Source organism: Rana temporaria, chromosome 6 (assembly GCF_905171775.1).
Source record: "Rana temporaria chromosome 6, aRanTem1.1, whole genome shotgun sequence".
Classification (NCBI taxonomy): Eukaryota; Metazoa; Chordata; class Amphibia; order Anura; family Ranidae; genus Rana; species Rana temporaria.
This window is the reverse complement of record NC_053494.1, coordinates 54,530,166-54,602,254: the sequence shown is the minus strand read 5'-3', so window position 1 is coordinate 54,602,254 and position 72,089 is coordinate 54,530,166. Positions and strand designations below refer to the sequence as shown.

Genomic DNA, 72,089 nt, shown 5'->3' with positions numbered 1-72,089 from the left:
AACAATGAACTAGCTTAAAGGAACCTACCATATATACTCGAGTATAAGCCGAGTTTTTCAGCACTTTTTTTGTGCTGAAAATGTCCCCCTCGGCTTATATTTGAGTAACCTTTTTGCACCTGATCTCCCGGACTTTGGGGACCCGGTGCTGGCCAGCCGTAGGTCCCCTGGACCCCAAACTGTGTGCAAAGTTTGTTGCCGGGGGACCTACGACCCGGGAGCACCGATTTTTCAAAGCTGGGCACCCCTTCCATAGACTCCCATGTTAAACAGTAATTTCTCTGGTGATTTTGGGGACCTGGTACTGGCAGGTTGTAGGTCCTCTGGACCCAGACCTTGGCACACATGTAGCCCCATTTCTCCTCTACAAGTGTGCAAAGTTTGTTGTCTGGGGGACCTACGGCTGGGGAGCACTGATTTTTCAAACCTGGGCCCCCCTTCCATAGACTCCCATGTTAAACATCGGTCTAGTCATGGACACAATGAGGCATGGGCATAGTGAGCCATGGGCACAGTGAGGCATGCACATGGACACCCTAGGCTTATACTCGAGTCAATAAGTTTTCCCATTTTTTGTGGTAAAATTAGGTGCCTCTGCTTATATTCGGGTCGGCTTATATTCGAGTATATATAATATTTAGAAAATAAAAAACAAACCTTTACAACCCCTTTAATCATTTTAACCATTTCCCGACGGCCGTACGACTATATACGGCCTATGGGTGGCTCTACTTCTCTGGGACGCCGTCTTTTTACGGCCACCCCTTTGCTTTTTCTCCGTGCGCGCTCCCGAGCGCGCAGCGGGGAACTTCTGTGCTGGCCGTGTCCCTTGGACACAGCCAATCACAGATCACCGTGAACGGCCAATCGGAGTGGCCGTTTGGTAGGCGATTTGTGCGGCTAATGAGAGATGATCTCATATGTAAACATATGAGATCATTTCTCATTGCCGGCTCTCACAATGACAGCGTGCTGTCAGGGAGAGAGGAGACCGATCTGTGTCTCTTGTACATAGGGACACAGATCGGTCACCTCCCCCGGTCACCCCCCTTCCCCCATAGTTAGAACACTATATAGGGAATACATTTAACCCCTTCCTCACCCCCTAGTGTTAACCCCTTTAATGCCAGTCACATGTATACAGTAATTAGTGCATATTTATAGCACTGATCGCAGTATAAATGTGAATGGTGCCAAAAATGTGTCAAAAGTGTCCGATGTGTCCGCCATAATGTTGCCGTCCCAATAAAAATTGCAGATCGCCGCCATTACTAGTAAAAAATAAATAAAAAATAATAATTCTGTCCCCTATTTTGTAGGCGCTATAACTTTTGCACTTATTGCGATTTTTTATTTTTTTTACCAAAAATATGTAGAAGAATACGTATCGGCCTAAACTGAGGAAAAAAAAAATTTAAAAAAAATTGGGCTATTTATTATAGCAACAAGTAAAAAATATTGTATTTTTTTTTTCAAAATTGTCGTTCTTTTTTGTTTATAGCGCAAAAAATAAAAACCGCAGAGGTGATCAAATACCACCAAAAGAAAGCTCTACTTGTGGGGAAAAAAGGACGTCAATTTTGTTTGGGAGCCACGTCGCATGACCGCGCAGTTGTCAGTTAAAGCGACGCAGTGCCGGAAGCTGAAATTTCACCTGGGCAGGAGGGGGGTATATGTGCCCAGTAAGCAAGTGGTTAATAAATACATAACTTGTTTGTGGAGCTCCACTTTTAGATCACAAGTGTTAAGTGCTTGTTTAGTCTGTGGGGAAAAAAAAGAAGTTAACAAAGAAATATTGCTTTATGACCAGTCACACAGCTGCTTCTCTTTGCCAGTCAGTGCTGCAGTACCCTCTCCGATGTTTTTATGTACAAGACAGGACTACTGTACGTGATAACAGACAAAACTTGAAGTTTTTTTGATGGCTGGAGTTTATTCTTTAACCGATTGCCGACTGCTGCACAACTATTTACGTCGGCAGAATGGCATGGCTGCGCATATGGACGTACCTGTACGTCCCCTTCAAATCGCGGAATTGCAGTCGCCCGCTGCGAGTTCCGTGAGTGTGACCACGGGTCCCGCGGACTCGATGTCCACCAGGTGCCCGCCAATTGTGTGACGAACTGCAGAACAGGGAGATGTCTATGTAAACAAGGCATTTCCCTGTTCTTCCTAGTCACAGGACAGAGATCTACTGCTCCCTCTCATCGGGAGCAGTGATCGCTGTCATGTCAGTGGTAGACAATCCCCCCCAGTTAGAATCACTCCCTAGGATACACTTAACCCCTTCCTAGCCCACTAGTGGTTAACCCCTTCCCTGCCAGTGTCATTTACACAGTAGTCAGTGCATTTTTATAGCACTGATCGCTGTATAAATGACAATGGTTCCAAAATGTCGCAGTCACTATAAAAAAATAAATCGCAGATCGCCACCATTACTAATAAAAAAAATCATAAATCTATCCCCTATTTTGTAGACGCTATAACTCTTGCGTAAACCAATCAATATACGCTTATTGCGTTTTTTTTACCAAAAATATGTAGAAAAATACATATCAGCTTAAACTGAGGATTTTGTTTTTAAATATATATTTTTGTGGGATATTTTTTATAGCAAAAATTTAAAAAATTGTTTTTTTTTTCAAAATTTACGCTCTTTTTTTGTTTATAGCGCTGAGGTGATCAAATAACAAAAGAAAGCTCTATTTGTGGGAAAAAACAACGTTAATTTTGTTTGGGTGCAATGTCGTGCAATGTGCAATTGTCAGTTAAAGCGATGCAGTGCCGAATTGAAAAAAGTGCTCTGGTCAGGAAGGGGGTAAATTCTTCCGGGCTGAAGTGGTTAAGCAATCAAGATTACCTTTTATTTTTTTTTCTCATCCACCTACTCCTCATCCAGAAATGTTATAATAAATCATACCATCAAACCTGTTCCTCTGACATCACTGTGTTGACTGCCTGGCGCTGGGCTGGGCAGCCTCTGCTCAAAATATTTTTACTTCTGCAAAACACCACCCCCATGAGTGCAAGGCTCTTTATTGGAAAGTATGTCCCCCAACTTGGAAGACAGCCTATCCAAGGGTAGACAACCTCAGCCCTCCAGCTGTTTTGAAACTACAAGTCCCATGAGACATTGCAAGAACAATCAAGGCATTACTCCCAGAGGAAGAGGCATGATGGGATTTGTGGTTTCACCACAGCTGGAGGGCCAAGGTTGCCTATACAAGTTAAAGGAGGCTGTGAGGTGCCTGAATGGGCACAGCTCTGTAGAATTCAGATTATGTTGGGCAGGCCTGCACTTTGAAAATGCCAGCTAAGCAGGGTTATAGACCTGTCTAAAATTTATGAAAATGCCACCAGGTGGTGTCAAGAAGCAAAAAGTACAAGTGCACAATGTTCACCTTTACACAACACATTCGACAGTACACCATCAATGGCTTTTCCTTCAGTCTTGTCCTATTCACAGACATCTAATGTACCCTTAACCACTTGCTTACTGGGCACATATACCCCCCACCTGCCCAGGTGAAATTTCAGCTTCCGGCACTGCGTCGCTTTAACTGACAATTGCGCAGTCGTGCGACATGGCTCCCAAACAAAATTGACATATTTTTTTCCCCACAAGTAGAGCTTTCTGTTGGTGGTATTTGATCACCTCTGCGTTTTTTTTTTTTTGCGCTATAAACAATAAAAAGCATAACATTTTGAAAAAAAAAACAATATTTTTTACTTGTTGCTATAATAAATAGCCACTTTTTTTAAAAAAAACATTTTTTTTCCTCAGCCTAGGCCGATAGATATTCTTCTACATATTTTTGGTAAAAAAAAAAAAATCGCAATAAGTGAATGGTCTGCGCAAAAGTTATAGCGCCTACAAAATAGGGGACAGAATTATTATTTTTCATTATTATTTTTTTTACTAGTAATGGCGGCGATCTGCGATTTTTATCGGCACTGCGACATTATGGTGGACACATCGGACACTTTTGACACATTTTTTGGCACCATTCACATTTATACTACGATCAGTGCTATAAATATGCACTGATTACTGTATAAATGTGACTGGGATTGAAGGGGTTTACACTAGGGGGTGAGGAAGGGGTTAAATGTGTGTCCTGCATAGTGTTTCTAACTGTGGGGGAAGGGGACTGACTGGGGGAGGTGACCGATCTGTGTCCCTATGTACAAGGGACACAATTTCCTCTCTCCCTGACAGGATGTGGATCTGTGTGTTTACACACACAGATCCACGTCCTTGTCTCTGTAACCGCCGATCGCGGGTGCCTGGCGGACATCGCGGCTGCCAGGCACGCGCATCGGCATCTCAGTGATGCGGCGGGCACACGCGCGCCCCCCCCAGTGGCTGGAGGCCGTATATAGACGGCCTCCCGGCAATTAAGATCCACACTGCGGCCGTATAAAGTCGTACGGCCGTCAGGAAGTGGTTAAATACCCAAGGTATACAAATTGCTGCAGCATGAAAATAGAACACTGTCACCCCTTAGCTTAGATGCATATACAAGTCATTTCTTCAAGAAAAACAAACATGAAATAGGATTAGGATACAGGCTATTGGAAGGGAGAGGAACGTTTACAGGTGAAAGTTTGCTCTAAATTTAGCACATTGTACATCATATGGAATTCAGAAAGAATAACATCTTGATTAATTAGCTCACAACAGCGCAGTTCTATTCTGATACTGAGTCATACTACTGTGCTGTACACGGATAACTCACAGAAAGCAGCACAGCCCGTCTCCTGGGAAACAGTCCCCGGGAAATGCATCCTCTTAATAGGAGGGGGCAGGGAAGGAAGAACAGTGGGTTGTAGCTTGAAAACAGTCCTTAATGTGCACAGATTAAAAAAAAAAAAAAATCCAGATTTAATTTTTTTACATGATCCAACATACGGTAACTACCACATGACAATGCGATTCTAGATTATAAAATGACCTATTCATTTCAATACTGCCAAATTTTTCTGCCTTGCATGAGAACAGTGCTCGTGTAGATAATTTTCCTGAATTGCCATCTGTGCGTTTCTACAAATGGCCATCTTCCACAGAAGTCTGCACAGAGCTAAACATCCAAATACAGGTTAACACAGTCATGTCCTTAGAGGTAGTGCGCTGGGAGCTTCATCTTTGGCAAGACAGCATATCTACTTGTAAAACAGGGTTGCAGGATTGAGAATATAATCAACATAAAAAAGAAAGAGCTCACAATCAATTATCTGTTTAGTTTCAAAAATTTGAGTTACATTTTTGTGTATATTTACAGTTTAAAATGATTAACATGTACCAGGGTCAAAGGGCCTACAATTCCTTTAGAGCTATATCCTTTATACTTAAATAGCCAGATTCAGGTACGGCGGCGCATTTTTCCGGCGGCGTAGCGTATCGTATTTACGCTATGCCGCCGTAAGTTAGAGAGGCAAGTGCTGTATTCACAAAGCACTTGCCTCCTAAGTCACGGCGGCGTAGCGTAAATGGGGCCGGCGTAAGCGCACCTAATTCAAATGAGGATGAGGGGGCGTGTTTTATGTAAATGGGTGGTGACCCGACGTGATTGACGTTTTTACGAACGGCGCATGCACCGTCCGTGTACATATCCCAGTGTGCATTGCTCCAAAGTACGCCGCAAGGACGTAGTGGTTTCGATGTGAACGTAAATTACGTCCAGCCCCATTCACGGACAACTTACGCAAACAACGTAAAGTTTTCAAATTTCGACGCGGGAACGATGGCCGTACTTAACATTGGCTAGGCCAGCTATTTGTTGGAATAACTTTACACCGGAAAACGCCTTACGTAAACGGTGTATCTTTACTGCGACTAGCAGACGTACGTTCGTGAATCGGTGTATCTAGTCATTTGCATATTCTACGCCAAACTCAACGGAAGCGCCACCTAGCGGCCAGCGTAAAAATGCACCCTAAGATACGACGGCGTAGGAGACTTACGCCGCTCGTATCTTAGCCTAATTTAAGCGTATCTGGTTTCCAGAATACGCTTAAATTTACGACGGCGTAGATTCAGAGTTACGACGGCGTAGATTCAGAGTTACAATGGCGTATCTACTGATACGCCGGCGTAACTGTTTCTGAATCTGGCCAAAAGATGGCAAAGATGATAGTGTTATCATGGAAAAAGCCTAATCCTCCTTCTGTATCAGCGTGGAAGGGAGTGGTTAATAGGGCTGCACCTCTTTACATAGCTACATACATTAGTAGGGGTATACTTCAGAAATGTGATAAGGTATGGGGCAGCTGGATGAACAGTGAACTTACGGTGGCAGACTGAGGGGTGCCTCATAGAGTGCATCTGTAACAGGAGTTATTATGTGGGTAATATGTCTAGAACTGCTTGACGTGTCTGTTTGGAATATTGAGTATAACTGAGAGTTGGTGGCCTTTCTGATTGTATTGTCCCGATGACTGTGTGAGGTCTGGTGGGTGGGGGCAGGAGTCAATGCTGAAGAATTGTATATAGTTTCTTTGTGTGTACGGCCCGTTGGGCATTGTTTGTGTTTGTATTTGTCATGACAAAATCAATATATAAAAATTTTCAAAAAAAAAAAAAGATGGCAGAGATTTCAGCTGTAGGCCCATTGCTCTGCTGAATGTAGACTTGAAATGGTTTGCCAAAATATTGACAAACCGACGGCTTCCACACTAAGGCTGCATTCACACCTAAGCGACAGCCGCGTACGCGTGTAGCGGCAGATTTGCCGCGATTACAAATGTATCTTTTTTTTTTTTTCTAAAGTATTCCCATTGCTGTCTATGGGAAAACGCGCCTGTCGCGTGAAAAAAAGGGTCCGGGACTTTTTTTCAGGCGACAGGCGTTGCGCGTCTATGAGATGTGAACCATCTCCATAGACGGCAATGGGAATTCTCCCCTCAAGCGACAGAAGCGTCCCGCGTCGGGCGTTTTGTCGCTTAGGTGTGAATGGGGCCTTACCTCATATATACCAACCAGGCAGGCTTCGAGAACCCCGATAAACTCCTAAACTAAGGTGACCTGATTTTAAAAATGAAATCCGGGGACATATTTTTTCTTTACTAGTAATGGCAACAATCAGCGACTCTCTGCCCGTCGCCGCCCGCCTCACAGCCTCTCAAGTCTTACTCTCCGGGCCCCGGCTACTACTGGATGGGGAGCGGAGGAAGATCACTCCACCAGGGAAGGAAAGGAGATAAGCAGGTGGCTGGCCAGGATTTGAGCCGAGGCAGAATAACATGCGAGCGGAGCTGAATGGGCATGCTCCCGAAACTGAAGAAATATTCCCTCCGCTCCGACCAGCATATGATCATCAGAGAGGGGCACAGATAATGGAAAAAATACAACCCCCCTATGCTAGTAGGCACGATTGAGGGGGGGGGGGGGGGGGTGTAATTCAATTTTTTTTATTTTAATTCTGTACTGATTGTCTTTGAAATTGCCCCTGCCCCCTATTAAATCCAATCTGGGGACAAAACCAGGGACAGACTTGGTCCGGGGACAGAGTCCTCAATCAGGGGACTGTCCCCTGAAACTGGGGATGTCTGGTCACCCTATCCTAAACCTCATCGACGCTACGAGGACCACCAGTCTTCTGCTACTACTTATGACAGACATTGAGAAGTTTGATAGGGAGGACTGGCAGTTCACGCAGGCCACCCCCTGCCATATCGGCCTAGAAGTAAACAGGGCCAAGCGAGATCCGCTTTCGCTGATTACTTTGTTTTCTTGGTTTCTAAACCCCTGACCACGCTTCCTAATATACTACATTTAGTAAAGGAATATGGATCCCTTTTAAACTTTAAAATGAACATTTTCAAACCTATAGCCCTCAATATAAAATCAACCCCTCCAGCCAATGACTCCAGGAAGTGTCGAAGTTGTAATGCTTGCCAGTATTTTCTTTCAAATAGGCCCCCTGGTTGCGTCAAAGCCGCAATTGTGGGCCATGTACCTGATTGCAAAAAAATTGATACCTGGATATATCCCCTCTCTCGAAGTCTCCGAAAGGCCCCTGCTTCCATCCCCGGTCTAAAACTTGGATTACCCAATACGGGGTATAATGGAGAGTACCTTATTTAGGATTTTGGTAGATTTTGGCAGGTTTTAGCACTTATAGACAATGTTGATCCTATAAAGCAGGGATCCTCAAACTACGGCCCTCCAGCTGTTGTAGAACTACACATCCCATGAGGCATTGTAACACACTGACATTCACAGACATGACTAGGCATGATGGGAATTGTAGTTCCTGAACAACTGGAGGGCCGTAGTTTGAAGACCCATGCTATAAAGGGATGTTTTTTTTTAAGGGAATCCGGTAGCTTTACATAGCACCAAGCTGCCCTACCCAATGGTATTTTCACTTGGTGTACTGTGTTCTCTGCACAGTGTGCACCTAAAGCTACCTGACTACAATTGCTGGTGTTCTCATACTATTACCACAGGCAGGGATCTGCAAGTATTGTCAGTTAGTGTACTGTGTCTTTGCACAGTGTGCACCTAAAGCTACCTGACTAGAATTGCTGGTGTTCCCATACTAATACCACAGGCAGGGATCTGCAAGTATTTTCACTTGGTGTACTGTGTCCTCTGCACAGTGTGCACCTAAAGCTACCTGACTACAATTGCTGGTGTTCTCATATTAATACCACAGGCAGGGATCTGCAAGTATTGTCAGTTAGTGTACTGTGTCTTTGCACAGTGTGCACCTAAAGCTACCTGACTACAATTGCTGGTGTTCTCATACTAATACCACAGGCAGGGATCTGCAAGTATTTTCACATGGTGTACTGTGTCCTCTGCACAGTGTGCACCTAAAGCTACCCGACTACAATTTCTGGTGTTCTCATACTAATACCACAGGCAGGGATCTGCAAGTATTGTCAGTTAGTGTACTGTGTCTTTGCACAGTGTGCACCTAAAGCTACCTGACTACAATTGCTGGTGTTCTCATACTATTACCACAGGCAGGGATCTGCAAATATTTTCACTTGGTGTACTGTGTCCTCTGCACAGTGTGCAACTAAAGCTAACTGAAGACAATTGCTGGTGTTCTCTTACTAAAAATACTACAGCAGGCAGTTGATTCTGCTAGATGCAGTATAATCAGTATATAATATATATATATATATATATATATATATATATATATATATATATATACACACATACATACATCCCAGCTTTGCGCAGCTACATCTCCCTGCAGGCCATTAATATGTCTGGAAGGACAAGGAGAGGCAGAGAGTCACAAGCCAAAAAAAGAGGGCAAGCAGGCTCTGCGTCTAAAGGCAACAGTGCTGGTCGTGGACAAGGTGCATCCTCATCAGCACATGGCCGTGGGACACGCTTGTCCTTTTTTTCGGCAGCTGGCCGAGTGGCTGACCAAGCCGTCCTCATCCTCTCTCACCCAGGCTCAGGGTACTTTGTCCACAGTGTTGGGTACATGCTGCAGGAGGATGCGCAGCGTTTTGAAGGCTCCGATGATGGTACCCAGCTAGAGAAAGGCAGTAACGTGAGCCCAGAGAGAGAGGGTGCCCAAGAAGGACAGCAATCTGGCAGTCATGTTCCCCCAGCTGCAGCATACTGCCATGTTTGCTACAGTGATGAGGGAGGGGATGATGAGGTCACGGACTCCACGTGGGTGCCTGATAGGAGAGAGGAGGAGGCGGCACATCTCCAACGAGGCAGGATGCCCTCCAGGGACCAGCTTAAGGGCAGCACACTGACTGCATCATACCGCAGAGCTCGGCATGTGCAGGGCGCTGCTGTCTCTTCGCGTCATTCCAAAAGTTCTTTGGTGTGGGCCTTTTTTGAGACGAGTGCATCAGTTCAGACCGCTGCTATTTGCTCTGAAGCCTACATTGAGAGGAATGAAGATGTAGAATTAGGTGTGTCACAGCCAAGTACTTACGGGCAATCTGCTATCGGTACACTGACGTCAGATTGTACCAGGCAAATTTTCCTGCCCCAGCTGCTGCAGCGCCGAAAGAAGTTCGCTCCCAGCCATCCACATGCTCAGCAGTTAAATGCTAGCTTGGCTAAATTGCTAGCACTTCAACTGCTGCCTTTTCAGTTGGTAGACTCTGCCCCCTTCCGTGAGTTTGTGGAACGTGCGGTACATCAGTGGCAGGTTCCCAAATGCCACTTTTTCTCACGGAAGGCGAATCGACTCTCTACCGGCATGTGGAAGGCAATGTCCATGCCTCGCTGGACAGGACGGTCAGCGGTAAGGTGCATATTACCGCTGGCTCATGGTCCAGCAGACAGGGACGTTACCCATCTTTCACGGCGCTATGGGCGACTCTGCTGGCAACTGGGAAGGATGCAGGACAAGGTACAGTAGTGTTGGAGGTTGTTCCGCCACCACGCCTCCAAAATGCTAGTACTGGTGATTCTGACACACCTCTCTCCTCCACCCCCTCCTCTTCTTTTTCCTCCATGGCCTCTTTCTGTGCCGATTTGTCCTCGGAACCAGCGGGGCTCGGTAGGTGTTCAAGGGGCTACGCAGGTACGCAGGCAAAAAGATGCCATGCAGTGCTTGAGCTGGTGTGCTTGGGGGACAGGAGCCACACTGGGTCAGAGGTTCTGTCAGCTGTGCAGGGGCAGGCTCAGAGGTGGTTGACGCCACGCCAGCTTAAGCCAGGAATGGTGGTTTGCGACAATGGCACCAACCTCCTCTCCGCCCTCCGACAGGGACAACTGACCCATGTGCCCTGTTTTGCTCATGTCCTTAACTTGGTGGTGCAGCGGTTCTTGGGCAGGTACCCGGGCTTACAGGATGTCCTGAAGCAGGCCAGGAAATTCTGTGTGCATTTCCGATGGTCATATAATGCCAGTGCTCGGCTGGCTGACCTCCAAAAGGAATACAACCTGCCCAAGAACCGCCTAATATGTGACATGCCCACCAGGTGGAACTCTACGTTAGCCATGCTGCAGCGGCTGCACACGCAGCAGAGGGCCATCAAGGAGTATCTGTGCCAATATGGCACCAGGACAGGGTCAGGGGAGCTTGTTTTTTTTCCCCACGCCAGTGGGCCATGATCAGGGATGCATGCACTGTCCTGTCACCATTTAAAGAGACCACAAGGATGGTGAGCAGTGACAGTGCATGCACCAGTGACACTATCCCTCTTATCCACCTGTTGGAGCAAACGCTGCATGGAATAATGGACAGGGCACTATAGGCAGAACAGATGGAGGAAGAGGACTTCCTTACCTGTCAAGGCCCCCTTTATTCAGACAGTGTTCCTGCTTGCCCACCTATCACACAGGAAGAGGACAAGGAGGAGGGGAAAGAGGAGGATTGTGTCAGCATGGAGATGGAGCCTAGCACTCAGCATCAGCAGCAGTCTTCAAGGGATCAATTACAGTCCCAAGAAACACATGGACTTGTACATGGCTGGGAGGAGGTGGCTGCGGATCATGTCATCCTCAGTGACTCAGAGGACTCCGCACCGAATGCCTCAGCAAACCTACGCTGCATGGCCTCCCAGATCCCGCAAAAAGCCTGCGGAAGAATCCTCGTATTCGTGCTATCAAGGAGAGGGATAATTACTGGCTGACAACCCTCCTTGATCCACGTTACAAGGGTAAGGTTGCTAACCTTATCTTGGCGTCTCAGAGGGAGCAGAGGATGAAATATCTTCGGGAGGCCTTGCAGAAAGGTCTGTGCAACGTGTTCCCAGAGACTGGGAGGTTATAAAATCCTGGTCCTGGACAACTTGTTGCTGAGGCTTCGGTCAGTCAAAGAAGGAGCGGTGGAGAAGGTGGCCGTCTGACCGATGCGTTCAGACAAATTTTTAGTCCGCAGCCCCAAGGTATGACCGGTTCCAGCAACCATCGCCAGCGTCTGTTTTACATGGTGCGGGAATACTTAGGGGCAAGTTTGGACTTGGACCCCTTTCCCACCAAAAATCCTCTGGGTTACTGGGTCTTGAGGATGGATCACTGGCCAGAGCTTGCACAGGATGCAATTGAGCTACTGGCCTGTCCTGCATCCAGCGTTCTTTCGAAACGCACATTCAGTGCTGCTGGAGGCTTTGTAACCGATTACAGGGTGTGCCTGTCGATCGACTGACCTTCATAAAAATGAATCAGGCTTGGATCATCACCAGCTACCAAGCACCGAATATTTTTTTTTTTAAATGTCAGATCCCTTCAAGGCTGCCTATGCTGATGCTGAGTGACTATCTTCTTCCTCCTCAATGATCATGCTGATAGCGTGTAAGAACATTTTTGGTTCTGGGCACCGCCACCAGTGGCTAAGGCCCAATTTTTCTGCCCCTGTTTAACAGGGGTGTGTAATTACAATTTTTGATCTAATATTTCACAGCAGGGTCTGTTCCAGCACCCACCAAGAGTAACTGTGAGGATTTACAGTGTTGTGGCACCAGCACCAAAGGCCCAATTTTTCTACCACTGTTGAACAATGGCATGCAATTACAATTTTTGATATAATAGTTCACAACAGGGTGTTCCAGCGCCCACCAAGACTAACTGTGAGGGCTTACAGTGTTGTGGCAACGCCAACACCTAAGGCCCAAATTTCTGCAGAGTATATACGGCAGGCCCCTACTTTTAAACATTCAACTTACAAACAACTCTATTTATAACATCCCACATAAATCGGCAAACATATTACAACACTACTTTCAAACGGAAGGAGACAACAGGAAGTGAGAGGAAATCTACCCCTAGGAAGGGAAATTTCCTGTAAGAGGTGTCTCCGACTGCAGCCGACCGTCCAGTGAAAAAGAAGCGACTTCCTGGACAGAAGGGCCGGAAGTCTCAGCCACCAGATCAGGGAATCCCTGACTAGTCAGCTCACCCGGATATAATAATCTAGGGACAATGGAGACGAGTCCCATGTTGACAGGGTCTCTGTTTGCAAGTCTCGAGTGTGGAATTAAAACACACGGTACCGCCTCAAAAAGGTAGCTACCATGAAACCCAGGACTTGCATGCAATAGCGCAGTGACCACCGCCTGCTTGACGTCCACTGCTTTACCGCAGCCTGAAGAGTCTGCAACTTTCAAAAGGGAGAAAAAGCTCTCGCCTCCGAGGAGTACAGAATCAAGCTCAGGTATTGAGTCGGCACAAACACCGACTTCTGGAGGTTCAGTACCCAGCCAAACTCCCAAAGAGTCTGACTGGCGATCTCCACATCCTCCCCTAAATCTAAGGCGGAAGCTGCTCTCAGACAGAGATCGACAAAATAGTCCATGATTGCGATCCCTTGCTGCCTCAGCAAGGCCAGGATCGGAATGAGCACCTTGGAGAAACTCCTGGTGCCGACACCAGGCCAAACAGGAGAGATACTATCTTTAGTGGTCATCCCAGACTGCAAACCGCAGAAACCTCTGATGTCTGACGCATATGGGGGCTGCAACAAATGCGTGTTTGATGTCCAAGGATGGTAGAAAAAAATCCCCCGGATGAGGTGCAGCGACCACAGAGCGAATTGCTTCCATCCTGAATCTTTGTGCTTTCACAAAGCTGTTAAGGGTCATGAGATCCAGGACTGGACCAATCCCTCCCATCTTTGGGACTATAAACAGATTGGAGTTGAATCCCTGAAACCTTTTTGGTGCCGGCACAGGCACCATCACCCTGCACATCAGCAGGTCCTGCACTGCCCCAAACAAGGCGGCTCGGAAGGAGATGAAGGTTGGAGGGAAAAAAAATCAGTTTGGTGGACAAGAGAGAAACTCAATTTTGTACCCCAATGACACCATTCCACAGACCCACTGGTCAGAAGCAGGGAGGTCCACCGAGCTGCAAACTCTCGAGGGTGACCCCCCTCACCCCATAGTCAGACGGAAGCAAGACCTCAGCGGGCACCCTGTGGGCCTGGGAACACTTACATGCCGGCCCGGCGGATGGATAAAAAACGCTTGTGAGTGGAAAAAAGGACCGAGCTCTCACCCCAAATGACATTTTAATAATGTCATCTAGCGAGGCTCCAAAAGCCCCTAACCCTGGAAGAGCAATCCGCCAGAGCCTTCTTGGACATCTGGTCCGCAGACCAGCATTTCAGTCAAATCATGCGGCGTAGCCCCACCGCAGATACTGATGGTTCTGGACATCCAGGGAGCTGTATCTAAGGCGCATTACGGCATACTTAAGGCCATGCACCAACTGGTCTGCTATCATGCAGACAGGAGAAGACTGTTGCTATTCAAATCACTGTGCAGCAAATCTTTGCCCATTAAGGAAGCGTCAGTGATGCCAGGGTCGTGGCCAACAGTGGCCGCAATGCTGACCCCAATACCATGAACAAGGACCGGGCCACCCGTCTGCAGGGTCCTTAAAAAATAGGGGTCCCTTCCACCAGAATCATGGTAATTCCCTGGATACCGGGGGCCCCCATCAGGGCTTTTTCAGGACACCTCCTAAAAAGGGATAACGGACTGCCATGCGATTAATTTTTTTTAGAATGCTGCGGCCGTTCCCGTTCTTAGTATATCAATTTATCAAATAAGCTAGGTGGGGAAACATCTTAGGGGAGCGGGTCGGCTTGTGGGACCGACACCTTAATGGATGCCCTCACCGTAGCCACCATTTTATTGGGAATCCCGCACGCGGTGATAAGTGCTCCAACAAGCACCTTTCTGCGCTGACCCGGACACTGAAGCAAGCAAGAAAGCATTTCCGCACTGTCCAAAAGATTCCGGTCCGCATCTTCTGACATGTCAGAGCAGGGGTCATGTGATCCAGGTGCTGCACAGCGCCGCCATCCACTCTCCCCATATGCCCTATATCCTGTGTGGCTGTGGTGTATTCCTGTGCCCTAGGTGTTCTGTGCTGTTCAGAAGGGACATTTTCACAGCTAGAGGCAAAAACTAAGCCAGGACTACAAGAAAATGGCCGCCCCTATAAAAAAAAAAAAAAAAGCATGCAGAATACAAGAAAATTGCCGTCCCTATACAGCATTAAGACCGGCTACAAGAAAATGGTGCCTGGTGCGGCCGAACGTTTCCCTGAGGGAAAGATAAAAAAAGGCTGTGAACATGCTGGGCCTCAGCACGGAGGCCCCCCCATGGCACCAGACAACACTCCACATGTAGAGCGAAACCTGGACACCCCGGAGCCCCCAGCCAGGACATGGAGCCCCCCGGTCAGTACACAGCAGGCCCAGCCATCACAGAGCATGGAGAGGAGGGAAAGAAGAAAGGAAGAGTGAGAGACCCCCTAGTCGATCTCCCCAGGAATGCGCAACTTAGAGGTCGACTGATATGGGTTTTTCCCATGCCGATATTTAGAAATTGCGGCGGCCGATGGCCGATATATGATGCCGATTTTTTTGGGGCAGATATGTTAGGCCGATTTAAAAAAAAATAAAAATAATTCCCCTTCATCTCATAAAATCTAACAGTTGGACCCCTTTCACACTGGGTGTTTTTCAGGCGCTTTTGGCCTAAAAATAGCACCTGTAAAGTGCCTGCAAAACGGCTCCCCTGCAGTCTCAGTGTGAACACCCGAGGGCTTTCACACCGAGGCGGTGCGCTGGCAGGATGGTAAAAACAAAAGTCCTACAAGCAGCATCTTTGGAGTGGTGTATACTGCGCCTCCACTACTCCTGCCCATTGAAATGAATGGGCACTGCTGCCGAAGCGCCTGCAAATTGCTTCTGCAGCGGTGCTACACGGGCGCATTTAACCTCTTCAGCAGCCGCTAGCTGGGTTATAAGTGCCCCGCTAGCAGCCGAATAGCACTTGCCCGCTCCAGTGTGAAAGCAGCGGAGTTCCGCACAAAAAAAAATACAAATTCTGCAGCTGCTGTCATATGGTCACTTACCTGTCCTGGGCGCCCGCGATGTCGGCACCCGAAGCCGATGTCGCTCTCGGGTGCTGCCCCGGCCATCTTCGATAAGGGAATCAGGAAGCAGGCACTTAGGTAATTAAAACTTTTGGACGAAGAGAGGGGGGGGGGGGGGGGGAAGAAAAAAAAAACACGGGCTAACTTTACTGTATATTTTTTTTTTTTTTTTTTATTCATTAAAGTGTATTTTTTCCCAAAAAATTGCATTTGAAAGACCGCTGCGCAAATACTGTGTGACATAAAATATTGCAACAACCACCATTTTATTCACTAGGATCTCTGCTAAAAAAAAAAAATGATATATAATGTCTGGGGGTTCCAAGTGATTTTCTAGCAGAAAATACAGGATTTTTAATTGTAAGCATCAAGTGTCAGAAAAGATTTAGTCTTTAAATGGTGAAACTGAGAACTTCTACACATGGTTCAGTTCATTGACAAGTAGCAACATTGTATTTTCTCAAACTTGGCAGGCTGCCCAGAGACAAGTTGCCCCACGGGAAACTTCAGGCAACTTGCAATGACTTATGCAAGTCGCGCTGAAGTAAATAGTTTTTTTTTTAAACAAATTGGCCAATGCCGATTAAAAAGTGCCAAAATCGGCCGAAATATCGGTCAACCTCTAGCCCAACGCTACTTACCCGTCCTGCGAGGACTGCTGGACGCATTCCAGACAGGGGTAGCTGTCGGCCACGGTACACGGACAGAAGTAGCCCGGTCATGTGTGCCCCAGAGCATATAGCTTACCGGCCACCCCTGGAGCTACGGGGCATGTCGTGGTCGACCCAGCGCATAGCTAAAGGCATGCTCACGCTCGATGGCCGGACTACAAGGATCTAGGATATCCAGCCCGTCACCCAGCCGGCAGTTGATAGATCTCAGGATCAAAAATGTAGAAAAAAGTAAAAAAAAATCTCCAAGACCAATGGTCCCAATAGAGAGCCAGGTCCTTCTATGCTAGGCAGAAAAAAAACAGCTGCTGCATGCAGGGAAAGCGGTTGTACAGGGATCGCCCACCTGGTCGGTACTGTACAGTTTTGATGAGGTTTTAACATATTAACATGTTTCTGCCTAATCCTCTAATAGAAGGCTAATACCCTACTGTCAAGATTATACTGCTGTGTCCAACGAAAGAGAAATTACAATATTTTTTCTCCCATAGATCATTTATGGATAATCAGCTCCAGGAGATTAACTAGGTGGTACCTACCCCAACTCCATAGATATTTTCCCTAAAGTTTCAGATAAGTGCTGGCAGTGTGGTGAGGAAAGGGGCACTGTGTTAAATTTTTTTGGAAATGCACTAAATGTCAATCTTTCTGGATAGATGTCACTGACAAACTACTTCCTTACCGGGCCTATTCTGCCACTCCTCTCCTACAGGTAAAAATCATAATATTTTTTGCTAGAAAATTCAGAACCCTCAAAACATTTTTTTTTTTTAGCAGACACCCTAGGGAATAAAATGTCAGTCATTGCAACTTTTTATCTTGCGTGGTAAAATGATTTAAGCGCTTTTTTTGAAAAAAAAAAAAACTTTCATGAATTAAACAAAATGATAAAGTTAGCCCATTTTTTTTGTAGAATGTGAAATGTTATGGTAAATAGATAAACATGTTACACGTTAAAATTGCACACACTCATGGAATGGCGCCAAACTTTGGTACTTAATCTCCATAGGCGACGCTTTAATTTTTTTTCTTTTAATAGGTTACCAGTTTAGAGATAGGAGGAGGTATAGCGTTAGAACTGTTGCTTGCGCGGTTTGAAGGGCATTTACATATGTGAGTGGGACTTGTGTGTTCGCTTCTGAGCGTGAGCTACCGCAGACTGGGGAGCTTTAAAATAATTTTTTTTTTTTTTTTTTTACACTTAAAAAAAAAAATTCCATCACTTTTATTCCTATTACAAGGAATATAAACATCCCTTGTAATAAGAATCCATCGTGATCCTCCCGGCTGGAAAACATGAGATCGAAAATAAAAATAAAAAATCAATCAACGATCTCATGCTTACCAGCCCTGATCGCGGCTTTTCCCAATGGCACGGGAGAGCGCGGAGAAGTACCGTATGGCAGTGGGGGGGTCGCCTTTAAGAACGATCAAGAGGCAGAACTGCCGCTATGATCATTCTTATGGTGCACAGAATTGCGGGCAGAAAATAATGTTATCTGAATGATGCCTGTAGCTGCAGGCATCATTCAGATCTCCCCCTTGGACGTCATGACGTATTCCGGACGGGAAGTGGTTAACAACTCACCTCTATACTTGAGCAATAACCTAGTGGAATGACTTCTAAATTTAAAAGGACAGCCCCATATGAAATACAAATGTTCTCCGACTATCCAGCTGATAAATGTGGCGAAGACTTGCCTCCCTCCAAAAGTTCTATGTTATCTATAGATAATGAAATTCTAAACATGGAGGACTTTACTGACACTTTGAACAACTCAAAGCAAAAAAAATAGACTTGGCCTAGCAACACTTAATTTCACAGATGCTTAAAACCCTCTTGCAGACAAACCCCTAAACATAATTGGCTGCATTCTTAACAGCTATATCCAGTGAGCCTACCTCACGCCTCCCTCCAAGGGAGGAACTCAACCGTCATTTTCACAAAGTCTGCTGCCTCAGTTTTTATGATGGCAATTTGCATATACTCCAGAATGTTATGAAGAGAAAGATGGCATGCAATGTCCGTCCTTGCCATATAAATGAACTTAATGCGGGGTTCCAACCACAATTAGCATTTTTATTAAATGTCCTTTCATCATGCGTTTTAATATAAATCCGGTCACTTACTATTTTACAATCCGCCGCCGCTCTGCATAGTTATTCAAAAAAGATGGTTTTATAAACAATGTCCACACCGTTGTCATTTTGCGTGTGGGCATTGTGAAGCCCACAAGCACTTACTTCCTGGAAGTCTTGGATGGGGAGTGATAATTGGGTAGCGCACTGCATCCTGGGAAATTACACATTTCTCAGGAGCATTAGAGGGAGATGTCAGGATCCTAGGCGATTCCAAAGGCAGATTTCGTGGGACCACATAGCAACAGGCGTTTCCAGATGAGTAAAACATTTTTTTTTTCTTTTTTAGGTCCAATGAGCACAATAATGGAAAAAAAAAAAAAGTTGGGATATAAACTCCACTTTAATCCAAAAAAATAAACAAAAAACATTTCCACTGCATTTGAGCCCCGCCACAAAAGTTCTAGCTGACAGGTCAGTGATTCTCTTGTTAACAGGTGTCAGCGTTGATGAGGCTGGAAATCACTAATGCTTATCAAGCTAGAATAGCAGACTGGAAGCTTTAAAAAAGGAGGTTGGTGCTTGAAATCATTGTTCTTCCTCTGTTAACCATGGTTACCTGCAAGGAAACATGCAGTCATCATGACTTTGCATATATAAAAAAAAAAAAAGGTTTACAGGCAAGGATTTTGCAGCTACTAAGATTGCACCTAAACAACCATTTACAGAATCATCATCAAGAACTTCAAAAAAGGAGAGGATCAATTGTTGAGGAAGGCTTCAGGGTGCCCAAGAAAGCCCAAGTGCCAGGACTGTCTCCTATAGTCGATTCATCTGCATGATCGAGGTAGAGTTTGCTCAGGAATTGCAGCAGGCAGTTGTGAGTGCATCTGCATGCACAGTGAGGCTAAGAGTTCTGGAGAATGGCCTGGTATCAAGAAGGGCTGCAAAGAAGCCACTTGTCTCCAGGAAAAACATCAGGGACAGACTGATATTCTGCAAAAGGTACAGAGATTGGACAGCCGAGGACGGGGGTAAAGTAATTTTCTCTGATGAATCCCCTTCCAATTGTTAGGGGCATTTAGAAAATAAAAACTTGTCCTGAGAAAAGTTGAGCGCTACCATCAGTCCTGTGTCATGCCAACAGTAAAAAGCATCCTGAGGTCATTCATGCATGGCGTTGCTTCTCAGTCAAGGAAGAGGGATCACTTTCCCCAAGAACACAGCCACGAATAAAGATTGGTAAAAAAAAAATAAAAAAAAAATCCTCCGACCCCATCCAACTTCTCCCAACCATCCAAGAACAGTTTGGTGATGGACAATGGCTTTTCCAGCATGATGGAGCACCTTGCCATAAGACAAAAGTGATAAGTGGCTTGGGGTACAAAACATCACAATTTTGGGTTCATGACCAGGAAACTCCAGGTCGTATTCCAAACGAGAGCTTGTGGTCAATCTTCAAGAGGATTAACAAAATCCCCACAAATTGATAAGCTACAAGCATTGATTATGCAAGAATGGGCTGCCATCAGTCAGTCAATGTGGCCCAAAAGTTGATTAAGGTCTTGAAAAAGAAGGGTCAACACTGCAAATATTGACTTTTTGCATAAACCCAACGCAATTGTCAATAAAAGACTTTAACACTAATGAAATTCTTGTAATTATACTTCAGTAGACCATAGTGGGGGTTTAAAACAAACGCAGGCTCACACTTTTGCTTGGTTCACACCTATGCAGTTTCTGCAGTGCATTTTGCACACGTTTTGCATCAATGGCTTTTTTGGCCAATTTGTTGTTGGGTGGATTAAAAAGTGCAAATCCTAGCAAAAACACACTAGAGGCTTTTCTGCAGCGTCTCAATTGAAGTCTATGGAACCAAGAATGCACAGTTTTGCTTTAAAAAGTCTGACCCTTTCCAAAAACTTAGTGGCTGAAAAAAAACATGTCCCATAGGAAACCATGTTAAATGAACTGTAGTGCAAAAAGCAATAAAAAAAACAAAAAAACAAAAACTAAAAAAAAAATGCATAGGTGTGACCCAAGCCTTAGACCTCATTTAAAATTTGCACTCCTGCATTTAGCTTTCCTAAACGGTAAGTATCTTTCCATGGGCAGTATACATTTTTACGACTCCAAGATCTTTTTCCTCCTTTTAGATATTCCAGGTTTACAGCAGGTTCATAGATGAGTAAATCGGATCCATTGAGGTGGATGTAAAAAAAAGGCAAACTGTGCACTCATTTTCCCCAGAGCTTAATGAACATGGTAAAGCTTCACTTTGTAAAAGGATACCCGATCAGGTGCAAGGGGGAACATTTAAAAAAAAAAAAAATTCTTTCACATGACTGGATGATGAAATCAGCAGATCTTTACCACATTTACAAAGCTCTGGGAAAAATTTGTGTAACTGCATTTAGAGTGCATGGTCTATTTGCCTTTAGTGAATCCATCCAAGAATCCTATTTTCTCTACATGCAGCTAAAATGACTGCAAATATAAAAACGCATAGTATAAATGGCACCATTGAAAAATCATTACATGCATTTAGGAATATCCTCTAAACATATGAATGCAGTTTTGGCAGTGCCAGTGATAACAAAGCCTTTACATTTGAAAAATAATTAAGACAGTTTTTTGTAGTTTAAGGATTTATTAATTCAAACATGCATGTAAAACACTAAACTGCATTAGCAAAAGATGTAAAAACACTGTTCACAATTTTTTATTTTTTTTGCAACATTCTCAAATGCGCTTTGAATTTGTTCGTTGTAGAAAGGTTGAGCCATGTCTCATAGTGTTTAGTTAGGGGTGTGCATCATTAATACTCGCTCTATAATTAAGACCTCACAGACCCTATGGGACAGAACCAATAGAAGAAAAACTGGGGCGCTAGTGTCAAGATGACAGTATGAATTCGCTAGTAATCTTAAGTAAAGTACAATTTTAGACTAGGAAAAAAATAATAAAAATAGGGAAAAAAAAAAAGGTTACTGTGTATAGCAGGTTCACATGATTTGTACACCTAGTGTTACAGGAAAGGTTATGAAACGCACACCTTTATAAGCAAAATAACATAAGAAAAAAAGTATTAGGAATAACTTCCTATAAACTACAAAAATTTCCAAGTTACAATATTTAGAAAGATATTAAAATACAAGATATTCTACGAGCAAGCCAACATAGAAAGCCTGTGCATATCAGAATCTGTGGGAATGATGGTTGTAACCTACAAGGGCACTATCCCCAACCCTTTGCCTCTTTAGACAGGCACATATACAGTGGTTGATCATAAAATAGCACTACCACATTGCCAGGAATACAGAAATCAGAACAATTCTATACATCAACCAATGACATATGTTACCCAAGCCTTTGGCTGTCCCAGAAGGGAACCAAACTGCCTATGTGAAAAGAGGGCATGGGGATTACCTGAAAATACTCAACAGCAACCGTTTCTACTGCATTTATAACACATCTTAGGGCTGGTAGTCAAGAGCATTTCACTACCCCTCTGTGTCGCCTTCAAGGCACCTGTCAGTTAATGGTCCTATAAAGTTTGTATACATTTGTGGACACTGAGCCGAGAAGTAGAGGCCACAAAGGAAGATACATCCAACTAAGGTCAGTGATTAATGGACTCCTGCAGCCAGCATCGAATGCTTCAATCATTTCTTCCCCCCCCCCCCCCCCAAACCTACTGCCCAGGGGTGGTTAAACATAGAAGCAAATTAAAACAGGACCAGGCCTTATGCTCTTGAGTGGGGTAGAAGAGGATCTCAAAGACCAACACTTTCCAATTACCTAATGGAGGACATTGCTGAGCAATACAGCCTTTAGCCCACAATTACTTTGTGGGTATAGGAGTGCTGTATCATGTCCAAGCCCTTAATCAGGCTGAGAGATCTTTTCTGAAACCATACCCCCCCCCGAGCTGGTCTCTGAACACTAGGTTTAGGCTTCACACAGACCTCAAGTCTCCAACAGTAAAGCCAAGGGCTGTGAAACACTAAAAAAATCCTCCTTAGAAAAAATAAAAAGTTAACAAAAATTTAAAATAAAAAAGTCTCAAAAAAGCAGTAGTGTCACTTTTAAATACTGTTGCTTATGTTTGCTAGTAAAATCCTGAAACCTATTTTACATTTTTGCCTAAATAGTTTTCATCCAAAAGAGCAGATTAGTACCCTTTAACCAAAACTTTATTTTTTAGCTCAAGCAGTAAAAAGATACACAATTGATCTAACATTCCTAAATAACAATTTTGATTTACAATGCAATACAGTGAATTAAGATTAATAAAGTGTTTAATATATGCAGTAAGGCTCCTGCCTACTGTCAGTTTTTGTTTCCTCCATCCAGAAAATCAGATCTGAGTAAAAAGTCATGTCTCTAATAGATTCAATGGCTCATGTTTGTAGCAGAAAATATAGAAACTGAGCTGAGTGGGTGTTTTGGCAACATTTAATTAGTTCAAGCAAAAAGGAGAAACCGTTTTCAGAAAAATAAGGCTAAATAGACTGATCTATCATTCAGGAAAGGGTTTTAGTAGAGTCTGAAAAAGATGTGTCACTTAATGGATTTTATATTTAAGATTTTATAGGCAGATAATGAATTCTTACAAATAGGACTGGGGGTTGGCATTTTCGAGTCTGGGACTGGGGAGAAGGAGTGCAAGGATTACAAAAGCAGACACTTCCTCTTCTTCCTCTTCACTGGTGGTGGGCAGAGAACAGCTCTTATTGCTTCATCGAACACAGTCTTCAGTCCTCTTTGCGTAAGTGCTGAGCATTCTAAGTATTTCACGGCACCTGTCAGGAGAAAGCCAAAGTAAGTCAATTGTTTCCTCTATCTCTGGGAATTTCCCATTTGGTAATGAAAACACATCTATTTAAATCCAAAGGCAATATTGACAAACCCATTAGAGTTATAGCACAGACTTTACAGATGTCAAAGGCTGTAAAATGAACTTTGTTCTATGGACATCTGAGAAAAAATAAAATCTTTGGACATTCTAAAACTGTTCACGACATCAAAGCATTTACCAGAGAAAATAACCAATTTACAGCGTTAGTACACCATACATTTTTTTCTTTAACCCTGCAAGGTAAAGGCATAATGTGCTAGTAATACCAACCTTAGAACAAAGCCTTCCAGCAGTGCACTGTCACTGCTGAAGGTGCTTCCATCTTCACCCAGTCTTTCTTCCGGATTAGTGTCCTCTGGCCGTGCCAACAATGCGGAGGAGTCACGGACCATGGCACGGAGTTGGGTATGATGTCCCTTCAGAGCACATGTGCCAGTGACGTCACCAGCTGCATGCAGTGTAAATATCTCCTAAACCGTGCAGATTTAGGAGATTCACTGTACCTACAGCCAAGGCTTACCTGTAGGAACAAGTGCCAAAAAATGGTTTACTTCCACTTTAATACACCATCTATTCAACTGCAGAAATCAGCAGCCCTTTGGTGTAGTGGTGGACAGAGAGGGAAGGTAGGTACATTTGTATCTCTGCTCTGATGAAGGAAACCTGAAGCAATAAGGATTTTGTAGCCATCAGTTCCAGCTTGTAAAGCATTTGATTAAACCGATCTTGAAGGGCAAATGAGATCTAGGGTCTAAAAGCTTTTTGGGATTTAATTTTATAAAAAAATCTAAAGTGCCCTTGTTTCCCTGTGCTCACAGCAGATGCAAACACATACGCAAGCCCTGCATGCATAAACACATGAAGTATCGCTGAAATCATTAAACAAAGCAATAATTCTAGCACCAGACTTCCTGTTAGACCCCTTTCACACTTTAGTGTTTTTACAGCATTTTAGCGTTAAAAATAGCGCTATTAAAAAGCTCTCCATGCATCTTAATGGACCCTTTCACACTGAGTCATGCAAGCAGCATCTTTGGAGCAGCTTTTGGGCGCTGAAAAAAAATAAAATAAAAATAAACGCTCCAAAAAACACCCCTCTTCATTGAAATGAATTGAAAGCGCTGTAAAAACACCCTGCCCTTTCACACTGAGGCACTGCAAAAACGCCCTAAAACGTTAGGGTCTTCGTAGTGCTTTACCAGCGTTTTTCGGGCACTGGCAGTGTGAAAGGGCTCTGAAAGCACTCTGGCTTTCACATTGGGATTGCAGATAAGGCTTCGCCTGAAAAACGCTTGAAAAACGCCCCAGTGTGAAATGGGCCTTAGGGCTTTTAAAGTGTCACCTATGGAAAATTTTTTTAGATGATTTTTTTTCTTTTTTGAAATGTGACCCATTAGGTATGCATTTACTTGGCATAATATCCTTTATATTTTACCAAAAATGTTGCACCTTTGCTGGGGAGCACTTTACTGGCTTTCTCTTTCGCCAACAAATTTTTTATAAAAGTGATATGCACTTCAGGCTCTGCATCACCTGAATGTCCAATCTGAACATATCTTTGTCCCTCCACAGGTATATTCGTGCTTTACCTCCACCCAAAACTGAACATTTACTTTTACATAAGTGTTAAGCACTTCCTGCCTTCACCATCTGTTGCCCTGTTTGCATCAAAATGTTTGTTGCTCTGTAGTGTCTTACCCAAGTTATGGTCTGATCTTATATTTACTTCCCTCTTGCAAGCCTGACTTAGATGTAAAAGGTTTGCTTTGATAGAAAGCCATCCTTATATTAACCCATAAACAACCACCCCCACACTTAGTGTAAAACTAGAGCACCCCTTTGGGGACAGCACTCTGTTGGGGTTCTTTGTTTAAGGATTCTTTATACAAGTTATATGCACTTCAGCGCTTGCACAAAGCAAACTGCACTGAAAAAGCACCAAACAGGCTGCAGGTGACCCTGTCTATTCAGCTCTCATTCCACTCCTGACAGTGTCCTCCCTCCTTAAATGCTTTTCAGCTTAGATATCACCCTCCTGTCTGTCCTCTCATTACTGCACTCACATGCTGATAAAACCTCTAGGATGCTGGGGTATGTCCCTTTATATAAATCACAGTCCGAATACTTGCCTCACACTTCTGCTTCTCCTAACCCATGTTAGGAAAACCCGGGCCTTCATCATTTAACTGTGTCCAACGTTCCCGTCACCCTACACCCTCTGGCGGCAGCCACTAGAAATCCACAGAACTTTGTTTCCATTTCTCTTCCCAAAACCAGCCTCCCCTTTTCCTGTGCCCTCTGGAACGCCCGCTCTGTCGGTAACAAAACTCACCTCCCTCCATCACAAATTCCTATAACCTACTTGTAATTACCAAAACCTGGGTTCATGAATCCAACACTGCTTCTACAGATTTCCTCTACCATGGTGGCCTTCTCTGGACTCACTCCCACAGACCCAGTAGACGAAAGGGAAGCGAAGAAGGAATCCTAGCCCCACGCAGCACCTATCAGGTACTTCACCCACCTACCCCTGACACTTCTTTTGAGGCACATTGTATAAGTCTATTTTCTTGGATCATTCTCTGACTTAAACATCCCTGTTAAATGTGAATACGTCTAAACTTCAGTCAAACCTCTTTTGAGGTGAAGCAATGGATACAGGCTCCTTCACATTCTGACAGCAACCCCCTTTGCGCAACTTCTCAAAACAATTTTATTCCACTCTGATTACCACCTTATTAGCTGCGTTCTCCGTGTCTTTAACCTCCTCTCCCTCCAACTGCCTAAACGTTACCTGTAAAAAACCTCCGCCACCTTAACCCTTCTCTGCTACAGAACACTTCTAACAAAATATCATCCTGTCCTGCCTCAATCTAGCCACTTATGTCTACAACAGCTCACTGTCATCCCTTTACTAAACACACACACAGCAAACAGAGGACACCAGAAGTCTCAAAATACATAGCCGTCCCTTGAGCGACTGTGGCATAAATATCAAGACCCCATACACACACACTATTAGATTTTCTGCAGACTGGTCTTCAGATTTAACAATACCATATAAGGTTAAACCTTAAGCGTTTCAATTCGTATGCAAATCAGGTAGGCCCTTGCACTACACGGTTTTGGTAAATCTGAAAGTAAAAATCTGCAGAAAAATCTAATCGCGTGTATGGCGCTTTAGTCTCAACCAATATAAATCTTCCCTCCAAAAATACTATTACTGCCTACTCACTGTCAAGCAGACCCATTTTATCACTCATTAACACCTTCTCGTCCAGTCAACTCTCTACCTTCAACTCTCTTCTTCGTCCTCCACCCACTAACTCAGACACTGCACCGGAGATCAACAATCACTTTAAAAATAAGCGATAAAATTTGTGAGGAGATCTCCAATATACAGATACCTCCCCCATGCAACACCCCATATGTCCACAGGTACAACCATTACTTTATTCATTCAACCCTGCTACTATAGAGGAGGTTGCTAAACTTTTTTCTAACGCCCACCTAACCACCGGCCCCTTTCCTTGCAAATGCTACGGTAACCATCTGGCTCTATTGTGTTGACACTTAGGGCCCAATTTGGACATTTTCAGTTAGAGGTGTACGCACTTTTGTTGCCAGGCGCTTAGACATTAATGGCTGTGTGTTAGTTATTTTGAAGGGGACAGCAAATTTACACTGCTATACAAGCTGTACACTCACTACTTTGCTACAACGCAATTCTGCAGTGTTGTCACATAAAGATAAAATATTTATAAAAATGTGAGGGGTGTACTCACTTTTGTGAGATGCTGCATTTCCTCCCCCACGTTCACCCCGACTTCCCTGTCTAATTTAACAGCTCAACTAATCAACCTGTCTCCACACACTGATGTTATAGGTGTGATCCTGGCATCTGAACTATCCTTTCGCCCTCACATCCAATCACTGTCCAAAACTTACCAATTCAACCTCTGCAACACCCCTTCCAAAGCCAGGTCATCTCCTGCCTCGACTACTGCAACTCCCTCCTCATTGGCTTACCTTTACATAGGTTATCCTTTTTTCAGTCCATTATGAATGCTGCCTGCACTACCCCTCTCTGCCAATCCCTCCACTGACTTTGGTACGTATTCCGTCACCTCTCGTGACTTCAGGAGTCTCCTGAAGAAGTCACAAAAGGTGACGAATACGCGTACGAGTGTTACCAAGAGTCCACCAAGAGGTACCGAAGGTGTCGAACGCACTCTTTCATTTTACATGCCTGATTTTTATCACAGCTATGTGAGTACCCTAGTGTATTATTTTGTTAATAAACCTTTTTAAAACAATACTGCACTATATCTCCCTGGGTGCGAGTCACTGTCATTTCTCGGACGTGACTACCAAGAGGGATCTATCTCTTCAAATACAGTCCATCCGGATAACATCCTATGCTGATACGACCAGAAAGTGTATTTGGGCCGATATGCTGTTACCTTACAGCAGTAAGGTAAGGAGACATGCTCACTTATTTTGAAGAGAACACCGGAAACCTATCTTTTCTTCACGTTATTTTGGCATCTACACCTGCACTTTTATTTTTGGATTTTTCCTTAGTTATGCTTATAATCTTTTTGTTGCATGGACATTTAACTTGGCCTATTTCAGTCACTGTTGTGTTATGCACGCTGTACACCCCATTGGTTAACAGTACACCAATTATTATTGTATTACACTGTATGATACTAGCATTGTCACGTTTTATTATCCTACTTTTGCCAGCTGGATTAGCTGCACTGTAGCACGTTAATTTTGATGTCAATATTTTTTTCACATTGACATTTGATCATTAGTCAGACTATCTTTTTACATATAAGGATTTGCTACACTTCCTCTACACTTGTACCCCATTCTCTATTTACAGCGCAGCACTACCCTTTTCTTTAATCTGTTATGGTCCGATACACCTTTCAGTGCTGCAGCCATACCCCCTTCCTTTTTCTCCTTCCCCCACTTCTTGGTAGCGTGGTAATACTCACTCCCTCATTAAACAAATATACGTTTGGCATTCTTAAGAAATTTCTAGGAAAAAATAAAAAGATTTTTTACGGGGGAAGTGTCAGAATTGGCTCAGGGGTCAAGTGGTTAACATAATGGACCTAAAGACTGTAAAAGAGGGGATATTTCAGATTCTGGAACAGGCTAAAAGAACAGAAGTCAGGTAAATAGCAGCTGATAACGTTCCATGATAGAGAATCTACTTTGCCGTGGTAAACACATCATTACACAGCCCATGACTAATTTTAAACAGTTTCTTATTGTACTGTCAGTTGACAGAGAGATAACATTGTATAGTATTTCAGTTCTGACTTATGTTTGCCTTTTTGTGGGAGTAGAAACCTGTAAAATAGGTTTTAGTGTTCACTAGGCCCATGGATATTTACCTAACGAGTCTCTAATTTATATTTATTTATTTTTTCAAAAACACACCCCCACAACAAAAATAAAAATCCATAATGCCTACTGGATGGCAGGGCTTCTAACCATCTGTGATGAAGAATTGGCACTTTTACTTTGACAATTGTGTTGTCTTGCAACACTGTACACAAAATTAAATTATATTGGTATTCGATTATTGAAGTTTTTTGCACGCTAAAAAAAGTAAAAATAAAGTTTTACAAAAAAAAAAAAAAATTGTTTTGAATTCAAAAATGTTATTAGCACCAATTTTTTACAACACTTAAATCTGTCATGCTTCTAATACAGCGTAATTAACCTGTCAACGCCACTCTTTATATGTTGGAGCATTTGAGGATATCCATTTTTGCGGAATTCGCTTTCGTGCTATAAAACACCTTGATAGTTTAGATATAGATACATTTTCCTAGGCAACCAAGTAAACTTATTTTAGGAGCCATTTGTACCTGTGTATAATATACCCGGTTAATAGCAATTACTTTTTGCCAATACCTAAATTTAGGGCATTTCCATAACATATGTATTAGGTCAGTAGAGGTTCTCTTACACTGGGGACATTCAGATGTATCTGGTCTACCCCAGTGATACAGTTTAACTATAAATGATATAAGATTGTGTCAAAGTTTGCTGGGGTGATACTGATAGCAAGTGTACTTGTTCCAAAATATTTTGCCATTGTTCATCTGTCAAGTCTCCTAGGTCCTTTTCCCATCAGTTGGCAAGTTAGATATTTTAGAGATAATGCCTTTTTTTAAATTTGTATCTTTGCAATTAGACTAATGGCATATTTTGAACCTTTAAATTGGGTCTTTAAAGCATGTCTTAATATTGAAAAAAAGGTGTTGGGGGATTTTTTTTTTCATCATCACCAAGGTGGGTTTTTGAATAGCATTCCCGATGGACCCGGAGACCAATTGGGCTATTACGTGATTACGTCGAGTCAGAAGTAAAGATTGGATCGGATCAACCCTGTCTATAGAACCCCATCCTACCATCTGTTGCAGTTGAGAAGCAACCCATTTGTATTCTGCTATATACTTTTGGCAAAAATAAGCCGATATTGATTGTAATCATTATAGGCTTTTGTGCAAACCAAACTAAGGCATATATACTGGAATTTGTGTGTATATATATATATTTTTTTTATTTTTTATTTTTTTGCACTAGTAATGGTGGCGATCAGTGACTTCGAGAGACTGCAATGATATGGTGGGCAATCTGACACTTTGTGGGAACCAGTGACACCAATACAATGATCAGTGCTAAAAATATACTGTACTGACACTGGCAGGGAATGTGTTAAACATCTAGGGCAATCAAAGGGTTAAATGTGTGCACCATGAGCTGCACCAGTTTTTATTTCCTGCTTTGCAGGACAGCAAAAACTGGCACATCCCTGCCGACAGGGCAGAGCTCTCCATTTTTATATTGACAGAGCTCTGTACAGTCTTCCTCCTCAGCGATTGAGTGCTGGCGGTCAATCATTAGCCGCTGATCAGTGCCCAAATCGCCATACACGGTGGTGTGCAGTATACCCGAAGTGCTGGATTACATACTAGATATGTGATCCGGCACAGGAAAGCCACTCTGCAGCTCGAAAAGCTGTAAGATTTTACATTACAACTTATTGGGACTGCGACATTATGGCAGACACATCGAATACTTTTGACACATTTTTGGCACCTTTCATGTTTATACTGCGATCAGTGCTATAAATATGCACTAATTACTGTATAAATGTGACGGGAAGGGGTTAACACTAGGGGGGTGAGGAAGGGGTTAAATGTGAACCCTGCATAGTGTTTCTAACTGTGGGGGAAGGGGACTGACTGGGGGAGGTGACCGATCTGTGTCCCTATGTACAAGGGACACAGATCGGTCTCCCCTCCCTGACAGGATGTGGATCTGTTTGTTTACACACAAAGCTCCACGTCCTTGTCTGTAACCGGCGATCGCGGGTGCCTGGCGGACATCGCGGCCGCCAGGCACGCGCATCGGCATCTCAGTGATGCGGCGGCGCACGCGTGCGCCGCCGGCGGTGGCTGGAGGCCGTATATAAACGGCCTCCCGGCAATTGGCATCCACACTGCAGCCGTATATAGTCGTACGGCTGGAAGTGGTTAAAATGCAGACATATATCCACAGTGGGTGGAAGTGGTTAACAGGAGGAATTTTAAAACGTTTTCCTGGCCTGATGATACATGACAAATTGACTAAATGAAATTTAGGATGAAAGCAAGACATTATTTTGCTATGCTGGAAAGCCTGTTTCACCAGTTATAAATATAACAGAAAAAACAAAACAGATAAAAAAAAAAAAACACACACACACACACAAACATACCAATCTCTTTTGCCATGGCAAGTCCCTGAGGATACGTTATGGGTGTAAGCTTCTTCTCTTTCAGTTTCTCAATAGTGTCTTTATCATCTCTCAAATCAAGTTTTGTACCCACAAGGATGATAGGAGTGTTGGGGCAGTGGTGTCGGACTTCTGGGTACCACTATTTAAAAAATACACAAAATTATACACAGAATAAGTTTTAGCCAAATTAAAGATCTAGTAACGTTTCTCCAAACATCAGCTAGAACTAAATGAACAAAACATTCTACCTTATGCCTACATGGACAAAAAAAATCGAAATAAAAAATGAAACAAAATGAATGGTCAGGACAAATGTCAGGCAAGCATGCCAAACACTGGGGTGTCTATGGTTCCAAAATATCTCCATTTAAGACAATGTACCATTTACATTGATTCTCTCTCCCCCCAGCAGGCTCTAAACTGCTGACCCCCCTTGCCAATACATATAAACATCCCTGTAGTGTGGAAAACCCCAGGTTAAAGAAAAAATATACGGTATATGTTTACCTTGGCACGGACATTCTCAAATGAAGCTGGGCTCACAAGTGAAAAGCAAATTAGGAACACGTCCTAAAAAGATAAAAAGGCAGATGGTACATTAACAAGTGTTTCAACATTATATTATGCTGCAAAAAAATTAGATCTTGCAGGAGAGAAAATAAAAATAAAGAAGTGGTGCATTAAATTAGAATCAGGAAGTGAAAACATTGAAAACATAGGACATGGAGACTGAATTACCAGTTCCTCTATTTTTCCCCTTACTGGGACGTTTTAGATTGCAGATCAAACGGGACAAGAAAAGCATTAATTGTGCTTTGCAAGCAAGGTAATAAGCTCTGCAAATTGCAACCCACACCAACAGAAGGTGGCACGCATGGACGGACGGACGAACAAATGAATTGCAATCCCCTCTGCTAGCAGCAGGTATTAATTAACTCACCAAAACATTGGCAGCTTGGGGGCTCGGGCTAAAAGCCTAGTAAGAAATACTCAGATTCAAAAGCAGATTTTAGAGCTTCAAAATTAGCAAAGCTCCTCTTTAAAAATGGAGACAGATACATTTAGGAAATATTTTCAGAAAGGCCTTTTGCACAAACATCAGGAAAACCAAATTGGCTTATAAGGGAAAGAAGCAATAAATTCTGCTTTGTAAAGAGTGCAACAACCCTTGCAATAAAACCTTACAAGATTCTTGTCTAGTTGATCAAAAAAAAAAAAAAAAAAAAAATCCCTTTGCAGGAAATAAGCCTTTTATTACTAGAGATGGTTAACATTTGTAAGAACAACTACATAATGATTACAGGTTAAAAAAAAAAAAAAAAAAAAAAAAAAAAAACCTACGTTAGATCTACCGGTAACGGTATTTCTACGAGCCTTCCAGGACGGCACACCAGAGAGATAAGGGCTCCTCCCACAGGAAACACAATCAATTGACAAGTTTGTTATAAGTTCCCACCCCTCCCCTTGCTCCTCAGTATTTAATAAAGTAATCTTGAACTGGTTCACAAGGGGCACCCCATCGGTACTTACCATTTAGCATATAGCTTAGCTTTTTTCACATAGGGTGGGTAGTAGGCCTGCCGTCCTGGAAGGCTCGTAGAAATACCGTTACCGGTAGATCCAACGTAGGTTTTCTCCTACGCCTTCCAGGACGGCACACCAGAGAGGATATAAAAGGACCTCAGGCCTACCTCAGGGTGGGACCACAGCTTGGAGGACCTTCCGACCGAAAGCCAGGTCTTGCTGTGACAACAATTCTACACGGTAGTGTTTCAGGAAGGTGTGATGACTTGACCAGGTAGCCGCAGTACGGATTTGGTCCCAGGAGGCACCTGCTCTCTCCGCCCAAGATGTCGCCAGAGATCTGGTTGAATGAGCTTTGATATTAAGTGGAGCTGGTTCTCCTGCACACTGATAAGCCTCTGTAATAGCTTCTCTAATCCATTTTGAGACTGATGGCCTTGAGGCCTGTAATCCCTTCCTGACCCCACCATAGAGGATTAGGAGATGGTTAGATTTCCTGAAACTTTTGGTTCTATCTAAATATATAAGAAGACATCTTCTTACGTCCAAACAGTGGAACTTAAACTCCTTCTCGTTCTTTGGTTCTGAACAAAAGGACAGCAATATCATTTCTTGCGTCCTGTTGAGTAAGGATGCTACTTTAGGTAGGTATAAGGGATCTGCCCTAAGAGTGACCCTGTCTGGTTGCACCCTAAGAAAAGGCTCTTTCATAGACAGAGCTTGCAGATCTCCTACCCTCCTGGCTGTAGTAATAGCCAACAAAAAAGTTAATTTTAACGTAAGGAACCTAAGGGAAACTTTCTCTAAAGGTTCAAAAGGGGGCATAGATAATGACTCTAATACCCTAGTAAGGTCCCATGGTGGACAGAAGCTTTTAAGGACGGGGGACATTCTTTCCCTAGCTAGTAAGAACCTCTTAACTAGGTCGTCCTTCGCTAATCTTTTATCCAGGTACACCGAGAGGGCCGCTACCTGTACTTGCAGGGTGCTAACCTTAAGCCCAGCGTCCGCTCCATCCTGGAGAAAATCCAGGATAACCGGAACCGACTGGGAAGACTTTTGTCTTTTTCTACTCCAGGTCTGGAAAGTTCTCCATATCTTTGAGTAGATCTTTCTGGTGACCGGCTTTCTACTTGTAAGGAGAGTATCAATCACTTTTTCTGAACAACCTTTTTGTTTCAGAATCTGGCGCTCACTAACCAGGCTGTTAGCTGAAAGAACTCTGGTCTCGAGTGAAACACTGGACCTTGTCTGAGAAGATCTGTCCTGGCTGGGAGTCTCAGAGGCTCTGCTACTGACATGAACCTCAGGTTCGCAAACCATGTCCTCCTTGGCCACCATGGGGCAATAAGGAGGACCTGACCGGGGGACTTGCTGACTTTCTGGAGTACCCGCGGAATTAGCGCCAGGGGTGGGAAAGCGTAGGCCATTTTGAAGTGCCAGTTCTGGGACAGCGCATCCAGGCCCTCGGAATCCCGTTCTACCGAGGCTGAGAAGTACCTGTTCACTTTCCTGTTCTTCCGGTTCGCGAACAGATCTATGTCTGGTTCGCCAAACTGAAGAACTAAGGCCTGAAAGACCTCGGGACTCAATTCCCATTCCCCCTGTCTTAATTGTTGGCGACTGAGGAAGTCCGCTTCTATGTTGTCTGTCCCCTTTATATGTATGGCTGAGATGGAGGTGACATTCTTCTCTGCCCAACCCAGGATTTTCATGGTTAGTTCCAATAGGGGACCGGATCTGGTACCGCCTTGGTGATTCAGGTAGGCCACTACTGTAGCGTTGTCTGAGCTCACCTGGACCTCCCTGTCTGTGACATCTTGTTGGAAGGCCTTCAGAGCTTCTCCTACTGCTCTGAGCTCCCTGGTATTGGAATATTGATGAGCCAGGAGGTAGCACCATCTTCCTTGGGCTTTTTTCTTTCCCAAGTGGGCACCCCACCCCCATGTGCTGGCATCCGTAGTCAATTTTACCGGATCCCATTGTGCCCAAGGTCGACCTTCCCTTAGGTTTTGGTGACTGGTCCACCACTCTAGGGATGACAGGACCTGAGGGGTGAGTACAATCTCCTGATCCAGGGATTCCTTCTTCTTGTCCCAAGAGGACAGAAAGAAAAATGGAGCATCCTTGCATGTAATTGGGACCAGACTACTGCTGGTATGGATGCCGACATTAAGCCTAGCACTCTCATAACTGACCTCCTGGGAAGTCTGGGGAATCTCACCAGATTCTCTGCTCCTGACACTAATTTTTTTATTTTTTCCTCTGGCAGGAAGAGCGTCTGAAGCCTGGAGTCTATAGTGTAGCCCAGGAAATTTTTTACCTGTTCTGGTATGAGGGAGGATTTCTCTAAATTGATAATCCAGCCTAGGCTTTCTAAAAACTCCATCACCCTGTTGGTATCCCTCTGAACCTGTGACTCTGTCTGACCGGAGATCAGTAGATCGTCCAGGTATGGTATAAGGCATATTCCTTGAAGATGTAGGAATGCTACTGCCTCTGCCAGTATTTTTGTAAAGATTCTGGGGCTGGAGGTTAGGCCGAAGGGTAATGCCCTGAACTGCCAATGAAAGATTTCCTCCCCTACCACCACCGCAAACCTCAAAAAGGCCTGATGGTCCACGTGAATTGGCACGTGCAAATAGGCGTCCTTCAGGTCTATGGTCGTCATGTAGGTTTCCTTCATGAGGTTCTTTCTTACTGAGTAAATACTCTCCATGGAGAATTTCTTTTGTTCTAAAAATCCGTTTAGTTTTTTTAGGTTTACTATCAGGCGGAATTTTCCTGATGGTTTCTGAACCAAAAACACGTGGGAATAGAACCCCCGGTATTGCTGTTCTACTGGCACTGGTGTTATTACTAGTTGCTCTGCCAATTCCTGAACCCCCTCCAAGAGGGCCCTTCTTTTTAGGGTATCCTTGGGGAGCTGCGTGAGGGTGATCATAGGGGGGGGGAAGGTGACAAATTCCAGGCGGAACCCATCCCTTATAAAGCTTGTGTATGTAGGGACTGTCTGAAATATTTTCCCACTGTTGTACAAACTGGGACAGCCTCCCCCCTACCTTGACCTTGGCGTCACTTGGTCTGTTTAGCCTCAGCCTTGGCGGAGGGAAAGAGTAAGTTATTCTTTTTGTTCCCTTTGCCATAAAACCAGCGCCTATTGGGTTCTCTTTTATATTTCTGCTTGTTCTGCCCCTGGGGGCCTCGAAAAGTCTTCTTAAACCCATCTTTCTTAGGTTTCACAGGGAATTTCTTTCCCTTTTCTGAAGACCTAGCTAGGACATCATCCAATCCTTGGCCAAACAGAAGTGAACCCTGGAAAGGGAGTCCACACAGTTTTCCCTTTGATGTGACATCCCCATCCCAGGCTTTAACCCAGATAGCTCGCCTGGACGAGTTAATCAAGGCCGCTGTTTTGGCTGAAGCTTTGGCAGTTTCCAAAGCGGCATCTGCCAAGTATGCGACAGCTTTTCCTATCAAAGATAGAGACCCCAAGATTTCCTCTGACTCAGTAAACTGGCCGAGGTGTTCTGCCAGTTTCTCTACCCATAGGTCTGCATTCCTGGCTACACAGGTCGCAGCTAATGCTGGGGCCATAGAAGCTGTGTTAGCCTCCCATGCCTTTCTTAGGAGTGATTCGGCCCTACGATCCATTAGATCTTTAATACTGCCAGCATCTTCAAATGAGAGGTCTGACTGTTTAGTGACCTGAGACAGGGCCGCATCCAGTTTTGGAAGTTTAAAGAAAGCTTCCCCAACTGATTGGGTGAACGGGTACTTCCGTTTCCAGGTTTTCTGAGTGGTTAGTCTCCTTTCTGGATATTTCCATTCTTGTAGGATTATTTCTTTTAGAGATTGGTGGAGAGGGAAGACTCTATCCTGTGTTTCACTGAGTCCCCTATACACCTTATCCTGTGCAGAGGTCGTTTTAGGAACCTCTGGAATCTCTTCAGTGGCATAGATTGCCTGAAGGAGACTGTCCACGTCCTCTGCTGAGAAGAGGAATCTTTTCAATTTTCCTTCTTCCTGAGACATGACTGAGTCTCTATCCTCCTCACCCTCTGAGCTATGTCTAGTGACCTGGCTCATGACCTCACTTTCCTCTTCCTCCAGATCATGAGAAAAAACCTGGGAGGATAGGAAAGGGGTACTGGGTCCTGCAACTAGCCTTCCCTGAGAAATCAAAGTCTCTCTAGGGGCCGGTTCCTCTGTGCTAGGGCCTGTGGCTGCTTGTGTAGCTGTCTCCCTGAGAGCTCTAACCGTGGCCAACATTTCAGACTGCATTGACAAGAGAAAATCTTTCATCATGGCAGCTGCCTCCTTCCCAGCCAACTGGTTAATACATTTGTGGCAGAAGGGTTTGGTATAGGATTTTGGGAGTTTATCTTTACAGTTTCCACATTTTTTAGAGGAACTACCACTAGCAGATGCTGAGGATTGAGCAGAGGCCCCCTGGGTTTCACCGGGAGATTCTGTTAGAGAGGGAACATAATAAAAACCAACCATGTTATTTCTTCCCACTTCAGAGCTGCAGGCTGTACTAGGGAGAAAAGAGAGAGAGAACGAGGAAGGCAGCCGTTACCAGCTGCATCCTGCGACTCAGGAACTCTCACTCTCCCCTTTTCTCCCTTTCCAGGAGGGACAGTACTCACCGACCCCCGATCTGGATTTGGTAGCCGCAGCGCTAGTCTTCCCTTCCTCTTCCATCATGAGGAGGTTGACTGGGTCCTTGGCTTGCCGGTACCTGTTCGCAGGGTTTATCCGCCGCCGACCCCACCGCTCCACGCTGCTCTCCACGCCGAGGCGTCACTTCCGGGTTGCCGTGTAGGGAACGCCCACTCTCCGGTGACGCGCTTCCTGTACCTCCGAACGAGGTCTGGAGCGCAATGCTCCTCTGCAAACCCCCCCAGGAAGAAGAGTTAGCAGCGTGGCGGATTTTTGTGCAGAGGGACGATGGCTTTTTCACCACAGCTCAGAGCGTCCATGCCTGTCTTTGTGGCGACCTGTGAGCGACCGAAGCCAACAGGTCAGTTCAGCTCTCCCCGGCCTCCCTGAACCTGCCTCAACAGGGGTACCCTTCGACTTCACCGTCTCCAGGTAATATAAAACAACAAACGTGCCGCTGTGTTCGGGAGAAACACAATCAAAATACTGAGGAGCAAGGGGAGGGGTGGGAACTTATAACAAACTTGTCAATTGATTGTGTTTCCTGTGGGAGGAGCCCTTATCTCTCTGGTGTGCCGTCCTGGAAGGCGTAGGAGAAAAAAGGTTTTAAGTGGCCCAGTGTACGCAATGACCAGACAATGACGCAACAGGCGAAACAGCCACCAAGCCCCATCTCTTTATAATAGAAATTATATTTACATTAACCACTCCTAAAACTGCTAAGGAAAAATAAAAGGCAGGCGCTAGCCCATACATGGAAAGGGTTGATGTTGACATTACGTCCACAGTATGATAACGAAGGGCATGGAAGAGAGCAGAAAGCCTTCTGGGCTGTGATAGCACTTATGAGAACTAATGTTATATAGTGTGTACCCCTGTGGGCAGCATCAAATATATTGCTTGCGTGCCTCCTTAATTAAATATATATTAGGAGGCACAAAGAATTACATCCAACCCGGAATAATCTGATTACATAAACACGGTGCTTTCACCCATGCTCACATAGCTGTACAAAAGATCACGACGTGGATCCTTACCGTCTGAGGATAAGACAATGGACGCAGTCTATCGTAATCTTCTTGTCCAGCTGTATCCCACAAGCCCAAGTTAACTGGTTTTCCATCAACCATAACATTGGCAGAATAGTTGTCAAATCTGAATTTGGAATTTAAATGTACATGTTCACAATAGCTTAAACATTTTAATAATATTCGGAAAAAGAAAAAAAACACACAAAAACACAAAAACAGGATCCTCCAGCAAGTCTGTTTTTAGAAGCCCTAAAACTAACACACTTCCTTCCTTTAACTGGCCCTAGCAATCTCCTCCAATTTATTTTCATGTAAAACTAAAAAGGTATTACTTCCAAATAACATCAAAAATCTAATTTTCTTTCCAGCTGGACTAACTAGGGACAGCATCTACTTCCTGCACTGAGATAACGGCTCAGAGGGGGTCATTCATGTTAATCCTAATTTTCAAGCCTGGTACACACGGTAAGTGTTTTTTCGTTCAGCCCAAACTGGGGAGATTGTCAGAAGGTCATTGTCCCAACTATGCAATTTTAGTACAGTGATCTCCCCACTGAACCATTGTGTTCTGACAGGGGGACCACCACCCCACCAGAACACACTGATCAGTCATTGACAGAGCGCTGACCTGATGCCGATCAGCTGCTGGTGTTCCAGCAAGCTCATTCGACAGAATCCGACTGAGAGCTCAGCTTTTGTCAAACAGGGAAGCCGAATGTCGCCCAGTATTTATTGTACTGGCTGATTTGGCCCTGTGTGTATGGGCCCTTAGATTTGGTGCATTATTTACAATGTTGCAGTCTGATCCCCTTGAAAGAGGAGACCTGGAAAATGCTTCCTCCTGCAGACCATTATTTCAGGGCCGGTTGATACGAATGTGGTGCGGGAAACCAACGTTCCTCCACGTTTCCTGTACTGCGTTCAAAACAAGTTGCAGAAGCAATATGCAGCGAGTGTCAATATTAAGTTAATGACACCTTAATTGCAGGTTGCAAACAGTGTGTTTGCCCGCACTGGATCTCATAGTACAAAAGTATGATGCCATGCAGTTGCAGTGAATTTCCAAAAGTAGTGCATGCACTACTTTTCGCATGGTTGGGAATTTAAAAAAAAAAAAAAAAATTGTCTCAAATCGCACAGAAACTCGCTTCCAGTGCAATCTGCCCGTTTGGGCAAGTTGCCTCGACTTAAAGGGGTTGTAAAGACAAAAATATTTTCCTCTTAAATTCAAGTCTGACAGTAGCTGATAAAGTAAAAAGTAATGTTTTGCATTATAACTAGTTTGATACCTGTTGAAATCAAGCTTTTTTATTCACCTCCGTCACTCCTGAATCATTATTCTCACTGACTTCCTGGTTTGCGGTGCACATTCATTCTTGCTACATCACGGCCTAATGGGAACTACAGTTCCCATTAGGCTTAGCCTCCATGACTGTGAGGGATAAGAGAGCATCTTCATGCAGGGCTGTAGTCATAGGGAGGGGGTGAGCACATTCTGCTTTCCATCATGCAAAACGGCTCAGATGCTGGTGGAAAGCAAGAAGCGGAGAGACAGGAAATGGCATTTTCAAACCTGGATTACTGTATTTTGGAGGTCAAAAGGAAAAACGAGGTGAGTGATATTTAAATGCTCGTGCTTACAGCAATCAATTGATCTAATAAAAAAACTAACCTTTAGTGTTCCTTTAAGCAAAACAACTACTTTGTATTATTGAAATGGTACAGCAGCTTTAAAATATACTGTTGCTGAATATAGTGAGCAGTCAGAAACGTGGTAATGTAGACTTGTCCAATTACTGATTGGTCCACTTTAAATGGCAGATTAGTCAAAGTAATACAATGATGGGTCCTTGTTTTTATACTTACACAGTTGGGATGTATTCTCCAGGGAATGCATTGGTGGTGTAACTGATCAGCAAACAAGTCTTACCAACCGCTCTGTAATAGAAAAGAAAGAAAATAACTCCAATGCTTTATTCCAATATTAAATGTAAACAATTAAACAACTGAACTGACAGTGCCTTGAAAAAGTATTCATACCCTGTGAAATTTTCTACGTTTTGTCATGTTACAGCCAAACACAAAATGTATTTTATTTGGATGTTATGCGATAGACCAACACAAAGTGGCAGTGTTATGTGGAAGGAAAAAAAATTATAATTTTTTTACAAAATAAGAAAAGTGTGGCGTGCATTTGTATTCAGCCCCCCTTTGTGCCGATATCTCCCCAACTAAAATCTAGAGGTTTGTTGGAGAGCCTTAGTGAACAAACAGCATCATGAAGGCCAAGGAACACACCAGACAGGTCAGGGATAAAGTTGTGGAAAAGTTAAAAGTAGCATTAGGAGAGAGATAGAGATATATTTCTCCTATTATCTATATCTCTCACACACACGTTGACCGATATGGGTTTTTCTCTGGCCAATGCCGATATTTAGAAATTGCGGCGAACGTTATATGATGCCGATTTTTTTGGGGACGATATGTTAGGTCGATTTAAAAAAAAAAAAATACAATTTCCCCTTCATCTCATAAAATCTAACAGTTGGACTCCTTTCACACTGGTGTGGGTTAAAAAATAGCACCTGTAAAGTGCCTGCAAAATGGCTCCCCTGCAGTCTCAGTGTGAATGCCTGAGGATGTTAAAAAAAGTCCTGCAAGCAGCATCTTTGAAGCAGTGTATACCGCTCCTCCACCACTCCTGCCCATTGAAATGAATGGGCACTGATGCCGAAGCGCCTGCAACGCGCTTCTGCAGCGGTGCTACACAGGTGCATTTAACCACTTAAGGACCCCTTCACGCCAATATAAGTCGGCAGAATGGCACGGCTGGGCACAATCACGTACCTGTACGTGTCTAAGCCCAGCCGTGGGGTCGCGAGCGCGCCGCCGCGCTCGTGACCCGGTCCGAAGCTCCGTGACCGCGCCCGTGGGACCCGCGGAACCCAATCGCCGCCGGTGTCCCGCGATCGTTCACCGGAGCTGAAGAACGGGGAGAGGTGTGTAAACACACCTTCCCTGTTCTTCGTTGTGGCAGTGTCATTGATCGTCTGTTCCCCGATATATGGAAAGACGATCAATGACGTCATACGTCCAGCCCCGCCCCCCTTCAGTTAGAAACACATATGTGTTCACACTTAACCCCTACAGCACCCCCTAGTGGTTAACTCCTAAACTGCAATTGTCATTTTCACAGTAAACAATGCATTTTTATAGAACTTTTTGCTGTGAAAATGACAATGGTCCCAAAATTGTCCAGCATAATGTTGCAGTCACGGAAAAAAAAAAAAAAAAAAAAAAAAACCATTAGTAGTAAAAAAAAAAAAAAAAAATGCAATAAAACTACTTCCTATTTTGTAAACGGTATAAATTTTGCGCAAACCAATCGATAAACGCTTATTGCGATTTTTTTTTACCAAAAATAGGTAGAAGAATAGAATACGTATCGGCCTAAACTGAGGGGATAAAAAGTGTTTATATATTTTTGGGGGATATTATAGCAAAAAGTAAAAAAAAAAAAAAATTCAAAATTGACGCTCTATTTTTGTTTATAGCACACAAAAAAAAAAAAAAAACGCAAAAGAAAGTCAATTCCAATTTTGTTTGGGAGCTACGTCGCACGACCGCGCAGTTGTCAGTTAAAGCGACGCAAAGCCGAATCGCAAAAAGGGCAAGGTCCTTAACCTGCATAATTGTCCGGGTCTTAAGTGGTTAACCTCTTCATCGGTGCCAGCTGGGTCATAAGCGCCCCGCTAGCAGCCGAATAGCGCCTGCCTGCTCCAGTGTGATAGCAGCAGAGTTCCGCCAAAAAAAAAAAAAAATTATATAAAAATTATATAAAAATTATATAAAAATTATATATATATATATATTTTGATAGATAGTCTGCCCCTGACTGAAGCCGATCTTTGCCTCGGCTGCTGCCCCGGCCATCTTCGGTAAGGGAATCAGGCACAAAAACAGGTAATCAAAACTTGGACAAAAAAAAAAAAAAGGGGGGCCAACTTTACCGTTTAGTTTTATTTTGTTTTTTTATTCATTAAAGTGTATTTATTTTTTTTTCCTAAAAATTGCATTTGAAAGACCGCTTCGCAAATACCGTGTGATATAAAATATTGCAACAACTGCTATTTTATTCCCTAGGGTCTCTGCTAAAAAAAAAAAAAATTGGGTGTTCGAAGTGTTTTTTTAGCAGAAAATACAGGATTTTTAATTGTAAGCAATGCTCCATGGGAAACTTCAGGCAACTTGCAATGACTTCTAGATCATAGAAGTCAATGCAAGTCACGCTAAAGTAAATCTGCTTTTTTTTTTTAAACAAACAATCGGCCGATGCCGATTAAAAAGTGCCAAAAATCGGCCGGCTGATACATCGGTCGACCTCTAATACACACACACCAAACTTTGAACATCTCACAGAGCACTTTTTAATCCGTCATCCAAAAATTGAATAAGTATAGCACAACTGCAAATCTACCAAGACATGGCCGTCCACCTAAACTGACAGGCCGGGCAAGGAGAGCATTCAGAGAAGCAGCCAAGCGGCCCATGGTAACTCTGGAGGAGCTGCCGAGATCCACAGCTCAGGTGAGAGAATCTGTCCACAGGACAATTATTAGTCGTGCATTCCACAGATCTGACCTTTATGGAAGAGTGGCAAGAAGAAAGCCAAGTCCCGTTTGTGGTTTGCGTGAAGCCATGTGGGGTACACAGCGAACAGAGGAAGAAGGTGATCTGGTGACCTTTTGGCCTAAAAGCAAAAACGCTATTTAAATGCACTCCACACTTTTTTTTTACAAAATTCTAAAATATTTTCCTTCGGCCCCTTTCACACGGGGCAGATCAGTAATGATCCGCCCCGTGAACCTCCACTTGCTCAGCGGCGATCGCTCCGTTGATCCCCGCTGAGCCGGCGGATGACAGGACGGTCCCCGCACACTGTGCAGGGACCGCCCTGTCTTTTCTCCGCTCTCCCCTATGGGGGATCGGATGAACAAGGACAGTCTGTCCGTGTTCACCCGATCCGCCAGACGGATGGAAAAGTAGGTTTTTCCTCCATTACACTTTGGCAGATCGGAGCATGAAATGCATAGGTTTTTTTTTTGTCTTGACATACACTTTAAGGAAAGTGGCTATATTTAGCTACAGGATCCATCCAGCCTACATCTCAGCCTAATGGATGAAAAGTGGGGGGTAGAAATAAGAGCTGTCCAAAGAAGCCCATCAAATCTAATCATCATCTCACTGAATAAAAGGTGAAAATTATTGCAACACCTGAAATTTTCTGCTTATTTTTTTTCTACACTTTGAATCCATTAAGACAGTCCCTGGGCACAAGTCACACCCGATACTGCAAGACCCCCATGGAGAACACAGTAGGGAGGTAAAACTGCTTGCATTTGTCACTCCCTCCTATTTTTAAAATATATGCATTGCACACACACACACACACACACACACACACACGTTATACTTTCCTCCTCTGTGCAGTTAGTTTTGAACAGAGCAGCCTGGATCCTCTTCTTGGGTCCTGCTTCACTGCTCCTGGCCCCTCCCCCTCCTGTTGAGTGCCCTCACAGCAAGTAGCTTGCTATGGGGCACCCGTGCCAAGGCTGCAGCTCTGTGTCCATCCAGACAGAGCTGAAGCCCTGCCCCCGCCCCCCCTTATCCGATTGGCTGACTGACACCCGCGGGAGCCAATGGCGCCACAGCTGTGTCTCAGCCAATCAGGAGGAGAGTCCTGGACATCACTGGAGAGAGATAGGGCTCAGGTAAGTATTAGGGGGCTGATGAGGCTGCTACCCAAAATGTTTTTATCCTAATGCATTAGACTCGTTTCACACCGAGGCAGTTTACAGGCCCTTAAAGAGCCTGAAAACTGCCTCCCATTGACTTTAATGTGCGTTTTCACACTAGGGGTGCACATCTTCACAGGCCTCACAATTCAATTCGATTAGCCTGTCCACGATTCGATTCCGCGATGCATCACGATTACTGCCTATGGTTTTAATTAAAAAAATTCAAGCAAAAGAACTCCATCTGTTAAAAAAAAAAATTAAAAAAAAAAAAAAACACACACCCCCCACACACAAAACTACCCGACTGTAGCAAAGTGTAAACACAGCAGACAACTTAAAGAGGAGCTCCAGACTGACCCCAAAATACTACTAGAGAGGGTCAGAGACTGCGGACATGATACTAGAGAGGGTCAGAGACTGCGGACATGATACTAGAGAGGGTCAGAGACTGCGGACATGATACTAGAGAGGGTGTATGCCATTTTATTAATTATGGCTTATGTATGTCTTAGTGACTGATTCACAACTTCATTGATCCTTTTTTTTTTTTTTTTTTTTTACACAATTTATGGTTTTGCTCATTACTTCCCCCCACATGCAATGCATGGCTGCATGCGTGGGGCAGTGATGAGCGAAACCATAAATCATACAAAAAAGGGTATCAATTTCAAATCAATGAAGATGTGAAATCAATAAGAAAATGGCATACATACACCATAATAAATGTTATGATAATATATTGTTACATTGTGAAGCATTTCCATCAATAAACACATCATCGCTTGTTTGTGATCACTAGGGAGATCAATGGCAAATTGCTATGTGTATGATCACCAGATATGGGATGGGGGGGATACAGATCAGGAACAGAGTGTAATCAGAAGGGACAGAGTAACGGAAGTGTCCAGTTTAGGGGTGACGGAGCACTGGGGCGGGGGAGAAGAGATCATAACTTGATTTGTGCCCCCCTTTGGGAATGAAAGTGTCAGTGTCCTTCCCTCGTGTACACAGTGATCCTCACCTTCCGTTACACTAACCGGTATCATCCATGGCGGCCCTAGTAAGACACAGCAAGACACAAATATGGCAAAACAAACACAGCAAGCCCTGTCCCATCTTCCTCTGTGAGTGCACAGCATGTGAAACCGCCTATCACTGACGAGGCCATTTGCTCCTTCCACTAACTTATCACTGCCCCCATAATCAGAGCCCTATAGACAGAGAGAATGACTCGTCTGCAGTTGGGGGGGGGGACACACACACACACACACACACGCTCCACGTGTCTCGCAGCACCAAGCTCAACACGGCGACGCATGGCAGCTGGGCATGAGGTCAATAGAGGGCGGGAAAAAAAAAAAAAAAGGCACGGCTTACGCCCATGGCTCCTTTCGGTTCAGTTCAGACTCTGAGGCAGCGCATATAGCGGCGCGTGGGTGACATCAGAAAATCGATAGATGCTACAACCTTGCACAATGCCACATCGTGGGTGGTCGAATCGCGATGCTACGATTCATTTCAACACCCCCATTTCACACTGGCGCCGCTTGCAAGCAGCATCTTTGGAGCATTATAAATAGCGCTCCAAAAACGCCTCCCCCCGCCAATTCAAATAAATGGGTGTTAACCACTACTGGACCACCCAGTGTGGATTTAGGTCGCTACTTTGACTTTAAATACCATTATGGCAGCAGATAGATGCCATAACCCTGGTATTTTCTTCAAAGGCGGGCGGTCCGCATTAAGTTCAAAGTGGTCTCTGGAGCGAGATCACCTTTATTTCCCCGTATCCGTCGGTAGCAGCGAAGAAGGTCCGATGCTGTGCCCTGAAAGGCAGGCAGCCGAGTGAGAGAAGGAGGTCTTCCACTCAATGCCATTGGATAACGGAAGCAATTTTTAATTTTTTTTTTGGCGGAACTCAGTTTTAAGTGTAAATGTGAGATCCGAGGTCCTGTCATGTCCTGTCATGTCTCTTGTAATAAAAAAAATAAACTACTACCTTTTTTTTTATTATTTCTATCTCATCTGGTCATGGAATCCAGCAGCCCTGTGTAATGAAAGCACTCAGTTCATTATCAGCATCCACCGACTCTCATTGCTTCTCCATTGTCAGTGCATCCTCCTCTCCCCTGCAGCAGCCATTCTGTGACACTGGGGAGCCGTAGCTGCTGGATCACATCACTGCTTTGAAACTAGGTACTGTATTTTACACTCCTTTTTATAAACTCACTAAACAGGAGGGGGAGGCAAGATTTTAAAGAATTATTAGCTTTATCTCCCACATTAGCCACCTACAAAACACCTTAAAATTGATGGCTTTTTATTTTAGTTTTCATAATCAGCACAAAAGCGCTAATGACTCAGCTTCAGATAATATGAACACAATTACACAAAGTTTAGGAGATAAGATCAATTACTTTCAGTAGGATGTAAATAATCAGCAGGACTAACCATGGCTGACATGCACGAGAAAAAAAAAAAAAAAAAAAACATTTCAACTAGACAAGCAATTCACAAATATAGAAACTTGCTTCCTGCTTCAAAAATGTCCCGGTTCAGTAAACAGTTGACCATAGGCTATTATCACACTGGAGCGATTTACTGTCCTTTTTGCGGTGCTATTATGCCGCTAGTGGGGCGCTTTTAACCCCCGCTACCAAACAATTTCAATGGGCAGAGGCGATTTAGGAGTGATGTATACAGCGCTTCTTTCAGAACCTCAAAGATGCGGCTGGCAGGACATTTTTGAGCATCCTGCCAGCGCACCGCTCCAGTGTGAAAGGAGCGACTATATCAGGACGCTTTGCAGGTGCCATATGTAGCTCTATAGAGCCTGCAAAGCTCCCCAGTGTGAAAGTAGCTTAGGATTACAATCAGTTCTGATAAAGTAACCAGTCCTTCCAGCTGCCCACAGTTAAAATGGATGCAGCCAGACTTGGTGGAGGGAGATTTCTACAGCATGTTTGGGCAAGTACAGAATCATTGTATGTATGTATGTATGTATATGTATATGTATATATATATATATATATATATATATATATATATATATATATATATATATATATATATATATATATATATATATATATATATATATGTGTGCAAAGTGGTTGGAGGGAAGCTTCAGAATGGCAAAGATGTTTTTATTACAAATTATGCGAGCAGACTGCAGTTCCTCTTTAAACAGAGCAATTTAACAGTTTCGCAAAACAGCTACATCCAAGTGACGCTATGAATGATAACCGCCATAGATGGCTTGGCAGTTTGACCAAGACAAGCAATCAACTAGATGGGGTCATACCTGATCACATGTTCAGCACCATGGAAACTGCAAGATAGAGAGACAGAGCCAACATGGTAGCTTCCTTGTAGAGCTGCACGATTCTGGGGAAAAAATGTATAAAATGAAGATCACGATTCTCTCGCGATTCTCAAAATGTTATTTATTTAAAAAAAAAAATCAACACAAAACTGAGCCTATGTGCTTAAATACAGAATATGTAAATCTGACGGATTGTTTACATGTTAAATTTTAAAAGCCGCAGCAAACCTGCTGACCTTACATGGTTGCTAATGTGAAATAACACCTCCGATTTTCACATTCAACTAAATGTGAAAAATCAGAGGTGTTCTGTTACATTAGCAAGCATGCAAGGTTTGCTGTGGCTTTTAAAATTTAAAATGTAAACAGTCCGTCAGATTTACATATTCTGTATTTAACCACATAAGCTACATTTTGTGTTGAAAATAACTGGTGGGTGTACCAAGATGTCCGCTTGCCCCCTTCTCACTATAATTACTGTGCAGGAGTGTGGAGTGGAGCAAGATGGCGGCACCAAAACGTCACTTCCTACGAGACAGCTGCCGCTGTACCAAGATGGCCGCCGCTCCAGAGCTAGACCGAATCCAGGGACTTTCCTATGGCCGCACCCGCAAATCGCAGGTCATCCATCCTGGAGATCGTGGGGGGGGGTGAATCGAGATCGCAATTTTCTTACGATTAATCGTGCAGCTCTACTTCATTGACTGTAAAGGATAGTAGGTTTTTGTCCAACTTTAACCACGCTATAGCCGAAAGACAACTACAGCAGAGGCTTAGTATGCCGGGAGGGCATCAATAAAATGTCCTCCAATGATTGCGATGCCCACACTACCATTGCGGTGTGCTCCGATTGCCGAGTCCATCAGACTCAGCTGATCACAGATCAGGGTAAAGGGCCAATCACAGTGGCTCTTTACCATGTGATCAGCTGTGTTCAATGACAGCTAATCACAGATTTAAATAGAAGCAGGTTATCGGCACCCCTTTCCTTATGCCGACGGCATGAGAAGAGAGAATCAGGGCACCACTTATCAGTGCAGACCCAACAGTGCTGCCAATATGTGCCCCCTATCAGTGTCTCCTCATCAGGGTCACCTATAAGTGCTGCCCACCAGTGCAGCCTCATCAGCAAACATTTTTATTTTTATTTATTTTTTCTTCGAAATTGTCCTCAGTTTGTATGCCCCCCCCCCCCCCCCCCCCCCAAGTGCTTGTATGCATGCCTGACAACATCAGGGCATTTGAAGTGAGAAATTATACCGCTCTAAAAACTGCCGATCCCTAGGCTTTGCTTCCGTCCCACGTAGCTACGAGTAAGCATCACATGATGTGAAACATGTCGGCCACTTTTTTCCTTTTGTTCAAAGTGATGCAGTCAAAATGAAGTGGTTGTTTTTTGGATTTTATTTGTATAATAAAGACGTCATTTTAAGGAGTGCGGCAGTCCAGGACCTTTTTTCTATCCAACATCAGGGCATGCTCCTAATAAGACGACAGATGGTGTCCTGGGGTATTTTCTCCCAGATCTGGACCAGAGCATCACTGAGCTCCTGAACAGACTGAGGTGCAACCTGGTGGCACCAGATAGACCGAAACATAATGTCCCAGAGGTGTTCTTTTGGGTTTAGGTCAGGTGAGCATGGAGGCCATTCAATGGTATAAATTTCTTCATCCTCCAGGAACTGGCTGCATACTCTCGCCACATGAGACCGGGCATTGTCGTGCACCAGGAGGAACTCAGGACCCACTGCACCAGCGTAGGGGTCTGACAATGGGTCTAAGGATTTCATCCCAATACCTAATGGCAGTCAGGGTGCCATTGTGTAGCCTGTAGAGGTCTGTGCGTCCCTCCATGGATATGCCTCCCCAGACCATCACTGACCCACCACCAAACCGGTCATGCTGAACGATGTTACAGGCAGCATAAAGTTCTCTGTGGCTTCTCCAGACCCTTTCATGTCTGTTACATATGCTCAGGGTGAACCTGCTCTCATCTGTGAAAAGCATGGGGCACCAGTGGCAGACCTGCCAATCCTGGTGTTCAGTGTCCGGCAGTGAGCACACTAGAGAATTTCTGGCCCTCAGGCCACCCCCATGAAGTCTGTTTGAAGATTGTTTGGTCAGAGACATTCACACCAGTGGCCTGCTGGAGGTCATTTTGTAGGGCTCTGGCAATGCTCATCCTTGTTCCTCCTTGCACAAAGGAGCCGATACCGGTCCTGCTGATGGGTTAAGGACCTTCTACGGCTCTGTCCAGCTCTCCTAGACTAACTGCCCGTCTCCTGGAATCTCCTCCATGCTCTTGAGACTGGCAATGACACGTATTGATGTGCCATCCTGGAGGAGTTGGACTGCCTGTTGCAACCTTTATAGGGTCCAAGTATCGCCTCGTGCTACCAGTAGTGACACTGACCCTAACCAAATGCAAAACTAGTGAAAAACAGTCAGAAAAGATGAGTAGTGAAAAAAGTCAGACACCTTCACCTGAAAAACATATTCCTGTTTTGGAGGTTGTCTCATTGTTGCCCATCTAGTGCACCTGTTAATTTCAATTAAAAATTGTTGCTCTATTTTTGTTTATAGTGCAAAAAATAAAAACCGCAGAGGTGATCAAATACCACCAAAAGAAAGCTCTATTTGTGGGGGGAAAAAAGGACGCCAATTTTTTTTGGGAGCCACATTGCACGCGCAATTGTCAGTTAAAGCGACGCAGTGCCGAATCGCAAAAACTGGCCAGGTCCTTTACCTGCATAAAGGTCCGGGTCTTAAGTGGTTAACCGCGCAGTGCACATGTACTGGTGATGTCACCGTCTGCTACTATAGTAAATATCTCCTAAGCGGATACAATCTGACAGGAAGAATCAGTGAACTACCACAGCAATGTGAGCCGCTAAAGGCTGTCGGGACTTGTAGTTTTCCATTCACAGAACACTGAAGGAGCGACGTGCCCGGGCCGGCACGTTTTTGTTTTTTGAAAGCCATCAGGGGGAAAGATACCCACTAATTGTCAGTGTGGGGTGGGGGGGGGGAATTGGTCCTTCATAACATGTTTACACCCTGAATATGGGTGCAACATGTTATGAAATATGAACTTATCCTTTAACCCACTTCCTTACTGGGCATTTAACCCCCCCCCCCCCCCCCCAAGACCAATTTTCAGCGCTGACGCACCTTGAATGACAATTGCGTGGTCATACAACACTGTACCCAAATGGAGCTTTCTTTTGGAGGTATTTAATCACGTTGGGGTTTTTATTTTTTGCTAAACAAAATATGGAAAATTTAGAAAAAAATAAAAATCACGTTTCATAGTTTGTTATAACATTTTGCAAACAGTTAATTTTTCTGCTTCATTGATATGAAGTGATGAGGCTGCACTGGTGGGCAGTACGGATGAGCAGGCTGCTGCTCTCTTTGATCGGGACCGATGTACCTCTGACAGCTGCCTGTGATCTGCTTTTTTTTTTTATCCTCACGCTATAGCGCAAGGAGAAAAAATAGCCGATTACCGGCTCTGTTTACATCACATGATCAGCTGTCATTGGCTGATAGCTGATCATGTGGTAAGAGGTCAGGATTGACCCCTTACTCCGATCTGTGATAAGCCGAGTCTCATTGACCACAGATCGCGGCTTACACACCCTGCAGGGGGCACGCAGGCCGCTCAAGAACGTCCACTGGAGCCCTTCCAGCAAAGTAGGTCCGCGCTGTAGAAGTCTTTCGGCTATAGCGCGGATCTGAAGCATTTAGGGCCCCCCATCACACCTGAGCATTGTGTAGCTTGAAACTCTACAATGCACATCCAAAAGTCCATGTATTTCAATGGCAACTGTTCACAATTGACCACTCAACTACCAGTAGCGCAATGGCCGACTTTGCGCTAAAGGGCTGCCCTGCCGCAGTACATGGAGCGGCCCTTAACCACTTGCCGACCAGCCACCTTCATACGGCAGGTCGGCATGATCCCACGAGCCGTCATAGCTGTACGTCTGCTCCTTTAAGCGGGATAGCAGGCACGCTCCTGCTACACTGCTGCGGTGCCGATGCTTGTGCCCAATGATCGTGGCGAACAGGGACACGTGTGTATATACACACACACACACACACACACACACGTTCTGTGAGGAGATGTAGATCGTGAGTTCCTAATAGCTAGTAACCACGATCTGTCATCTCCTATAGCAAGTCCCCCCCACAGTTAGAACACACACTAAGGAACACAGTTAACCCCTTAATCGACAGTGACATTTATACAGTAATCAGTGCATTTATATAGCACTGATCGCTGTATAAATGCCAATGGTCCCAAAAATGTGACAAATGTTTCCGATGTGTCTGCCATAATGTTGCAATCCTGATTTAGAAAAAAATAATCGCAGATTATTAACCGCCATTAGGTATACAGCTGTTTTTTTTTTTTTAAACACTCAGCCAGGCAGGATCAGACAGATTTTTTAGGTTAAACAAGGGGTCAAATTACCCAGCACAAGCACTGTGCTGTATAACATGCTTTAAAGTGGTTGTAAAGGCAGAAGTTTTATTTTTTCATCTTAATGCATTATGGTAAAAGCCTTCTGTGTGCAGCTGTCCCACCACCTCCCTAACACTTACCCGAGGTCCCTCTATGTCCACGAGTCTCAGCCATCCGACATTCTCTTCACGATTGGCTGAGACAGCAGCAGCGCCACTGGCTCTGGCTGCTGTAAATCAAAGTCAGCTAGCCAATCAGCAGAGAGGGGGTGGGGCCGGGTCAGGGCTCAATGCCTGAATGGACACAGAGAGCCGTCGCGTGCCCCCACAAGCCGCTTGCCGAGTGGGGAAAATATACAAAAGTCCCCCTAATAGCGCTACCACATGGTATAGTAACACACAGTGTACTATGATAATAAGTATAAACAACCTCAGTGCAGCTATCAACCACTTGGAAATGGGCAAAGGAACAAACAAAGAATGCAGCGCACAGTAGGTAAATTGGTAATATCACTTTATAGTCTAAATGAGCATAAAAAGCGAAGATATAAGCACAGACTGATAAAAATGCAATTAGATAGCAATAAATGACATAAATGTAAATAAAGTTAAAACACAGTGGGCCAGATTCATGTAGATCAGCGGATCTTTAGATCCGCTCGATCTACGTGTTTTACGATCCGCCGGTGCAATTTAGCGAGGCTAGTGCAGTATTCACAAAGCACTTACCTCGAAAATTGCACCGTCGGATCGTAAATCCCCCAGGCGGAATACAAATTCCGGGGCTAGGGGGAGTGTACAATTTAAATCAGGCGCGTTCCCGGTTTCGTCGTAATGACTTCGTCTGATGCTCCAGCCATCTCTTCATTTAATTCTTCCATCATTAGACTACCTCTGTGGACTGTGTTTTAACTTTATTTACATTTATGTAATTTATTGCATTTTATGCTCATTTAGACTATAAAGTGATATTACCAATTTACCTACTGTGCGCTGCATTCTTTGTTTGCCGAGTGGGGGCACTTGACAGGAGGGAGGCGGCCCGGATCAGACGAGGGACCCGAGAAAGAGGATATGGACTGCTCTGTTCAAATCCACTGCAACATAGAAGTCAAGTATAACAGGAAAAAAAAAATAGACTTTACAATCACTTTAAGGGAACAGGATTTTTTTTTAGGGTCTCACTTACTTTAAAGCAGCATTCCACCCAAAAGTAGAACTTCCGCTTTAAAAAAGTGTCTGTTTATTAAAAGTCAGCTACATTTTTAGTAGCTGCGAACTTTTAATAAACACAGAAATGGGTGGAACTTTGGTTTAAGCTACACATACTTTAAAAAAGAAAAGAAAAAAAAAATGTATGTGGCGAGATGTCATTTTACACAGCACCCAAACACAACAGAGCTGCATTCTAGTAAACCAGATGTGGGTTGTACTGCACTCGAATAAGGAAAAAACTAAATATAAAAGTAAGAAGATGGGCAGTGTTGATGGGTCTAAATAATGGGCTGCCATCTTCCTTACTAATAGACTTGGTTTATTGTGTTATGTCAACCCACGTGTGTGTGGTTTTTAGATGATGTGGATCCTCTGCACTTTGTTGTTTTGTAAAAAATGTATAAAAACAATTGAATAGAAAAAAAAATAAAAAAAAATAGTAATGGGCTGCCTTACTTACCACTGCACATAGGTATGGAACACAACATATGTTAAAGCGGTAGTAAACCTGCAAAAAAAAAAAAAAAAAAAAAAACCTGCAAGGCAAAGGCATAATGAGCTAGTATGCAGCGCATACTAGCTCATTATGAAATACTTACCTCAGAACAAAGCCCGGTCCAAGTCGAGGGAGCCGACATCTTAACCTTGGCGTGTCTTCCGGGTTCGCAGCTCCGGCGCATGCGCGCAGGAGTTTTCTTCCCGGCAACGCTGCCAGACCTTAACCACTTAAGGACCGCCTAAAGCCGATATACATTGGCAGAATGGCACAGGCACGTCGCCTTTAAGATCCCAGCCGTGTGGCGGGCGTGCGCGCTCCATGACCTGATCGCCGCCAGTGTCCCGCTGTCGGTCACAGGAGCTGAAGAACGGGGAGAGGTGAGTGTAAACACACCTTCCCCGTTCTTCTCTGTGGCAGTGTCACTGATCGTCTGTTCCCTGTTAATCACACCCACAGCCATGCCCCCTACAGTAAGAATCACTCCCTTAGGGCACACTTAACCCCTTTGCGCCCCCTAGTGGTTAACCCATTCACTGCCATTGTCATTTTCACAGTAATCAGTGCATTTTTATAGCACTTTTCGCTGTGAAAAGGACAATGGTCCCAAAAGCTGATTGCCGCCATTACTAGTAAAAAAAAAAAAAAAAAAAATCAATAAAAATGCCATAAAACTATCCCCTATTTTTTAGACGCAACAACTTTTGCGCAAACCAATCAATAAACGCTTATTGCGATTTGTTTTACAAAAATAAGTAGAATACGTATTGGCCTAAACTGAGGAAAAAATATATGTTTTTTTATATTTTTTTGGGGATATTATTATAGCAAAAAATATTGCATTTTTTTTTCAAATTTGTCGCTCTATTTTTGTTTATAGCGCAAAAAAATTAAAACCATAGAGATGAGCGAGTGAGAAACTTGTAAAGCGCAACACATGCGAACTGAATCGCCTCTGGGCGCTGTATGCATTTCATGGGTAAGGAACCCCTTGACCTCAGAAGAGATGGGTTTTAATCTTTCTCCTGAAGTGGTCCGACTCCAGTCGGATGGTGGTTGGTAGTGCATTCCACAGCCGAGGTCCCTGATCAAATACCACCTAAAGAAAGCTCTATGGGGGAAAAAAAAAAAAAAAAAAAAAAAACAATTTTGTTTGGGAGCCACGTCGCATGACCGCGCAATTGTCAGTTAAAGCAACGCAGTGCCGAATCGCAAAAAGGGGCCTGGTCCTTAGCCTGCATATTGGTCCGGGTCTTAAGTGGTTAAGCTGGGGGAATTCAGGGCGCATACACCACTGATGTCAGCGGCTGGATGCATAGGGAATATCTCCTAAACCGTGCAGGTTTGGGAGATATTAATTTTACCTACAGGTAAGCCTCATACGCTTACCTGTAGGTAAAAGTGTAAAATTTGGGTATACAACCGCTTTAAGATGTGCAAGATGTAAAACCAGCATTTGAACTTCACTATTTGCTACTGTCTCTACTACTAAAAATATTTTAAACAATTGTTTTTCCAGGGCAATAAACCTAGAAAAAAATAAAAAACACTCAGAGCATATAGCATTTTTTCACAGTACTAGCAAACCATTTCCTTAATATAATAATTTCCTAATCTCCAATATTAAAAAAATAAGGTAGACAGACATCACCTAGTCCTAGGAGTTCATGAGCCTCAGGAACAAGTTTTAATATGAAGAATATAAGCGATACACTAATCAATACTACTTGTATAACAGAAGCTTCCAGGAGAAAAGCAGATAAAGTGAAGTCTTGTATGTCCTCTGGTCTTTTCCTCGATAAAACATACCGCGGAGGAGAAACCTGCACTTCGCCACCTGTAGAGGTTAGCGGCCCAGGCTGAGACTGGCACTGCTTGACGTTGTGTATGGGCGAAGTGATGTGTTGTTACAACGCATTGTACAGTTTACATTTTTCACAACTATAAGCACAGGAAATGACACTTCAATCAACTCTGAGGTTTGCAGTGTCGGAATGCTGCATTTATGAAGCACACATGTATGACGTGAACAGAGCACACGGTAAACAATTGTGTTTATTGCCAGGTACAGACGTCCAAGTTAGCTTCGTTCAACCCAGGGGCTGAACAGGAAAATACAAATAAAGTCTCTACCAACTATGCAACATTAGTACAGCAATCTTCCAGCTGTGCTACTGTGTTCCAACAGGGGATTTGCCAGTGCCCCCTCCCCCCAAAAGCACACCAGTCAGTGCTTGCAGCCATTGGCTGAGAGTGCTGATTGGCTGTTGGTTTTCCAGCATGCTCATTTGACACAAGCCAGTTGTGAGATTGGCTTCTGAGAAGGGAAGGACCTGTACACACAGGCCAAATGTCAGCCGGTTTCTACTGCACTGGCTGACAGCAGCCCATGTTCAGCCCCTGTGTACGGTGCTTTAGGTGCCATGTCATTGAGCCTGTATTAGTCTGTGTGTGAATGAGCTGTCAGAAAAACAACCAGTACCGGTTAGGTTGGAGGCCATTCTCTGCAGGGCCATAACGGCTGACGTTTAACTCTTTCAATGGTGTCTGATCTCTTAGCAAAGATCTAAGCCTATTCTAGAATACAGAGAAAAACGAAGCTACAGATCAGGCAACTTTTAAACACCGATCATTTCAATCTGCTCTGGGTTACGGATCTCTGCTGCACTCTGCAGAGGCCTGATAAGCGCCATCTGACAACCGAGCCGTGTACAGAGTGATTCAAGAAAGATAATCAGCTCTCACCAAGTGCTCTTTACTACTCTGATTTTCTAACATGTTGAAAATCTCTGCGACTGATCAGCAATCATTTTTTTCAGCAATCTTTTTTTCCCCCACAGTGAACAACCCGAAGCATAGGCAATCAGCGCCGTCTACAACCCTATAGGGGGCTTATTTACACCAACCTGCACTGGTCTCCATTATGTAGCAGCAGTGCAATGTGTTCTTACAATTTATTTCACTGTTTACCTTTTTTTGTCCACACTTTATTGAAATGCTTATATGTCAGATAAACTATGGAACGACACAAAACAGATACAAACACAGCTATGTGAACACCACCATCCGCTGCAATGCGCATCATTGACATAGAGCATCAATAGGCGCTAGTAAGGCTTTAAAACCACAGCGGAAATGCCCGATTTGGATGCTAGTGTAATGTTAGCTTAAGGCCTTGTTCACACTGGTATTAGAAAGACGCATTTGTGGCGCGTTTTTTGCTGCATCCTGAACGCCTAGCGAAGTAGCCTACAGCGAATAGAGCCGTTCACGTATCATTTGCTGCAAAAATGAAGCTACATGTGGAGTCCGTAAGGAAAAAAAGCTAGTCGCCTCCTTCCACTTTGGTCTACGGGTAAACGCAACTGAAGCATTTACAGCACACTTGACAAGCGTTTATTAAATATCAGTGAGGTGGCTCTTTACCGCCCCCCCCCCCCCCAAACACCTCCATTCATGCCATAGGTAAACGCTCTGCAAAACACAAATGCCACACAGGCGCCCCCATGGCGTTTATAGCAAGTTTCAGATGTGTTCAGAAAGCGTTGTTAGCTGAACCAATAACACAAGAATCCATACAACGGAAATCCACAAACGCATCAAAACATGATAGGATCGTTAAGGGCATCTAAGATTCCCAAGCATGTCATAAATGAGCCCTACCAGTGTGAGCCGGGCACACACACCAATCATACATTGGATCCATAGAGATCACCAGGCATGATGTGGATGAGCCCCACCTGGAAAAGCCTATGACCATCCTGATATACTGCAATAAAGGAACTCCAGCCTTCCCCATGAGATAAAACATGTCACCTCATTGGCTGCCAGTGTCCAGGGTGATAGAGGGATATGTCATCTCATTGGCTGCCCCCTAGTGTCTGGGGTGATATATAGAGGGAGATGATACATGTCACCTCATTGGCTGCCCCCTAGTGTCTGGGGTGATATATAGAGGGAGATGATACATGTCACCTCATTGGCTGCCCCCTAGTGTCTGGGGTGATAGAGGGAGATGATAAATGTCACCTCATTGGCTGCCAGTGTCCAGGGTGATAGAGGGAGATGATAAATGTCACCTCATTGGCTGCCAGTGTCCAGGGTGATAGAGGGAGATGTCATCTCATTGACTGCCCCCTAGTTTCTGGGGCGATATACAGAAATTAAATGGCACCTCAACTGCTGCCAATGCCTGGGGTGATCTATAAAGTGGGAGATACATGTCACCTCATTGGCTGCCCCCATAGTGTCTGGGGCGATATATAGAGGGAGATGATACATGTCACCTCATTGGATGCCCCCTAGTTTCTGGGGCGATATATAGAGATTAAATGGCACCTCCACTGCTGCCAGTGTCTGGGGTGATATATAGAGGGAGATGATACATGTCACCTCATTGGCTGCCCCTATCTGGCCCCGGGTGATCTATATAGAGAGGGATTAAACGTGCCACCTCATTGGCTACCCCCTAGTGTCGGGGTGATTATATATAGAGGGAGATGATACATGTCACCTCATTGGCTGCCCCTATCTGGCCCCGGGTGATCTATATAGAGAGAGATTAAACGTGTCACCTCATTGGCTGCCCCCTAGTGTCATATAGCGGGAGATGTGACGGCAGAGTCTCTACTCACCCGTCTCCGACCACCACACACTTGATGGCCTGCATGGCTGCTCGCCGTCCGGGAAATAAACGAGGACAAAATAAAAAATATAGCCCCGAGGCGGTGCAGAGGAGCCCTGGACAGGCTAGGAGGGTCCCCCCGCTGAGGTGTGCCCCGGTCCGCTGACGCCGGCTGTCCCTGGACGAACGTGTGAGAGGAGAAGCGTCAGAATGCGGCCACCACCCAGAGCCCGACCATCAAACACCTCAACAAGATACAGGAAGCGCTGTGCCCGCGTCACTACCGGCCTCGCCTTGAAACGCCGCGGGAGCGCGCTGGGTGCGCCCAGGCGACCGTGGCCGCGCTCGGAGGGGTTGACGTCATAGGGGAAAGCGCGGGCAAGGGGCGTGCTGGTGTGTTGTGTTTCCAGGCTGAGGGAATCCGACCCCTCAGGGGAAATCCGCTCCCTTCCTCATCTCACATACCATTCATAATAAACCTCCTCCTCTCCGAGAACATGACATGATAATGAGAGACCTGGCCACGTTGTATTATGTGGAGGGTACCTTCCTGGAGGAGATATAAAGAATAATAATGGTGACAGGAGGGGATACAAGTGTATAATTATCAGTTGATACACCAGAAATAAAATGTATGACTGGTCATAAATGAAAGCTGAAGAGGAACGGAACTCCATTCCCACACCCTGTCCAAAACACTCCGGGTGTGCGATCCTAACGACACCCCAAACACGGAATCGCAAATGCAGTGCATGTGACTGCAGCGGATCGCATGGTAAGGCGTGCTCTAAGTACATGGTGTATGTGGAGTAGTAAATGCAGGCTCTGATTTAAAGGGGTTGTAAAGGTTTGTTTTTTATTTTCTAAATAGGTTCCTTTAATCAAGTGCATTGTTGGTTCACTTACCCTTTCCTTCAATTACCCTTCTAATTTTTTTTTCTTTCGTTCATTGACGGACACAGCAACTTAAATCTTGACCTTAGGGTTATATCGCCACCTTCAGGAGAGGACTAGGCAGAACATGTTAAAACAGCAGAACTGCACAGTACCACCCAGGGGGCAGTCCTATTGGCTATAACCCCTCACACTGCATCCAGCAGCTCAGTTTTTTTCTGCCTAGTGTAGGAGAAGGACCTGGCTCCCAGTAGGGACCATTGGTCCTAGAGAGTTTTTTCATTTATTCTGTTTTTTGATTCCTGTGATCTACTATTAACAGCCAGGCTGGGTGACAGGCTGGACAATATAGATCCTGGTAGTCTCCCCAGCCCGGCCATCGAGCGTGAGCAGGCCCTAGCTATGCACTGGGTCGGCCACGGCATGCCTTGTCTGATCCAGGGGTGGCCAGCGAGCTATATGCACACATATGACCGGGCTACTGCTGTCCGTGTAACGGTGTGCCATGGCCGACAGCCACCCCGTACCGCTGGGGTGATGGGTCTGTCCGGAATGCGTCCAGCAGTCCCCACAGAAGGGGTAAGTATAGTTCCACCTGTCTCGGAAGGACGGAGTAGCTGGGCATTTCCTGGGAGGTTGAATTGGGGGTCTCATTCTCCTCTTCTCTGCCTGTCCATTCCCTCCTTCCCATGCTTGGGCCGCTGCGCTGCTGAACGGGGGGTTCCGTATCTGGCGGGGGGGCTATTCTGGGGGTCCGCTGTCTCTTCCCTGTTTTTTTGGGGTGTTTTTAGTGTGCACATTGTGAGAGGCCTCAGCACGGATGGGCAGCGTGGTCACACCATTTTCGTGTATTTTTTTTTTCTTTTTCCAGGAGGTTCGGCAGCCATTTTCCTGTAGTTCTAGTCAGGAAGTTTGGCAGCCATTTTCCTGTAGTTTTTAGTCAGGAAGTCCGGTGGCCATTTTCCCGTAGCCTAGTCTAAAAGTCTGGCTTGTAGTTTTCACCTTAGTTTTGGCCTCTAGTGCTGGTTTATCCTTCTGGAACGGTGCACATTGCACAGAACACCTCGCGAGGGAGAGCGGTAGGCAATAGCACAGTGCAGCACAGCGCAGTACCTGCGCCGGGGCGGTGAGTCCTGCGGGAGGCCCCTCAGTCTGTGGCAGCTAGGAGGGTGGACTTTTGGTGTAACTGGCCCGCGGTCCCTACCGGGTGTCAGGCGAGTGTGGGTCAGCATGGCGTCAGAAGCTGGCGCTTCTTCCCCAGACATACCTTTGGTGGCAACCGGTTCCTCTGCACCTGCGGTGCTTATGGACGCTTTGTCGGCAGTCCTGGAGTCTTTCTTTGCCAGGGTGGAAGGGGGGTAAAAAAAATGCCCCCTTCCCCCCCCCCCCCCCCGTCTTCTGGGGAAAGCTCTGATTCAGACTCAGGCCTGGCTGTGGCACACGGCCCCTGTTCTGACGTGTCAGAGGATGCGGACCAAGACCATTCGGACAGTGAGGATGACTCTGTGTCCAGGTCAGCGCAGGAAAGGGTGCTTGTAGGAGCACTTATCACAGCAGTAGGATACCCTAAAGATAGAGGATACGGCGGGGACATCTACAGAGGTGTCGGTCCCTTTTGGGTCCCACAAGCCGGTCCGCACGGCTAAGGTGTTGCCCTACTTAACTTACTTTGATAAGTTTATATACATTTTCGGTCTCAAAACGCATGGCGGTACGTTACCCCTTTGAGGAGAGTTTCCTGAAAAAATTTACATCTCCCCCAACTGGAGATGTCCCTAAAGCGGGTGAACCTAAAGTGGAGGTTCACCCTAAAAACATGTATATAACATTACATTCTGCATACTTCCAACATTTACAGTATGCTGTTTTTTTTTTTTTTGCTGTACATACCGAATTATTGCTATTTTCCACCCGGCTTCCGGGTGCTCACTCCCGCGGGAGTAGGCGTTCCTATGCAGAGGCGCAGTGTCATGTGGGACTTCGCCCAGATGATTGATGTCTTGAGAAAAACTCCCCCCCGGCGGATAAGGCGCGTCACGAGTTTCCGAAAATAGCCGAACTGCGAGTCGGCTCTATACGGCACCTGCGCAGTCAGCTCTACACGGCTCCTAGTCGGTGCGCAGGCGCCGTATAGAGCCGACTCGCAGTTCGGCTATTTTCGGAAACTCGTGGCGTGCCTTATCCGCCAGGGGGGGGGGGGTTTTCTCAAGACGTCAATCATCTGGGCGAAGTCTGGCATGACACTGCGCCTCTGCATAGGAACGCCTACTCCCGTGGGAGTGAGAACCCGGAAGCCGGATGGAAAATAGCAATAATTCGGTATGTACAGCAAAAAAACAAACCGCATACTGTAAATGTTGGAAGTATGCAGAATGTAATGTTATATACATGTTTTTAGGGTGAACCTCCGCTTTAAGGACCTTGGCTGTTTTTCAGATTTTGTGTTTACAAGATTAAAATATTTTTTTTTTTCTAGAAAATTACTTAAAACCCCCAAACATTATATTTATTTTTTCTAACACCCTACAGAATAAAATGGCGGTCATTGCAATACTTTTTGTCACACCGTATTTGCGCAGCGGTCTTACAAGCGCACTTTTTTTTGGAAACAAATCACTTTTTTTAATTAAAAAATAAGACAACAGTAAAGTTAGCCCAATTTTTTTTTTTATATTGTGAAAGATACTGTTACGCCGAGTAAAATGACACCCAACATGTCACGCCTCAAAATTGCGCCTGCTCGTGGAATGGCGTCAAACTTTTAACCTTAAAAATCTCCATAGGCGACGTTTAAAAAATTCTATAGGTTGCATCTTTTGAGTTACAGAGGCTTGGTTTGAACACCGTTTTCATATGTGGGCGCTACTCACGTATGCGATCGCTTCTGCGCGCAAGCTCGTCGGGACAGGGGCGCTTTAAACAAATATTTTTTTGTTTATTTTATTAAGTTTTACACAAAAAAAAAAAATGGGTCACTTTTATTCCTATTACAAGGAATGTAAACATCCATTGTAATAGAAAAAAGCATGACAGGTCCTCTTAAATATGAGATCTGGGGTCAAAAAGACCTCAGATCCCATATTTAGACTTAGATGCAAAAAAATAGAATAGGAATAGAGAGAATCCCTGAGGAGTAGACCTGAGCTGAGGGATTTGTATATAATGCCATGATTGCAGTGAATATTGGGCCCACAAATCCAAAGGAAGTCAGAACCTGGGCCAGGTAATCCCAATGCATTCTATCAAATGCTTTCTCTGCATCCAAAGCGACCAGTAGAGAAAGCGTTTGTTGCAATTTAGCGAGATGAATTATGTTGATTAGTCTGCGGGTGGCATCGGTGGTTTGACATCCTTTAGTGAAACCAGATTGGTCAGGGGTAGAATAACAATCAGACAATAGGCAATTAGTGTAACATACATTTTTAAGTCATTGTTTAGGGAGGTGGGCCTAAAGTTTTGGGGTGAAACAGGGTCCTTTCCTGGTTTAGGTAGAGTTAGAAGTAAAATTGATTTTAAATCAAATGGCTGACAGGCAATGTATTTATGACAAAGACCTATTGGTTTTGCCATAAATGCATCCTTCTGCCTGTCAGCTGTCATGTTCACTGAGCCACGTATGCGCATCTCAGTGAACATTTATGGCCCCGATCGGGCCTGATCCGTGCCACGGAGATGAGACTCCAATGCTTGCTGTTGTATCAAATGGTTGAAGGCAAGGGACCCAGAAGGAAGAGCGGGCAAAGTTGGAACTGCCGGGGGCCCACCAGATTGGTCCCAGTGCTGCGCTGGAGAACACCATATGAAAGGTAAGTCTGCCATAATGTACTAATATGCTGTGTATACTAGTACAATATGGCATAAATCACACTTTATTGGCACTTGATAAATCTTTGCGCAAATATTGTCTGACATAAAAAAATTGGAACTACAACTATTTTATTCTCCAGGGTCTCTGCTTTCAGAAAATATGTAATGATATTTTAACTAATCTTTAGGCTTAAAACTTTTTTTAAGTGCAATAATATGCAGAAAGGACTCTTTCAGTGAAAGCGTTAAATGGAGGTTTAGTTCTCTGCTCTGCTTGCTGAGTGTAGGCTGCAATACAGGTTGCACAGACACATAAAAAAAGAGGGGCAGATTCACATACATTTAGATAGGCGCCGTATCTTACCTGGCTTTAAGTCAAATCCAGGAAGATTTAGCGCCGTAAGTTACGGCGGTGTAGTGTATTTCTGGCGGCGGAATTCAAATCGGCGATTAGGGGGCGTGCTTCATTTAAATGAAGCGCGTCCCCGCGCTGATTTTTTTAACTTAGACCCTAGTTAGATCCCTATTCACGGACGACTTACGCAAAACATAAAAAAAATTCAAATTTCGACGCGGGAACGACGGCCATACTTAACATGGCAAGTCTGTCTTTACGCCGCAAAATAGCAGCTTTAACTATACGCCGGAAAAAGCCGACTAGAGACGACAGAAGAGAATGCGACGACTGCGCGTACGGATCGTCGGAAACAGCTAATTTGCATACCCGACGCGGAAAACGACGCAAACTCTACCCAGCGGACGCCAAGTATTGCATCTACGATCCGAAGGCGTACGAAGCCGTACGCCTGTCGGATCGAACCCAGATGCCGTCGTATCTTGGTTTGAGGATTCAAACTAAAGATACGACGTGGGTAATTTGAAAGTACGCCGGCGTATCAGTAGATACGCTGGCGTACTCTCAGTGTGAATCTGGCCCAGAATGTCCATGTATAAGTATTCTGGTACAATCTTTTTTTATAATTTATTTTTTATTTTTTGTCGAAGTAGTAATAACGGCAATAACGGTAATAATCCCACGCAGGGGATATTAACAATAAGCATGATATGGCACAACTGGATGGTGCACATTAAAAGCATTTTCGATAGTGGGAATTGTCAAACATCAAGAACCCTCCGGCCTAGGCCGAGGGTTAACATAGGGTAACTGAGCATTATTGCTCAGAAGGTAAGGCGTGGAGTAATCCACCAAAATGTGGAAAGTTAAACTAAAATCGGGGTCATACAAACAAAACTAGAAAGACATAAATAAAAACGAATGGGAAATGGGAGAAGTAAGTGTGAAAGAGAAAGAAAGAGAGAGGAGGAAAGGAGGAGAGAGAAAGAGGGAAAAGAAGAAGGGAGGGAGAGAAGAGGCCAGATGGCGCAAAAAAGGGACATATAAAATGCGAAGGAAAAACGGAGGAGAAGAAGAAATGCAGAACCGGGAAAGTGGGTAGGGAAAGGGTACCCCCAGGTCAGGAGGGTGGAGAAGGTCAATTAGCGAGGCCTAGGCTGGTTGGATGCAAAGTGGGAAGAGTGTAGAACCACCACGGACCCCAAACCTTGAGGAACTTAATCATGAGAGTCATTAAAGTGCTCTTCACCTCCGCAAACGAGACAGCCGGCTTCTTCCAGGCCCTTGCTATGGTACGCTTCGAAGCGATAAACAAATAGGTGGCTAACTCCTGCTGATGGGAAAAGAGGCCCGGGATCGGGCAATGAAGTAAGGCCAATTTGGCATCTTTGCGGGGGGAAATGTAGAGGAGGGATGACAGAAGACCGAATACCCTTGACCAGAATCCCACCAGGCGGGGACAGAACCACCAGATATGAAGTTCATCTCCACGCTGACCACAACCCCTGAAACACCTATCACTGCAGGATGGGTTTGATTTGGCAATACGGGATGGAACCCAATACCAGCGGAGGAGTACCTTGTAGGCTGCCTCTAGAGTAGCTGTGTTAAAGGAGTATTTCGCAGTATTAGACCAGGCTTTGTTCCGATACACTAGGTCGATGCGGGATAAGTCCCGCTTCCAGTTAAGGACATAAGATAAGGAGGTTGGGTCCCTGTTGAGTTAAGGGATGAGTAGATCAATGATATAATACCTGGAGATCCTGGAGAATGTAGGCACGTTTGCTCAAAGGCTGTTTTTTGGTAGGGAAAGCTATCATTGCGTCTGAGAGAGGAGATCCAGTGGCGAAGTTGGAGATAGCGGAAAAATTCCACTGAGGGAGCTTCTCGGATTGAAGCCCATGAGGGGAAGGTGCAAGTTCCAAGAAAATGTCAGCTTGAGAAAGATGCGCGCTGTGATCTCCCATAACTCACAGTGCTGGCACTGAAACGCGTTGCATTCTGGTCCTGTGACGTCATCCCCTCCTCACGCCATTGCGTCCCAGCGTGCGCTCCAGCCCTCCATTCGGAAACCGCACAGTATACCCGGAAGTTTCCTGTGGTGTAAACAGGCATCTGGGCTCCTCCATGCAGCACAGCTCATCGTTGGAACATCCAGCAAACTGCCTCAAGAGGGACCTCACGATACGGCTGAGATTTTGACTGTCCTTTGGACCCCATCCATATTCTGGAACACAGTAACTTCCACGTGAGTGCTTTAATGGTGTCTATTCATTAAAGTTTACAGTCTTTTTTAAGTGGCGCCTGTTTTTGTTTTTTTCTCTATTCACATGTTTGGAGTTTGGCTTCAGCTCCCCACACAAGGCAGCCCAGATTTCAAGACTGTCATCTCATGTTAGAGCTTTTTGCTCGAAGGACTTGTCAGCAAGCGCCATCAGTGTACATCATTTTTCCAAGAAAATGGCGGACCTGGGAAACATGTATAAGTATTCTAATTAGCACTCTTTAGATTTTTTTGTTTTGGTAAAGTACTCAAATAGTACAACACTATGGTGTTATTATATCGTGACAGCAGCCAGCAAGAAAAATGTTGCATGTAGTGCTATGAAAACAGGTATGCAAACAGATGAAGTGAGTATGAAATCCTAGTCAGGAGAGGCGTGTGGGCGGGGTCTAGCTGCACAGACATGCTGCACTAGTGCTCCGCTCCGTGAGGGGAATTTACCGCAGATATTAATAAATATCCGGAGCCGCAAAAGAACAGGACAGAGAGGACATCACCCCGGGAGGTGAGGGGAACATTTTAATACCAAAATGGTGTTGGGGGGGTGCAAGAAATAAGACAAAAACGAGCCCCAACAGCGCTGCCCAGCACACAAAGGGCTCAGCTAAAAAAGCGGCAAACACCTCAGCCACCTCAGAAGTCCGCACCGCAGGGAAAGTCAAAAGAATTACAACAAAGCTAATGAAGCCAGCCATCTCCCTGAGTCCTTTAAGCTCAGATAGTGAACATGAGGAGCTTTCTGACACCTCACAGGCTGCTGCATCAAGCACAGCTGTCCCCTCAGAACTTATACAGCAATTTGAGAGGATGCTGAAGAAAGCATTAACCACTTCCCGACGGCCGTACGAATATGTGCGGCCGCAGGGAGGTTCTAAATCTCTGACAGGACGCATATATGCGTCCTCCGCTCTTCCAGGCCACTAGAGGGCGTGCGTGCCCGCCGCATTCCTGAGATACCGATGCGCGTGCCTGGCGGCCGCGATGTCCGCCAGGCACTCGCGATCTGCAGCTACAGGGACAAGACGTGGAGATCTGTGTGTAAACACAGAGATCCACGTCCTGTCAGGGAGACAGGAGACCGATGCTGTGTCCCTTGTACATAGGGACACAGCATCGGTCACCTCTCCCAGTCACCCCCCTCCCCCCCACAGTTAGAACACACCCAGGGAATACATTTAACCCCTTCCATGCCCCCCTAGTGTTAACCCCTTCACTGCCAGTCACATTTATACAGTAATCGTGCATTTTTATAGCACTGATTGCAGTATAAATGTGAATGGCGCCACAAATGTGTCAAAAGTGTCCGATGTGTCCACCATAACGTCGCAGTCCCAATAAAAATCGCAGCTCGCCGCCATTACTAGTAAAAAAAAATAATAATAAAAATTTTGTTAGCGCTATAACTTTTGCGCAAACCAGTCGCTTATTGCTCTTTTTTTTTTACCAAAAATATGTAGAATACGTATCGGCCTAAACTGACAAAAAAAAATGTTTTGTTTTTTTTAAAAAATGGGCTATTTATTATAGTAACAAGTAAAAAATATTAACTTTTTTTCAAAATTGTCGCTCTTTTTTTGTTTATGGCGCAAAAAATAAAAACCGCAGAGGTGATCAAATACCACCAAAAGAAAGCTCTATTTGTGGGGAAAAAAGGACGCCAATTTTGTTTGGGAGCCACGTCGCACGACCGCGCAATTGTCAGTTAAAGCGACGCAGTGCCAGAAGCTGAAATTTCACCTGGTCAGGAAGGGGGATATGTGCCCAGTAAGGAAGTGGTTAAAGCGCACCTCAGATCAAATTACCTCAAGCCTCACTAAAGAAATAAGGGACCTGGGTAGTCGCACTGAGACCTTGGAGACTAAGATTGAAGAATTAGAAATTTATACACAGGACTACCAATCTGAACTAGAAACACTCAAACAGGAGAACATGGCACTTCAAACCAAATTAGAAGATTTTGAAAACCGCGCCAGGAGGTCAAACTTAAGGTTTAGGGGCATCCCTGAGACAGTCCTTGATCTTCCAGGTACTATATTAGCTATATGCCAGGAATTGATATTGATAAATGACAGTAGAGAGACTGGAATTTGACAGAGTCCACAGGGCACTAGCCCCAAGGATAGCGGAGGGACCTCCCAGGGACATCATCGTAAAATTCCACTATTATAGGACAAAAGAACAGGTCCTTGAAGCAGCCAGGGAAAAGAACAGTCTAACCTTCCAGGGGCACAGCTACCAGTTATTCGCTGACATTTCTCAGCTGACAATCACCAAACGGCGTGCAATGAAGCCCCTCTTGATGGAACTTCAACAACACCAAATCAAGTATCAATGGGGATTTCCATTTTCCCTACGGTTCACTTATCAGGGTTCTAAAATAGTATGCAGATCACCTGATCAGTTGCACCAAGCCTTAATGGATCTAAAGCTTATTGACCGAACCACTGCCAATAACTCCTCACGCAGAAGATCAGCATCAGCATCTTCCCACAATGAATCCACCCAACCTGAGAAAAGCAACGGATTACAGCATGCCAATAAACGGGGCAGGTTTGTGCCCCAACCTCATGACCAAGAGGACACCATGGACTGACCACCTACTAGAAGAACTTCCAAATTCACTTCTTGCCCTACCTACAATGGAGTCCCATAGGAAGAGATGAACAGTTTGATTGGACTAAGAGTCTGGCGATTTTTGATTGTGGATTCTTATTTCCATTCTTTTTTTTTTTTCTTTCTTCTCTCTATTTTGGTCTCTCTCCCTCCCCCCCTTCCTTTTTTCTCCTCCCCCCTCCTCGCCTTCGGGCGGGGGGGGGGGGGGAGCCAATGCCAACCTTTTGTACATTAAGATCTTCCTAATCCATGATAATCATATCAATCTGTTTCTCCCCCTATACTCACTTAGCACACACTACATCCAATTTCTTCATATAATTCATCCTTAACACCTATATTCTCACTGTCACACCCCACCACTTCTTCTATCCTTTGCTCAATAAATGCCTAGAACTTTAGTATGCTCCTACATGCAAAACCAACACCACTTCTCGCTATACTGTATATTTACTCGGACTGATCTAAGATACGCACCCTCCTTTTATTTTCTACCTCAGGATGGCTGGAATCAACCTAGAACTGGGTATTGGGCACTATTCAACACTTTGTTACAACTAGCACAACCATACCCCCACCTAGCTTATAGATTCTTGTAGCATAAAATCAGTACTCCAGCGAACCCGATACCAGCAATCCCAGAGGAATAATCCCCCAACACCCCAACATAATTTCATATCCTAACGTACCACCACCGTCAGAATGATATAGAATCTATCTATGTGCAGCAATCTAGTTAAGAGCTTTACTGCAAAATTCCCCCCCCCCCCCCCCCCCTTGCCACGTGCTTGTACAAAAGAGTACAGGACATGTGGATTACCCTGTTCGAAATTCGTTTATAAATTAAACAAAGTACATAACACCTCACACAGTGTTTCACTGATTACTTAAAAAGCGGTCCCCGGGGGGGCGTGTCCTGGCTATGGAGGAGTGAAGACGTGCATCTCCTCAGCTCCGTCTCACCGCCGCACCTAGCCATCAGCTACGGGGAGAATCCTACCCCATCCGCAGCTTAAAATGTCCCAGCGAAACCGGTCCACCTCCCAGCCACCGAGGACGGACCGTACTAGGCAAGGACAGCTGGATTTCTTTGCCGGGAGCAGCACTCACGGCCGCGAGGCTCCGAAAATGGCGGCGGCGTCGAAGGCCTCTAAGACTCCCAAGGCTTCACAGCACACCCGGTCACAGGCTCTAGAAGGATCCCCGACTCCATCCCAGGGATCGGTGAGTGAATCTCCCCCCCGGGACTCCCCAAACTTCCCCATGCTGAGGGAGGACGATCAGGAGGCCCCAGACCCCCTGGATGACATGGACATACGGCGCCATATTTACTCCCTCCCCACCAAGGCCGACTTAGAACGGTTTGCAGACAGGGTTGAGAAGGCCCTGAAGGAGGACATAGCTCAGCTCAAGGCTGATACCACACACTTGGGGGGAAGGCTGGAATCCCTGGAACAGAGAGCCATCTCTTTATTACAAGAGAAATGTACCGCACAAGACCATCAGATTGAGGCCCTGCTCTGTCAACTCGACGATATGGAGAACCGCAGCCGCAGGGCCAATATCAGGATCCGTGGCCTACCGGAGGCTACGGGTGCACGGGACATTATCCCTACCCTGGAGGGTGTTTTCAGAGAAATACTCGGTCTCCCAGCTACGGCCACTATTGAAATAGACCGGGCGCACAGAGCTCTGAAACCTCCCTCCCAAGATGTGAATAATCCTAGGGACATTATTTGCAAACTGCATAAGTACACCCTGAAAGACCGCATCATGCAGAAGATGCGTGGAAAACCTTTTTTTGACTTTGATGGCGCGCACTTAGCCTTCTACCAAGATATCTCTAGACGCACTCTCATGCAACGCAGAGCACTGCGCCCCTTGCTGACAGCTATTCAAGACGCAGGACTGACGTATCGCTGGGGGTTCCCCTTTTACCTACAAGTCACCAAGGAGGGCAAGACTGTGACACTCCGCACTAAGGATGATCTTCCGGACTTCCTGTCCTCCCTGGATTTAGACCCAATAGACTTCCCAGACTGGAGGGGCTGGTCGGCCCAGCTGCAGCCGAAACTACCACAGTCCCAGCCATGGCAATCGGCCTCACGCCGAAACCGCAGAAGAGATCGTAACCGCCGCCCCACAGACTCTCCAGCAGACCCTACCTTTTGAAGAGATACCGGCGTGACCGCACAGCGATACGGTTATTTCAGCTACTAATTAAGTCGCTACTTCCCCGGTCAAAAGAGCCACAGACTATGCTTTTTCACATGGCCCCAGGATCAGACGTGCCTTACCCCCCCCCCATTTGTTTCTCCCCTTTTTTATTCACCTCACCCCATCTTAGCCGTATGGTCCTATACGCTTCCTCAGGGGACACTGTGGGGGACGACTTTACCCGCTACCTTGGCCTAGACCACAAGTACTGAACTCTAATGGCTCCCAGAGGCCGGACAGGTCCTTCCCCCTATGGGCTTATTCCTTCGGTTCTCCCCCCCCCCAGTGCACCAAGTTAGGTGAGGTGGGCGGGGCTGGGAGTATTCCCGTCTCATCCCCATGTTGACTCACGTACCCCCAATAGGCCACCCTTTTAGGGGTGATGGTCCCTGCCGGGACCCCGGGCCGACGTCCAGGAACCCCCCCCATATAGGGGACGGGGCCCTGGGCGAGACCCTTAGTTGTGATGTTGAATGTAGTGACTTCGGTCGCACTGTTGAATATATTGTTTTACTTTTTACTTACCTTTCATGTTTTCCCCCCCCGCTCTCTCTGCTCTACTCCCTCACTTCTATCTTCCTTCTACCAGGTGTGCCACACTGCCGGACTCCCGCGCCGGAGCTTGTCACCAGCCAGCTAGACTCATCGGTCCCCAACTCCACACATGGCTTCTCTCAAGGTAAGCTCATACAATGTTAGGGGGCTTTGTTCCCCTCACAAACGCAGTAAACTGTGGTGGGAACTAAAGCGACTGAAAACACAGGTGCTCTTTCTTCAGGAGACACATTTTACACCCCAGTCCCTCCCTAGGCTGCCCACCCATCTCTTTAACCAGTGGTTCATTAGTACCTCTCCGACGCCTAAGTCTAGGGGGACAGCTATAGCTATACATAAATCCTGCCCCTTTCAGCCCTCAGGCAACGAAACAGATCCTCGAGGTAGATACGTGTTCCTTAAGGGTAGCATAGCGAGCCAGATGTACACATTTGCGACGATCTATGCACCAAACTCAGACCAACTCGCCTTTATTGACTCTACCTTAGACAAACTGACAGACTTTAGAGAAGGCCGGTTGATTATAGGAGGAGACTTTAACGTCAGCCCCGACCCCCTGCTAGATACTTCTCATGCGAAAACCCTGCATTCTTACGCTTTTCTCAGGCATTTCCGGAAAGCGCTACAGTCCCGCCTCCTCGTCGACTGCTGGCGCACGCTGCACCCTACGGACCGCGACTTTAGTTATTACTCCAAAGTCCATGATGTTTACACACGAATAGACCACATATATGTAGATTTCAAAACACTGGACCTGCTCCAGACGGCAACCATAGGCAACATATCTATCTCAGACCACGCCCCGGTCACTATTGCTATAGACTCGCCGTCGGGCCTGAACAAGGCTTTGACGTGGAGGCTGAACGACAACCTGTTGGATGACCCAGTTGCAGTGAAGGGAGTGTCGGACACATTGTCCCACTACTTTGCTGAAAACTCGGCTGACGGATTGGAGGATGGTCTGATCTG

At 45.0% G+C, this 72,089-nt stretch overlaps 1 protein-coding gene across 2 annotated transcripts; it reads right to left on the bottom strand.

The window, feature by feature from the left end:
* Nucleotides 1–21,206: 21,206 nt before the first annotated feature.
* LOC120943487 (ras-related C3 botulinum toxin substrate 1) lies at nt 21,207–58,675 on the bottom strand. 2 transcript variants are annotated; one of them, XM_040356819.1, is made up of 7 exons: nt 58,406–58,675; nt 40,334–40,405; nt 38,474–38,591; nt 32,188–32,223; nt 31,755–31,817; nt 31,227–31,386; nt 21,207–23,381 (listed from the first exon to the last, which is right to left on the bottom strand). In XM_040356819.1, the coding sequence occupies exons 1-7, from the start codon at nt 58,438–58,440 to the stop codon at nt 23,251–23,253; spliced, it is 615 nt and encodes a 204-aa protein (XP_040212753.1). In that variant the 5' UTR covers nt 58,441–58,675; the 3' UTR covers nt 21,207–23,250. The 2 variants fall into 2 exon arrangements, with proteins under 2 accessions (XP_040212753.1, XP_040212754.1); XM_040356820.1 differs by lacking the exon at nt 32,188–32,223 and having other exon boundaries at nt 58,406–58,672.
* Nucleotides 58,676–72,089: the final 13,414 nt, after the last annotated feature.

What these genes read in the sequence shown, in the direction of transcription:
- LOC120943487 (XM_040356819.1), bottom strand. Translation starts at nt 58,440, where the DNA reads ATGCAGGCCATCAAGTGTGTGGTGGTCGGAGACGG. An exon ending in CATTGTCTTATCCTCAGACG is followed by an intron (nt 32,224 to 38,473) that starts GTAAGGATCCAC and finishes ATTTCTTACTAG; the next exon opens with GCTTTTAGCCCGAGCCCCCA. An exon ending in TTGAGAATGTCCGTGCCAAG is followed by an intron (nt 31,387 to 31,754) that starts GTAAACATATAC and finishes TTTTTTAAATAG; the next exon opens with TGGTACCCAGAAGTCCGACA.